We start from the raw sequence: 66,395 nt of genomic DNA on the forward strand, positions 1-66,395 counted from the left end.
ACAAAAGGGTGACAGCCCCTAAACATCTGCTTGCGGAAGAGAAGGACATCTGCCCATGTTTCACCAGCCATTCAGGGTTCGGGCCATGCGTTGAAAAGAGCGGTGGGCCAGGGGGAGCAATAGTTCAGAGGCAGCCAGTTGTTAGACCGCCTTTGTCTTAAGGAAGCCACCCATTACCGAAGCGCCATAACTCGCAGGGAGCCAGCTGTCAGAGCGGTGGCACAGGCCACTGGGGGGGGGGGGGGAGGAGGCAAAGGGAGAAGAAACTGTCTGTGGCCAGATTCCCTTTTAGACACCTGAGCCCAACTGGCTTGGTAATCCGAGAGTTTTCATCCTCTTTCCAGCCCTATGAAAGACCCCGGAGCCCTTCTTTGCTGTCCACCCTTGGATAGACAGCAGGGACATCTCAGGGTTCTGCTTCCCTGGCTTGCAACTCCTTGAGAGCTGGACTGACTTGCGCAGCCCTGCGCTGCGGCTTGGCTGGCTTGGCTGCTCTGATCCAGCGCTCTGCTTTGAAATCTACCCCCTCCTTTTTTTTTTTTTTTTTTTTAAAACCAGGTATGATGATGTCAAACGTGATGCTGATGCTACAGTTACAGACACAGCCCCCGCTGGCGCAGCCTCTCTGATTCTCTCTCCCTCTCCGCGTCCAGCGCTGGGCTTTTTCAGACAAGTGCATCTGCTAACCAGGTCACATTTCAGCCACGACCCACCCTCCGTCAGTCACTGGAGTCAGACAGCAGGAGGAGGGCTGAGGAGGACCGCAGCGCTTCGCCACTGGCGCGGTGGAGGGAAGGACATCAAATCCTGCTGAAGTCCAGACCCCCTCCAGGTCCAAGCCCAGACCACGATGCGCGCTCCAGGCTCCGGGCGGCTGGCTCTGCCGCTGCTGCTCCTCGCCGTGGTCGCCTTGGCTGAAGGCGACGCCAAGGGGCTCAAGGAGGGCGAGACCCCCGGCAATTTCATGGAGGACGAGCAATGGCTGTCGTCCATCTCGCAGTACAGCGGCAAGATTAAGCACTGGAACCGCTTCCGAGACGTGAGCGGCGGGGCGCGAAGGGCCGGGCCGGGCGCGGGTTGTGGGTGGGGAGGCCGGGAGCAGAGACCCCGCGCGCTGGGAGCCACCGCCGCGTGTCGGAGCCCGAGCCTCTCGGGCCTGCCAGGCTAACTACGCCAAGAGTAAACAACACCGAGAGTCCCAGCCCCGAGCCCCTCCGGTGTTCCGGTGGCCACCAGCTTTGGGACCTTCAGTCCCGCAGCCTCCCGGAGTGTCCTAGACGAGAACACGCTCTAGGGGCGCACCCTCGCGACGGGGTCTGCCCTGTGGCGTGGCGCGGAGCAGGGGTGCGGGATGTGGGGACCCGGGCCCTGGCTGCTGCTGGGCCCCGCCTGTCCCCCCACCCCCACCTCCTTGCCATCGGTTCCCGGGCTAGGCCCCTGCCGGGTGAATGCTGCAGACTGCACGCACTGCTCTTGGCAGAGGGAGCGGATCTGGGTGGGGCCGGCAGGAAAGGTAGCGGCCGCAAGGGTGTCCTCCGACCCCTCCTTGGGCTTCGGAAGAAGGGGACAGAAGGCTCAAGGACTGAGTGGTGGCCAGGGCTTTGAGTTTGGGGAAGGATTCCCCCAACCTCCTGAGAGATGGTGGAAGGCGTGTCCATAATGGGGCGCGCGGGGGGGTGCACAGTGAAAATGCCCCAGGCGCTCTCCTCTCTCTCAGGGTGGTCGCCATAGCCAGGCCAGGTAGGCAGGTTTTCCTGGACCAAGCTCGGCGGTGGAGAAAGGGGACCCCATCCTTGGTACGGTGGGCATGAGAAGCAGAAGCGAGAGCCCCCAGGAGCTGGTTTGGGGTCCCTGGCAGAAGCCCGCCGCAAGCCGACTTAACCTTGGGCAAAGCTTTGCGGGTGGGGGCGGGGAGGAGGCTGCGGACCGGCCGGCCTCGCAGCTCTGTTTACCCGCACCTGTAGATCAGGGAGGGAATAGGAGGCGCGTTCCCTCCCGCAGGGCAGCCACGGCCGCCTCGCAGATGGTGGCGTGGGCAGGGGTGAGGAAGGGAGGGCGTGGCTGCGCCCTGGGCACCTCAGAAAGCGATGGGGTGGGGGTGAGGCCCTGAGATGTAGAGCGCCCCTCGATCTGGCGCTAGCTGACGCCCTGACCTCGCTCGGAAAGCCTCCTCTACGTTGGGTTCTTATTCCTCATTCCCCAGACTCTCTTGATTTTGACCCACCTAGTATAAGCTACACCATGACTGTTCTTCATAAACTTCGAGCATCCACAAGTTTTTTTTTTTTTAGATGTTTTTCTATTCAACAGTTTCATTCTGTTTCAGAATAAAGAGAGAGCTTGTTTTAATATCGCAAGGTGCACAGCTGATAAGGCAGCTGCTGGTTGTTACCCAGAGAGAGGGAAGAGATACACAGTCAGTGACCCAGGGGGCTGGGGAAACGCGTGAACGCATACTGTTAAGAGCACGAAGAAATGGTATTTACTGTTTTTCCACCTAGAAACCGGCTGGGGGTATCTGCTTAGGTATCATTTTGTAAACATACATAAGGCACCCAGACACACCATGGGAAGAGGAAGAGGTTCGGATGTTTTTGCTTTCCAAGTCAACGAGACATAATTTCATTAGTAAGGGGAAGGAGCAACCCCAGGCATCCAGGCCCGGGACCACCTAGTGGGCCCTTGTTCTCCGTCTTTGCCCTACCAAAGGCCTTCCTCCAGCACCTGCAGGCCCAGCCCAGATTAGCGCAGTCTCCTGCCGCTGTCCGCAGTCCAGCAATGAGGGGGCAGCAGCAAGCTGATCCTCCGGAAGGAATCCATGTGTCACCGGTCCGGACCTCCCTCTGACTCCCTGACTGGCTGCTTGAGCTGCCTGGGACTAGTGAAGGTCAGAGGGGGAAAGTACCGCTTCATCAGAACAGTGAGGGTTTCAAAATCAAAGGTTCTTCTCCTCTTCATCCACCCAGGCTTCCAGCAGCCAGCACAGTGGGTGCCAATAAATGCTTGACTGGCTTGACCCCCGGCTTAGGGCTGCCCACCTGTCTCCCTGTATCCGTGCCACCACCATCCCCATCAGAAGAAAGGCACTGGCAGTGAAACCGCAGGACCAACGCCTGCAGGATTCACAGAGAACACAGTGGCAGAGATAGGAGGATTCATGCTTTGAAAACTCGGATTTTCTCTAAAGCCCAGTTTTAGGGGAGCCCTGGCTGCAGGAGGCTGGCAGAGAAATGTGACAGGGCAGGCAAGACAGGAGGGCTCGGCCTCAGGGAATCTGTTGGCAGCTTCTCCTCAGAGGCAGAAAGGAGGCTGCTAGCTCAGAGCCACCACCTTGCATAACTATAGCCATGCCACAGTGAGTGAGAACAGTGCCTCGTGGAGTTGTGTGGCACACAGACTGTGCCTAGGGACCCTGTCTGTGCTGCATATGCTTCCGGCCCCACCTAAGAGCCGGGGGGCGGGGCAGCCAGGCGGTGGTGGCACACGCTTTTAATCCCAGCACTTGGTAGGCAGAGGCAGGTGGATTTCTGAGTTCGAGGCCAGTCTGGTCTACAAAGTGATTTCCAGGACAGCCAGGGCTATACTGAGAGACCCTGTCTTGAAAAACCAAAAAAAAAAAAAAAAAAAAAAAAAAAAGAGCTGGGGGGCTTCCAGTCAGACGCTATAGCACAGATCTCTGTATCCATCCCTGTTGGGTCGGCTCTTCTGAAGAATACGAAAACATTAGCTCTTGAGAGAGAAAAAGGAACAATTTTTGAGGAGTCCCTAAGGGACTGCCAGGTTGAGTTTGACTCTGGCTCATAAGTGATCACAGATGGTGTAGGGCCACCTGTCTGGCTGGGTGAGAGAGGGACAAGCAAGAGGGTGAGCGGTGCTCAGGGAACAGGATCCAGGGCATCAGAGACATGGAGGAGGGGCTGTGTCATCGAACAGTGGACAGATGAACAGGGAAGATGCAGGAGTTGGGAGAGGCTTCATGGTGTTGCTGAGACTGGCTCGGTGGGTGAGAAGGGCCTTCCACTTGGCATTCTCTCTGTGAGCACCAGGATTATCAGAGGCAGGCTTTGCTAGCAGAGTAATCCTTCCCTCCAGTGGGCACCGGGATCTCACATCCTGGGCCTGTAGGTCTTTTCTAACGCCCGCCACTCTTCTCCCAGGGAGGGGCGGATTCACGATGGAGTAGTTAGGTTGTGGCCCAAGGCTGGCTCTCAAGTTCTCTGCCCCGGGCAGTCTTAGGCTTTTTTTATGAGCCCTGCTCTTCAGTGTTGTCATATCTGAATTCACTCCTGCAGAGCTGGGTCAAACTTGTGCATGAGTCTTGGAACGCAGCTTGTAGGGCCTCATGGTTATGGGCACTTGAGAAGGGAAAGCCATTACACCTCATCTCTAGGGTCGGCTCCAAAGAGCTTGGCTGGGAAGGACTGACTGTTCTCTCGCTCTTCTTGGCTCTTCTCTGCTTTGCACTCCACTTCCATTAAATTTTAATTATATTTGTGAGTGGTGAGCATAGTGTTTGGCACCCTGAGGCACGCTGCTAATTCATGTTGAACCGGTGATGGCAGTGAGCCTTCCCAGCATGCATTGCCTCCTGCGCCACTCCACAACCGGGGAGACAGTTGTCCCTTGATCGTCTATCCTTGTATGGTCAAAGACACAGGGACACCCAGAGGTTTGAGGGATCCACAGCTAGGAAGATTGGCAGGGCTGGGATGTCACTGTTGTTTTGTTCCTCTGAGACAAGCTCACGGACCTCAGGCGAGGGCTTACAAGCACGCATTACTGAGCCCGGTTTCTCCAGCACTGAGAATTGAACTCAGGCTTCAGTGCACACCAGGCAAGCATCCTACCCACTGAGCCCCAGAACTTGGATTTGGATCCAGGTCAATGTAATCCGGCTTTGTGTTCAGGATATCTGACAGTTCCTCATCTCTACTGAATCAGGGAGGAAGGGTCAACTGTAACGAACCAAGTGTCCCCTGGCTAGTGTCCTATCAGCTTCCAAGGCTGTCTCAGGAAGGGGCAGCATCTCCTTGGAGGGATGACAAAGACCCAGTGTCTTCAGCAGCCTGCCAGCAGCCTTGTCCTAGCCTAGTAATATCCAAAGAGGGACAGGGAGTGGAGAGTTCTAGGACAGCTTGACCTGGGCTCAGGTTCTTCCCACAGGATTTTAAGCAGGGCACATCAGCCCTTTGAGCCTGAGCTTCAGACTGTGAGACTGACATGAGTGTGCACTAAGGAAGTTTATCCCAGGAAGGAGGGCACCCCCGAAGGCCACCATCGACTTGATTAGTTCCCTCATCTGCTACCGATCTGGGTGTGTGTATCTCAGGCTTCATGGTGATCCTGGAAGCTGCAGGTCGGGGTTTCCATCTGCTGACCGTATGCAAGTCCCATGTCTTGGTGCCTGCCCATAGGCCAGTAACATGGAAAAGCAGCAAAAGGGTTCCCTCCTGCTCCCAACCTCTAAACCAGCACGTAGGGACAATCTGTGCATATGTTGAAAGGAGGTGTGGGTTTGTGAGAACCCCAAAGTGGGTCAGAAGGGATTCTATAATTTGGGTTGGGAGCAAGCCAGGTCCTTTACAGCCTCCTCCTCCACCCTGGTTTCTGACTTTTCTTCCATCAGAGGGTTGGCATCTCCAGAACAGGGCAGTATGGTGATGGATGTACATCCTGGGCTCAGCCGGATGTTCATCCTGGGAAGAGAGGGATGGAAGGGGCCCACTGATTGATGGGGATGCAGGATGCTTCTCTTGTCTCCCAGCCATTCTTAGAAGACAGCCAGCCCATGGCACCTCATGGCACCTCAGTCTTCATGGGGTCAGAGCTGTCTGAGGAACTGGAGAGGTTAGGCTTGCCTCAGGTCCCAGGGGCCCAGGCAAAGTGCTTTGACTCTCTTCCTATTGGGAAGGCGGAGCCTCCATCTTCTCACCGGCTCAAGGCACTGACTAATGACAGGAATCCCTGAACTCTGAGCATGCTGTGACCCCGGGAAAGGAGCATACCTCACCTCGCCCCCTTCCCCAGTGGGATGCAAAGTCTTTGGGTTCAAGCAAAGGTTTCCTTTTCCTCCTGAGGAAGGGTCTCTGACTGAGCAGTAGGTTTGTGGGGGGCACACTATCCCTCTCCATTATTTTTCTCTTTGTAGCCCTGGCTGTCCAGGAGCTCACTAGGTAGACCAGGCTAGCCTTGAACTCACAGCCTCTGCTTCCCGAGCACTAGCATTAAAGGTGCCTAGCCCCCCTCCCACTGTCTCTTCTTCTTTCTCTTTCTCTTTCTCTTTCTCTTTCTCTTTCTCTTTCTCTTTCTCTTTCTCTCTTTCTCTTCCTCTTCCTCTTTCCCTTTTCATTTCCTTTTTCCCTTTTCTTCCTTTCTCCTCCTTTCTTTCCTTTCTCCTCCTTTCTCCTTTCCTTTTCCTTTTTTCCTTTTCCCTTTTCCTTTTCCTTTTTTCCTTTTCCCCTTTCCCTTTTCTCCTTTCCCTTTCCCTTCTTTTGAGGCAGGGTTTTGCTACGAAGCACTAGGTTAGCCTCGAACTCACAGAGACCACCTGCCTCTGACTCCAAAGTGCTGGGCTTACTAGGCACCATGCGTGTGCCTGGGACTGGAGTTACAGCCAGCCATGAGCCCTCATGTAGGTGTGGGACATGGACCCTAGGTCCTCTGGGAGAGCAGCCAGTGCCCTCTCTCCTGACCCTTTTGCGTCTCTCTTATGTGGATTCTGACTTCATCATATGTGTCTGTCCTAATGACATCTAAACCCAGTCACTTCCTAAGGCTGCCACCACCTAATGCCACCTCACGGTGGGGTTTGGGGCTTCTGTATGTGAGTTTAGTGAGGGGTGGAACCCAGACATACAGCCTGTAATATAGTCTCTCCCCTTCTCTCCCAGGGCCCCTGTGAGTCTCATTAGGGCTGTGGATAGGGAAGACCTAGATACTGAGTTTAGTTACTTTGTTTTTTTGAATATCATATTGTTCAAGGTTGGATCCAAACTCTTCGAAGCTGACCTTGAACTGATCCTCCTAACCTAACCCCCTGAGTGATGGGATTGTTGTGAGTGCTCTTAGGATGCAGAGTTTGAATAGTGTTGTCCTCCAGGTTCTGGGGTGGGCTGGTCTCTGATAGTCCCCCCTTGAGTATCATCAGCATTCTGTTGCAGGGCCAGCCCCTTTCCTCACTGCTCCTTGGCTGCAGGCTCATTTGGCACTTGTGGGTGCTGCCTCCAGGGGCTCGGATCTCAAGGGCCCTTCTGCTGAAGCAGTTAATGTGTTTGTCACTTTTCTCCCGTGATCTGTGATCATCAGCCTCTCGGGGCAGGATCTGGAAACAGATCACCTCTTGTTGCCCCTGCCCCCAGGACTGTTTGGAGTGTTGTAGGTGCTCCACAGAAATGCTCACACAGTGGAAAGCGACAGTGGGGATGGGTCCCACCCCTTCCCACAATCCTCTAAGCCCCACTCCTACTTGCCAGATATGGCACCATGGGTTTGGGCCACAAAGATGAGGTGAGGAAAGGGCTCTGAACTGGGCTAATTATTCAGGAGTGTCTGTTCCTCTTTAAAAGTGTTGGGAACATAAGGAAAAGGGGTCCCAAGCCGCTTTTATCCTCCAGGCCCCTGGGCCTGTGTATCTACGCTTGGCTGAAGACAGCTGACCACCTCTCCTGCTGCCTGGCTCTAATGTACTTGTCTGGGACATGGTGGAGAGGCTGGAATTATTCATCCCACCCCCATTCCGTTCTCACTTCTTCATTTGAAAAATCCAAGAGAGCAGAACTGCAGGTCCTCACCAGTTCTTAGTCCCCATATCTTACCTATGAAGAAAGGGGTGGGGGTGGCCCAGATCCTGTGAGAATCACAGGAGGTCATGCTCTGGTCTGGTCCGGCCTTGGCAGGGCGTTGGCACGGGCATACCTGAGCCCAGGCCAGACTCCTGGCATGCAGGGAGCAATGAGAAGCACATTTTTACCCTTGGAGGAAATATTCCTGAGAGGGAAAAAGAGGTGGGAGGCAGCGCATCTCCTAGGTGCCTGTCTCCATCTGTTTGCCCAGGTCTTACACAGTGGACACAGCCCTGTGAGAGAGAAGCAGGTGTTTTGATGCCCTGCCCCACCAGCCCTCTCTTTTGCTGAGGCAGAGGCTGTACCAGGCAGCCTTACCTCTCCCCTCTAAAACCCTTTCTATGGCTGTGGTTGTTTCTTGGGGACGACAGGAGAAGGTACCCTATAACCCCATCCCACCCCTAATTTTGAGCCTTCCCCAGGGGTGAGGAACATTCCTGCACCCATTACGTGTGTTCTGGAATGAGGTGAAATGACTCTCAGATACCAGGCTTCTTGAAGCTTAGGTGAGGCCTGGCCCGCTTACATTTTTAAAGATTTTTTTTTTAAAGCTGGGCAGTGTTGGTGCATGCCATTAATTCCAGCACTCAAGAAGCATAGGAAGTGGGGCTAGAGAGATGGCTCAGCAGTTAAGAGCACTGACTGCTCTTCCAAAGGAATGAGTTCAATTCCCAGCAACCACATGGTGGCTCAAAACCATCTGTAATGAGATCTGATGCCTATCTTCTGGATGTCTGAAGACAGCTATGGTGTACTATATACATAAAATAAATAATTAATCCTTTAAAAAGAAAGAAAGAAAGAAAGAAAGAAAGAAAGAAAGGAAGGAAAGAAGAAGAGGAGGAGGAGGAAGAGGAGGAGGAGAAGAAGAGGAGGAGGAGGAGGAGGAGGAGGAGGAGGAGGAGGAGGAGGAGGAAAAAGCAGATCTCTGTGATTTCGAGGCCAGCTTGGTCGACAGAGGAAGTTCGAGGACAGCCAGGGCTACACAGAGAAAGCCAGTCTTGAAAAACCAAAACTTCAGTCTTGAAAAACCAAAACTTAAGAGATTCTTGATCTATTAAGAAAATGTGGGGGGGGGACAGAAAGTGGGGGGGAAATGCCCTAAGAAAATTACAGAGTCTCATGATGAACCCATGCGAATGAGCTGTGACAGTCAGTCTCCTAATGGAGAGACAGTGGGGAAGTCAGGATCTGTGACCACTGAAACCACCCTGTGCCCATGCTGTCAGCTGCCTGGGTTTTATGGTCCTTGTTAAGTCCCACCTTCCCAGTGTCCCTCCATCTTGGCTCTGAGCATTGCAGAGAGACCTGTCTTAACAAATAAGAAAGCAGGGTCTGTCCAGGGCAGGTGACTCTTGCCTGGCATCCAGTGGTAAGGCCAAGCAGGAACCCAGTACGCTGACTCCACACTGGGCATCGGGGTGAGAGGTCGCTTCCCTCTGCACACTGCTGCAGAGAGAGGGTGGGCCAGTGATTCTCCGCTGGGTTCCCTGTCCCCTCCTCCTCTGTCCCCAACCAGCGGAAACGATTGGGTTAACTCAAGCTGTGAAGTGAGCTGGCGATTTGGGTGCTAATTAAAACGACAGGAAGTAAACAGCCTCCAAAATACCCAGCATGCGCCCCCTAAACCCACTAGGCCTGCGCACTTCATCTTTTTCCCCCCCAGCTTGGCGCAGTGGGCCTGTCTCCATGGCAACTGAGCCGAGCTGCAGAGATCAAAGCAGGAGATGGGTTAGCTCCAAACCTGCAGAACCGGGGCGGGTGAGGGATTTCTGGAAAGAGCCTGGAGAAAGGAGCCCCCCAGAAATCTCCCCCTCCCTTCCGATACTAGTCCCCTTACCCCCCCCCCCCCTGAAGCATGTTGGCACGGCAGGAGAAACTACCATGGCCTGGGGGTTGGACTTCCTGGTTTCACTTGACCTAGGTCTTTATCAGTTAACATTTATGGTGTGCTAGTTTGGGAGCCACTGTTCTGCCATGCAGTTGCTGTGAGGTCCTCTATAAGTCACGTAACATCCCTGAGCTTCAGCTGAGAGACAGTTAATATAGCAACAGTTAAGTTTCTCTTAGGGCTTCTGTGAAGAGTAAGTAAACAAGGCAGGAGTAGAAAGAGCTTAGCGCTTAGCGCTTCCCCAGCGGTACTTGCTGTGAAGACGTAGCTGTTGTTACTAGCGTTATTACTGGGTGCTGGGCAGGGAAGTTGAACTTTATATGGTGTCTTAAGGAATTGGATGTGTAAATAAGGCAGAGGGAAGCATAAACCTTACATGGCTGGATGTCACCAGAGCAACACTAGACTCTCCAAGGTAGGCTAAGCAGGCGAGGGCGGGGTTGGAAAGGAGCTGGGTTGTGACAGACAACTGAGGTCTGGGGTCAGACGTGGACACATGTGCAGAGCGGAGAGGGCAGCTGTGCAAAGCCATGGCCTACTGAGAGACCCCTGGGTGGACAGTGGACGCAGTGGCCAGACATAGATGAAAAGATGAACCTTCTTCTGGAGGTGTTGGGGAACCAGGGAAGGGTTTCTAAATGTAACATTTATAGTGATCCCCACCTTTCCTATAAAAGCAATCAATAGGTGTTCATTGTAGAAAATTTTGAAGATGGGGGAAGGGAGGAAAAAAAGATGCTAAATGCTCTCTGCATCCCTGCCCTGCAGAGGAAACATCTTGTTAACGCTCTGATAGAAATAATTTCTCTCTTAGTCTGTCTGTCTGTCTGTCTGTGAGTTCAAGCTGCTCTGGTAGTAAATAGGACACATGTTTAAGAAGCCACTCATCACCTACCCTGGGGAGGGTGAATGCAAAGCCAAGACAGGGCTCTACAGGGGTTTCAGCTCAACTGTCTTGAGGTGGGGACTGGAGAGGGTGGTTGGGGAGGTAGGAAAGGAAGGAAGGTCATGGAGAGGGCAGTGTGGCATTCTAATGTATGTGAAGCTCCCTCAGAGGGAGGCATGATGGCTCCATTGCTCCTCTTTTGTCTCCATGGCTCTGGTAAAGAAATCAGACATATGTAGAACACCAGAAGATGCACAGGTGTGTGTGTGTGTGTGTGTGTGTGTGTGTGTGTGTGGCAGGGAACCATGGAGGTGAGCTCTAGCCTACTGGCCTCACTATAGCTGTCCAGAGCTTGACCGGAACCAACACATGTGAGCCCAGCGGTCCCTAATTGTACTTGGGCATTGGGAGACTTACACAGTTTCTCCCTCTTATGACCCTGGGCCTATGTGGCCCAGGGGAAGGATCCTAGCTGTTGTTGTATGAGAGGCCTTTGAAGGACAGTCTCCTGGCCTGCAGCCTTCCCCCACTGTGGCTCTCTTCACACCCAGGGAATGGCAGTGCCAGGCCTGGCTCTTATCTTCTGCCCAGTTGTTCTCTCTCCCTCCACCTCTAAAAATGAATTTTCTCACTTTTAATGGTGTTACTGCAAAGAACTTGGAGAGAATTTATTTCCTATTTATTCCTTTCAAGAGACAGGGTCTCCTGTGTTCCAGGGTGGCATTGAGCTCACTAGCTGGAGAGAACCTGGGACTTTGGCTCCTCCTGCTTCTACCTTTGGAATGCTGGGGTTATAAGAGAACTACCACACATAGTGTCTGTGTTCCTGGGGCTGGAATTTGGGGCTTCCTGCATGCAGGTGAGCACTCTACCTCCTGACCTCTAACCCCTGCCTGGGACAATGCATTCATGCATTCCAGAAGTTTTCCTCACTTGTCTGTTTTGTGAGCCTTCCCTGAACTAGCCAGGGAAGATGGGCGTGACCTTCTCTCAGTCTAGAACTCTGGGTACCCACTCATCTACCCTCTGCTTTGGCTCCTGCTCCAGAGAACGAGAGAAAGCACCCCCCCAGTCCCGTTAGGTGCAGATGAATCATAGCACAACTATAGGGCATCCTCTTTCCCGACAAGACCCAGGTACCCTTGTCTGATTATTTCTCACAGCTGCTAATAAGGCCACTTGGGTGCCATAAATAGACATACTGCAGGAAGGATGTATTTCCCAGTCAACCACAGTCCCCTTCATCAGCTTGAAGATGGTACTGGCTCCCGGCTGACCTCAGCATTTCCCCCTTTCTACCCCAAAATGACTGTTCCCATGATGCCTGAAAGATGGCCTGTCACCACTCCCTGTGACCCCTCTGGGGAGCCATTAGTCTCACATTCCCACGGGACTCTGCTTCCCAGCAATGACCCCTCTTTCCCCAGCTTCCAGAGGTACTTCACCTTTCATCTTTTGCCCCCGACCCCCCCCCCCCCCGTTTTCCTCACCCGAATCTGAGTCTCTTATTGATATAACAGCATCAGTGTGGAGCATGTTCCTTTGAGGGAAGCCAAGCGAGAGGTGACTGAGCTTCAGAGGCCAGGAATGTGCCTGAGGCCCTAACAAGGGGACTACTCTGGGACCCTGGGACGCTGGGTAGCTGCAGGGCCTCCTGTTCTCACCCTCTGACTGACTGCTTCCAGCCTCCCAGAGGGAGGGGCTGAGTTGCGAGGGATTATGAACCAGGCATCCCTCCAGACCCTCGCCAACAGTGCAGTGGGGTCACAGGGCTTAGCTGGATTCTCAAATGGTACTCCTCTTCAGAAAGATCTCCTCTGTCTCCTAAGGCAGCAGCACGAAGACACCCCCTCTGGGGTGTGTGTGGATGGATTCTTAAAAGCCCTCCCCACCATCACTTGAGTTCCTAATCAGACATTCTCGGCCTAAGCTTTAAGGAGCCACTTTGTACTGAGTTCCAAGGACTCTACAGTGGGTTGTGATTGAAGTCTGTGAGTGGACTCCAAAGCCCTCGGCAGGTGCTTCAGAGTGGCAGGGTCATAGAGAATTCTAGATCACCTCGGGTCCGGCCCACTCCACTGTTTTAGCAGGTGGCTGTAGAGGGCCCAGATCTTGATGGTCAAAGACGGCTGCTCCCCAAACACCAGACAATCACAAGATCCTCTCTGTCCTTGAAATGGGGTCAATACGGAGCCTTGAATTGGCTAGCCTCCTGCCTCAGTTCCTGACTGCTGGAATTGTAGGCGTGCAACCCCATGCTTTTACAACCGTACCACCCCCTCTTCCCGGGGGGGGGGGGATAGGAGCATCAGGAGACAGTCCCTGAAAAAGGCTGGTACCTACTTCTGCACCAGTCTGGTCATCTTAGCTGGCCTCAGCTATTTGGTCATTCTCAGCCTATTTCCCATCTTCAGGAAAGGAAGCTCTGGGAGGAGGAGCCCTGCACCGAGATGCTGTTGAAGAAGGGGCTAGGACTGAGCTGTCATCCTTTGCCTGCTCCCACAAAAGGCCACGTGGGGGTGGGGGTGGTGTGGGGAGTGGCACTCATCTTATGGCTTCCAGAGCAAGCCCTGAGCATTTGGGCCCTGTTGACCTTTCTCCTGCCTGATCCTGAGCCCAAGGCCTGGGAGACACTTGGCTCCTTGGGCATCCTGTGGTGTCCAGGGTGAGGAGAGCCAAGGGTTAGGGGGAAAGGCCAGATGGGAGAGACAGAGAGGCAGGCAGAGGCATGGGAAGAGCCATGCTGTCCGTCCGTCCATCCGTCTGTCCTTCCCTCCCTCCTTCCTTCCCTCCCTCCCTCCCAGGGAGCCTGTTCCTCTCTGGCCCCTCCCTCCTCTCCCACCCATCTCTGAATACCTTCCCTATCTATGGAAGAGGCAGGAAGGCTGCACGGAGCAAGTGTGAAACCTGGAGGCTGCTCACAGAAATGGGGTCTGCTGCTTCATTTCTGGATGCAAACCATCTGGCACTGGCGGATGGCCTTAGGTGGCCCCATGTGCATGTGCTCCACATCTGTATGCTTATGTGCATATCCATAGAATCGAGGAGGATGAATGTGCACACTTGGGTGCATGCACAACACACACACACATACACATTATGTGCTCTCATAGGGGTACATGTATACACCTAGGTAGGCATAAATGAATGGCCCAGTTTTACTTTGACCATTGCCTGCCTGGCTCTGCCCTTTAGCTTTCATACTCACTACCCTGTTACCTGTAAGTTTCCAGAAGTGGTTTCCAAAGCCCTCATGGGCATCTCTTCACTGCTTGCCCTTGTTGTCTAATAGCAGAGCCCCATGCCCTCTTCTCCTGGGCATAACAGCTAAATGCCAGGTCTATACCACCCCCACTCCTGCACCTCTCTGACTGGGATATGGCAAAGACTAGGATGGGTTTGGTTGCAGGTAGCCATATGTAGTCTCTCCTCAGTGTCCCGTGCAGAGAAAGCTGGTGGTTGGTTCTCGGGAATTGTTATCCTCCAGAGTCCAGAAGCTGCTCCTATCTGCCTGGCAAGGTTTCCTCCAGACACCCTGGAAGCTGCCTGATGGCCTTCAACAACCATCCCCACCTCAAAGGGCAGAGGGAGGAGGCAAAGAGCATTGGAGTGTCTGTGCAAGGGAGGAGGGGCTGTGGGAAGCTTTTCTTCTTCCGGTCAGGCTTGGGGTGCATGGGCCAAGCGATGAAACAGAGTGGGAAGGTCTCCGGGGGCCTCGGGTCCCAGAGATCCCGTGAGGTAGTGGGAAGAGAGGGCTGCCCAGGGCACTAGAGACCTGCTTCAGTGAAGGTGGGATCTGAGTCACATAATGGCACATCTCTGACTGTTTTGGTTTCTTCTGCCGGTGACAGGCTGGCTCATGTGACCTGGAAGGACCTTTCAGGTTCCCTGGACCATGATAATCAGGAAAGCCATCACCATAGTCACTACACCCTCCCCAGTGGGCACCACCATCTGAGCTCTGTCGGAAGGAAGGAACACTGAGTAGAAACCAGCTTCCCTACAACTCTTCCTCACACCTCCCTCACAGGGTGGGCAGGTGACGGCAGGGTGCTTGCCAAAGAAGAGGCTGCAGCAGGAGGAGAACTGGGTGCTGTTTCCCAGATACCTGGGCAGAGGCACAAGAAATAGCATTTCCAGGCAGTGCAGCTCCCTCAGACATCTGCCTTGGCAGTAGGGCCAGGGCTGGGCTGGGGTTTGTTGTCCTTTCAAAACCGTGGGACTCACCTTCCAGCCTCCAGAGTGCTGTTTTTGTGTGTGTGTGCAGAAGACACGGGATTACCAGCCTCCAATTGGTGTTGCTTGGGGGGGGGGGGGTGTCCTCTAGACTTATTACAATCAGAGTGGACCAGGGATGTCCCAGGCATATGGTCTGAGAGTGGGCCTCACAGCCAAGTCTGTCTTTCTTCTTCTCTCCTCTGCTTGTTTCCTGTGGATTCCATGGCGTTCTGTCTTCAGGAGGTAGAAGTGAGTACGACCCAGGCCTCTTCCCTGGCCAGCCACCAGTGTGGGGTGGGAAGTCCTGTGTGGGAGATACTGGAGAGGGTTCTAGGGTATCGAATGTGGGGAGGTTATGTAGGTGGGCTGCTGTAGTTGCCATGTGGAAACGGTGGTCCAGGCGTCTCCCATCCTTTCTCTTCAGTTGAGCCTGAGATGTAACTGGGGCCCTTCCTTCCTTTCTCCCATCCCTATGTCCGTTCCTAGGATGATTACATCAAGAGCTGGGAAGACAATCAGCAAGGAGATGAAGGTAGCTTGTCCCTCTGGGGTATGTGGGGGAGGAGACTGAGCCCCACGGGGACAGAAGAGCAATGACTCTGCTCTGGGGCTCTAAGAACAGCAGTCTGCAGTTGGGGTGGGGATCCTGGGCTCTCCTCCATGTTCAGTACCCTGACCTCGTGTCCCCACAGCTCTGGACACCACCAAGGACCCCTGCCAGAAGGTGAAGTGCAGTCGCCACAAGGTGTGTGTCGCTCAAGGCTACCAGCGCGCCATGTGCATCAGCCGCAAGAAGTTGGAGCACAGGTGAGTGACAGCCAGGAGCTCCAGAAGGGGCTGTCTTACTCAGAAGGTGGGGCTCCACAACCCTGTCCTTACATATTAGGCATCTACTGTTTCAAAGAACATCGCTCACAATTTAGTGGCTCAGAACAAGAACATCTGATCGCATTGTTTCTGAGCAGTGGTTCGCAACCTTCCTAACACTGTGACCCTTTAATACAGTTCCTTGTGCTGCCGTGACCCCCCAATCATAAAATTATTTTTCATTGCTACTTCATAACTGTGATTTTGCTAGTTATGAATCATAATGTAAATATCTGTGCTTCCTGATGGTCTTAGGTGACCTCTATGAAAGTCATTCGACCCAGAAGGGGTCGCGACCCACAAGTTGAGAACCACAGTTTTCAGAGTGTCAGGACACCCAGTGTTAGTTCTATTGGTTTGGTTGGGTGTGGCTTGGGGGTCTGTGGTAAGAGAGGATGATTCAGACAATTGCCTCTCGATGGTTGCCAGCAAGCAGGGGGCAACTTGGGCAAGAAGGCATGACCCCTGAGAGAAGATGGAAGAACCTGGAGGGAACTGATTCCCACCTTGAGAGGATTTTTTTTTGTGTGGGGGAGGGGGAATGTCTGAGGATAAAGGAGATGGTATTTGTGAAAGTGCAAACTTTAGGGTTCCATGGAAATGCAGGAAGCACTGGTGTTGGGGGTCTTTCCTTTCCCACTTGTCTTCTGGCTGTTGGTTGGAGGTGTGAGTTCCTAGTCATTGGAGAGAACCAGAGGGAGGTTTGGGTGTCCTTGGCTTTACCTCGTGGCAACTGGCTTTCTATAGATGAGTAGAAACTGGGATAAAGGAAGGGAGGGTGGGAGGGAGAGATGGAGGGAGGGAAAAAGAGAGACAGAGTCAGAGACAGAGACAGAAGCAGAAACAAATATAGAAGCAGAGACAGAGAGACCAAGACAGACTGAAACAGAGACAGAGATAGAAGCAGAGACAGAGACAGAAACAGAAACAGAGACAGCGCATGCCACATCTTACCAAACACACTCAGGACCTAGGGAGTTGCAGCTCCTCTCTGACCTGGGTGTCCTGTGTGTCTAAGACAAACAGGTTAGATCAGGTGATCTGAAGCCCCTGTTCTGACATGCAGGGATTTCATGAAATATTGAAGACTGTAGTTTCTAAGGCCTGTGGAAGAGGAGGAAGAGGAGGAGGAGGAAGAGGAGGAAGAGGCATTGAGGGGCATTTGGGGGTGTTATACCAACACTTCCATTTTGCAAATATTAATGAATACCTCTATTGAAAAACAACAGTGGGCTAAAGAGGTGGCTCAGCGGTTAAGAGCACTGACTGCTCTTCTGGAGGTCCTGAGTTCAAATCCCACCAACCACATGGTGGCTCACAACCATCTGTAATGAGATCTGATGCCCTCTTCTGGAGTGTCTGAAGACAGCTACAGTGTATTTACATATAATAAATAAATAAATAAATCTTTGGGCCAGAGAGAGCAGAGCCAGAGCAAGCGGGGCTGGAGTGAGAATAACTGAATGAGCCAGATGTGGCCCGTGACCTCTGCTTTGGTTGATCCCTCTTGCAATCAGACCTGGCTTTCTCCCTGGGAAAGGCCAAGTGAGGGTCCATGTTCAGCCCAGTTGGCCCATTTTTAGGAGCTGGGTTAAATGGAGGGAAGGGTGACTGGAGAGGACAGGAGTGAGGGTCTACTGTAGGCCACTGGACTGGACTCTCGTCAGGCAATGTCTTCAGGACATTCTGCTAGAAATCTCGTTTTTGCTCCCATCCCCATATCTCCCCCATCCATCTCCACAGGATCAAGCAGCCTTCTCTGAAACTCCACGGAGGCAAAGACTCTGTCTGCAAGCCCTGTCATATGGCCCAGCTCGCTTCAGTCTGTGGCTCCGACGGCCATACCTACAGCTCTGTGGTGAGGAGCCTTGGCCCCGTGTGGGGTGGAGGTGGGGTGTAACCCAATGCCACGGGGAACAAGGGGACCACTGGCTGGCCTCCCACCCCCAGGAGTCCTACAGTTGATACAGGACTCTCTCCGTGTGTTCAACACAGCCCTTCAGTCCTGGCCAGGGTGAGCTGACCTTAGGCAGGCAGAGGACAGGGAAGAGACATGAAGAGATGTTTGGGCGGGTAATGCGAGTGGAGAAGCCAGGGAAAGGCTTAGAGCCTTGGATGGAAGGAGGGGAGCTCATGTGGTCAGTTGCTAGGGAGGACTTCCACACTGAGGTCTTGTGGCTCACCAGCCAGCAGGGGGCGATGTGGGCAGGACACAGCCCCCATTGGAAGAGGTAGGGAAGAAGCCTTGGGAGGGAACAGACTTCTACCTTGTGGGATTTTGAGAGGAAGAATGGGATGACATCTGTGAAAGCATTTTGCAAAGTTAAGAGTTCTAGGGGAGCACAGGGGATGGCTAGTAATGTTTCTAGAAGTAAGACACTAAGGTGCTTAGCTAGGGTTGAGTTAGGAGACCCTGGGGGGTTATGTTTTTTGTTTTCTTCTTTTTATATTTTCCTATGATGGTGGTGTGTGTGTGTGTGTTCATGTTTGCATGAGTGTGTACATGTTTGCATGTGTGCACATGCATGTGTGTGTAAATGTTTGCATGTGTGAGTGAGTGCATACATGTTTGCATGCATGTGTGTGTGTGTGCATGTGTTGGGAAGAAGAGGGGGAGAAAAAAGTGGGGTGCAGATGATGAGGAGGGAGGAAAGCTGTGTCCCGCAGGAGAGGACAAGGCATCTCATGCGCAGGAAACTGCCAGGAAAGATCCAGAAGCTCAGGCTTCCACCTTAAGCTCAGGGCGGGCCCTGGCCAGGCCTGGCTGTGGGCGTGGCTGTGGGCCTCCGGTGGCCTTGACGCATAGTGGGTTGGCCTGACGTCATTTGTATTTTTTTTTTTTTTTTTTTTTTTTTTTGAGACAGGGTTTCTCTGTGTAGCCCTGGCTGTCCTGGAACTCACTTTGTAGACCAGGTTGGCCTCAAACTTAGAAATCTGCCTGCCTCTGCCTTCCAAGTGCTGGGATTAAAGGCGTGTGCCACCACTGCCCGGCCGTCATTTGTATTTTAATGTTAGTTTGGGCCTTAAAATTGGTTGTTCTAGAGAAGAGAGATTCTGTATATAGATGTCAGTTAAGTGATCTTATCTCTAATTAACTGTGATTGAAAAGGAAAGATGTTAATAGTCGATAGTTGGGCAGAAGAGACATAGGTAGAGGTGAGGTTTTGTGGGCTTAGGTCAGAGAGGTCCCCTAGGAGGAGAAGGAGAAAGAATCCGCCATGGGGTAGAAAAAGAATACTGTGCAGCAGAGGAGAGAGGAAGGAGTCATGGGTTAAAAGTCAGAGAGTGTGGCCCTAAGGGCTGCCCAATTGGAACATAGTAAATAATAACTCGGGGTGGTCGATAAGAAAGTAGATTCTAACAACATAGAGGGTAGGCAGCTGCCCAGGGCTTGCGCTGCTTAAGACTTATTATAAATTTAAACACCGTGAATGTGTGGTTTTTTTTTATCCGAGAACTCAATGATCAAGGCGGGTTAGACGTCCCGGGCTGGGGTTTTAATATTCACTATTACATTGATGTTCTCTAGCAAGCACAAAACCCCATGGCCCTTCCTTCCAGACGGATAGAAATTCTCAGGGCCCCTGGCTGCAGGACCCATAGTTGAGCCCCCACCCCCTAGCCTGAGCTCTCTCCCACAGTGTAAGCTGGAGCAGCAGGCATGCCTAAGCAGCAAGCAGCTGGCGGTGAGATGTGAGGGCCCCTGTCCCTGTCCCACAGAGCAGTCTACTGCATCTACCACCGACAGCAAGTCAGGTAAGAGAGTGTATGACCAAAGCTAGACGCAAAGGTGTTGGGCCCAGCCCGGAGGGGGGCGGGGGAATGTCCTTCCGGTCTGTAGGATACTATGCAGAGTGGGAAGCGACTGTTGGCTATAATAGGAACATGTGTAGTTTGGGGTCTTGGTAACAGAACAGGCAGCCCCTCCATAAAAAGACTGGCTGGACTCTGAGTGGGAGAGAGGGGAAGAGCAAGGGGCGGGGATAGGGGATGGGAGGAGAGGAAGCTCCTCCCACTGCCCAGCCTGCTGCTTCGCCCCGCCCAGCCTCAAACATCTGCTCTCTTCCGAATTGCAGAGACCTGCACAGGGCAGGACCTGGCTGACCTGGGGGATAGGCTCCGTGACTGGTTCCAGCTCCTTCGTGAGAACTCCAAGCAGAACGGCTCAGCCAGCAGTGCAGCTAGCCCCGCAGGTGGCATGGGGGACCGATACTCTGCCTGGGGTGGGGTGGGATGGGGAAGACAGGAAGGCGCCCAACAGAAGGTGTCAAGGGGCCAGCCCACTCTGTCCCCTCCTTCCTTGACCAATTCCATGCCTATGATGTGAACCCTCAAAGGGCTTCACCTTGAAGTAGAGTGATCGGTTGGCTCTAGTCATGATATGATGTGGGCGCCAGAGCTTAGTCCCTCCAGGAGGTAGCCAAGGAAACGAAGAAATACTGCTTTCTGGGCTGGAGGATATAGCCAGGGAGAGCACTGCCAAGCATACTTAGAGCCCCGGGTCTGATTCCCAGTACCCAAGAAACATCTTCAGAAAGGCTTGTAAAATAGGCTTCAAGTGGTTCAGGAACAGTTTAGTGGGGGAGGTGGGGGGGTGGGGGGGTGGGGGGGAGGGTAGAGGCAAAGGCCTTTGGCTTTAATTCCATACCCTGAAGTTAAGTTTTAGGCTAACCTGACTCTGAACAGAAGTCTTGGGCTGAGAAATACATAGAAAGATGGATGGGCAGACGGACAGACAGCAGAGCCTACCTGAATTCCGGTCTCCTCTCCAGGGTTGGACAAGAGCCTGGGGGCCAGTTGCAAGGACTCCATCGGTTGGATGTTCTCTAAACTGGACACTAGTGGAGACCTCTTCCTGGACCAGACAGAACTGGCTGCCATCAACCTGGACAAATACGAAGTCTGTATCCGCCCCTTCTTCAACTCCTGTGATACCTACAAAGATGGCCGCGTCTCTACTGCTGAGTGGTGCTTCTGTTTCTGGAGGGAGAGTGAGTACCCGCCTGGGGCTCCCTGGCACCCGCTTACTCCCTGCAGCACCCAGAGTTGGGGGGGGCATCCTCCACCCCGCCTCTCTCTGGGAGTCACAGTGCTTGTCTCTCGCTCACAGGCTTAGGCTCAGAGCCTCCCCAGCCCATCTCTTTGCTGTATCCATCTGGGCTTCTCTTACCCATTAGAACTCAGCCAGGGTAGCCATCATTTAGCTCTCTCCCTGGGCAGGCTCCCAGGTGGAGTGGATTTTGTGGGTCCCGAAGCTTGTGTGCTTTTGGATACCTTTAAATAAAAAAATTAAATAAAAAAACAATGTGGGGACTAGCAAGCTGCTTCCGTGGGTAAAGCATTTGCCCAGACAACCGAGTTTCAGCCCCCAAACTACATAAAAGTGGACAGAGGGAGCTCTCTCCACAAAGTCCTCTGACCCTCACATGTACAACACGCTATGCACATGCCTGACCTCACAAATACATAAACACACACACATGTACACAAGACATACATGATAAACACATATACATACAACTATGTAGGCCATGTTTTTTGGGGGGGCTTGGAGAATCTGAGACAGGGTGGTGCAGGGGAGGGCCTTGGAACTGAGGACACATTAGTTTTTCAATGGCTCTCCTTCTAATGGACACATCTTCTTCACCCCAAACAACTGAGTATGTAACTTATCATTAGCCCACACATGAAGACCTGTTTGTTTGTTTGTTTGTTTGTTTGTTTGTTTGTTTTGGAGTCAGGATTTCATACAGCCCAGGATGTCCTGGGATACTCACCATGTAGCTGAAACTAGGATTACAGGCATGCACCAATCACACCCAAATTAAAAAAAAAATTTATTTATTTTATGTATGTTAGTATACTTTCACTGTCTTCAAAAATACAAGAAGAGGGCATCGGATCCCATTACAGATGGTTGTGAGCCACCATGTGGTTGCTGGGAATTGAACTCAGGACCTCTGGGAAAATAATCAGTGCTCTTAACTGCTGAGCCATCTCACCAGCTCCCACCCCAGTTTTACTTTTATTGTGTCTTTTTCATCTTGTGGAGACAGGGTAGCATGTAGACCAAGGTGGCTTGGAACCCACACTGTATCCCAGGTTGGCCTTGGACATGTGGTCTTGTTTGTCCCCAAGTGTTGGGATTATAGGATGCACCACCATGCCTGCTGCTTGGCACCCGTTACCTGTGTGTGCTTAGATCCAGAGCTGGCTCTGTGCTTAGAAATCACCTCAGCCAAGGGGCAAATAATGGGGAGACTGGGGTCTCTAGGGAGCTGCCTGGCCAGCAGCTGGGGGAAGCCCAGGTCCTCTGCTGACCGTTGCCTGGTCAAAGTGACAAGGGTCTGCAGCCAAAGGCCAAGGCTTGGCTAGGACTCCATCCTGTGCTGATTAGGACTCCCAAATAAGTGACCACATCTTTGTGAGTTCACTTTCTGCGAGATAACGTTTCTAACTCAGAGGCTGCATGAGCGCAAAGTGAGGAAATCTGGACGCACAGCACTATGGGAGTCACGTCTCCCTCAGTGATGCTGCGGTCCAAGAGCCTTTCTGCCTTCAGTGTGCTGACCGGCCTAGCTGCTGCCTGGGCCGCCTCAGCATGTCCATTCCCCAGGCTGCTGATGTCCATCCCCACGTCCGCAAATGCAGAAGGTTTGAGCTGCCCTGTTTTACTATCAGGCAGACCTCTGTTTTGGAAGGCCATGGCTTCCCCAAGGTCCCAGACAGTAGAGACGAACCACCAGTTACGTTCAGACCCAGGGGTTAAATCTAACATCTTCTAGTCTGTTCTACGGTTTCTCAGCCTGTGGTGTCTGCCTGTCCCTACTGCCTCTTTTGAATTTTTGTTGTTTTTGTGTGGGTTTGTTTGTTTGTTTTGGTTTTTGAGACAAGGACTCACTCTCTGACTGTGGATTTCCTGGAACAACAAATTCCTCCTCCTCTTCCTCTTCCTCCTCCTTCCTCTTCTTCCTCTTCTTCTTTTTTGTTTTTTTGAGACAGGGTTTCTCTGAATAGCCCTGGCTGTCCTGGAACACACTCTGTAGACCAGGCTGGCCTCGAACTCAGAAATCCTCCTGCCTCTGCCTCCTAAGTGCTGGGATTAAAGGCATGTGCCACCACTGCCCAGCTTCCTGTAACTTTCTGCAGAGACCAGGCTAGCCTTAAACTCACAGCTATCCACCTGTCTCTGCCTCCAGAATGCAGTGGTTAAAGGTAGTCACCACCATGCCCAGCTTTCTTTTGAACTTTTTAGCTCATCCTATGAGAGCCAACATGCCCAGAGAACTCTGGGGTTCTTGGGATCCTCAGCTTGTTTGAAGTGGTGATAGCCTCCCTTAACTGGATGCTGGGTGTCTCCATCCATCAGAGTCTTACATTGGTTTGAAGATCTTAGTAGGATTGGTGCATACTGCTGTCACTTCCCTGGTGTGGTCTGATGTGAGAGACCAGGTGTTTTATTTTGCAGAGCCCCCACAAAAGGTTCTAAGTTTGGGGGGCTCTGTGTGCTTTCGGCACCATAGGCTAACCCTAAGGCTGCTTCTCTCTACAGAGCCACCCTGCCTGGCAGAGCTGGAGCGCACACAGATCCAGGAGGCAGCCAAGAAGAAGCCAGGTAAGGAGGGGTGCAGAGGAGGGGCCCAGGGATGCTGCCCTATGCTTCCTTGAGGCCCAGAGGTTTCTACTACCTTGCTTTATGGAACACGATGAACCTAGAAGAGGCCCCTGGCCTAGGATGGCGCAGGAAACCACCTTTCTTGCTTTCATTGGCTTGATAGGCAAGAGTCTCCTCAGGTGCCCCTCAGGGAGTATGCTTAAACACTTTGGGTCATCCAGACCAGGGCTGGAGAGTCCTCTTCTTAAATTCACTGCAACAGATGTGTGTCTAAGGCTGGAATGGGACCCCCCTCCATGGGAGATGCTCATTCACAGTCTAAATGAGCACCCTGAAGAGATGAGAGACCCAGCCCAGCCTAGGTCAGAACTGACAGGCAAGGCAGACAAGGTTCATGGCTGTGTAAAGCCTTTGGACAGCCTAGCCATGGGAACACTCAGCGTGCAGAGTCGGGAAGAGAATTCCCACCTCAGACTGCTTGCTGTGTAGGGGCTCAGGGAGAATGCAGATGGGTATAAGCCTCCTGAGAGGCCAGTGGAGATCTTTCTGGGGCATTAGCCTTAGAAAGGGGAGGGGGTCTTGAGGAAGAATAAGTCAGGCACATACCTGATGATATCATGAAAAACCTTGAAGTCTCAAACAAAACAAAACAAATACCAATAGGAAAAGGCCCAGGCAGCTGGAGGGTGACATTGAGGGTATAGCAAGAGAGGTGGGCCTTGTGGCTCCTTGAGAGTCATATGCCTGGGCTCACAAGACTAGCACACTGAATGAGCACCAGCCCTCAAGCCCCCCACAGGGCTGTGCTAACTAGGCCTGCTGGTTTCCAGCCTCGGTGAGGAAGCTATTCTGTCATCCAGTCCCCCAAGCAGGCCCCTGGGCCTTAGGCTCCCCACTCTAGTGTGCCTACTGCCACCCTGGCTGTGGACCTAATGCCACCTCTGTGGCTCTTACTCCTCCCCCTGGACTACAACATCTCAGAAGATGCCTTGTGGACAGTCTGGGGACCTGAGAGAAATGAGTGAGCTCCGAGGAAGGAAGAGAAACTCCACATTCCTAGCTGGAGACAAAACCAAGAGTAGGATGGAGCTTTCTAACATGTGTGGCCAGACTGTCCTACAAAATGAAGGCCATGACACCAGCACTTGATAGCATCCTTGAAGAAGCCTGAGCATGTGACACGGAGACATTGGGGAAGGGAGCTTTGTGCTTCCAGTCAGTAGCCCTGAGTGTCTGGTTTCTTTGGGGAGGGGGGGGGGTGTCAATACCAGGCTGGCCAGGTTCTCAGGCCATCTAGGCCCCTGCTCGCACACGACTCCAGAGCCCACACTCCGGGCTCTTCGCCCTAACCCTCAGGTGTCTTCATCCCGAGCTGTGATGAAGATGGCTACTACCGGAAGATGCAGTGTGACCAGAGCAGAGGCGACTGCTGGTGCGTGGACCAGCTGGGCCTGGAGCTGACCGGCACACGCATGCATGGGACCCCTGACTGTGGTAAGGAACATGCGGCTAGTTCTCAGGGTGGTGTACGTGGGACAAGACTCCAGGCTCAGAGAGTAGACACAGTGTGTGGGTTCCTTACTGGCCTTTCGTGTGCTTTCCCAACAGATGACATCGTGGGTTTCTCCGGGGACTTTGGAAGCGGCGTTGGCTGGGAGGATGAGGAAGAGAAAGAGACAGAAGAGCCAGGGGAGGAGGCCGAGGAGGAGGAGGGTGAGGCCGGTGAGGCAGATGATGGAGGCTATATCTGGTAGATGGCCCTCGATGGCCTCGGCAGGCCAGGGTGCCGATGGCCAGAAAGACAGGCCAGAAGAGACCTGGACAACAGCAGGCAACTTAGCAAATGGATCCGGAAGTCAGTGCGGAGGACCCTGGCTCCAGTGGGGGAGGACTGGGGAGTGTGGCTTGTGTGTATGTATGATGTAAGATATGTGTGTGTGTGTGTGTGTGTGTGTGTGAGAGAGAGAGAGAGAGAGAGAGATGTGAGTGTGTGACGTGAGATGTGTGTATGTGTGTGTGTGAGATGTGTGTGTGTGATGTGAGTCACCTAAAGGTCCCTGTGTTATTGATTTTCAAATGCACACTTTCACACACAAGGACACACTAACAGACCAAAATCAATAAGATGAGATGTCCCTGATCCTGTCCCTCAGCCCAACACCTGGAATTCCTGCCCTGCCCAGTCAGCCCTACTCCTTCCTGCTTTTCTTCCTTTCTCTTCTGAGGCCAGGGAGAGGGAGGGAGGGCAGGCAGCTGAAAGCTGAGCATCCTCCCCAAAGCGGGCTGATTTGATATGAAAGCCCCACCACGGTCTTGTGGTGATGAGGCAGGACCTGTCCACACAGCAAGGCTTACCATCCGTCTCCTGACATCGAAGAGCTAGTCGCAGGTGTGTCTAACCGTGGCCCTCGGGCTGCATGTGGTTAAGCATAGCTGTGTGTGTGGCCCAACTTACTTAAAACACAGGGGGTTTTGTTGCTGTTTGTTTTTTGTTAGTTTGCTTGTTGATAATTGGATTGAAGAGTTAATCCTCTGTTACAATGTCAAAAGAATGGACATCCCTGATAGATTATCTCTCAACCTAGTCCCGAGTAACCAGAGATAGCTCAGCAGAAGAGGCAGAAATCATGAGATGGAGGACGATGGGTCCCTTGATTCCAGGCCTCAGATTAACCCAGTCAGCACCTGTGGCCTCATGGGGCTCTGGGCTGCTTTCTTGGCGAATGGGGACTGTCATCATATAGCTGAGATTTGGTGCAGCCTGCTATGAGGGCTTGCAGCTGCACCCTCTCTTCCCTGGCAAGGGTCCCCCTTGTCCCAAGGAGCAGAGGACCAGAAAGCAGCCCTGACCCTCTAGGAAAAGGACCCCTCTTGCCCAGATCAATAGAAGGGCGTGTCCCCGAGACCCTTGTGAGGAAGTACAGGGAGCTGTGATTTCCTGTGCCCAGAGATGGTCCTGGAGGAGAGGCCCCAAAGCCTTAGTCCTCTCATCTATGACTTTCCTCTGTCTCAAGGGTCCCCAAGATGGCCCTAGAAGAACCATGCCCCAGACTCTATTTAAAGCCCTATAGCATATATGAATAGAGCATAGTGTATCTGTCAGAGGAGACCACACTGAGCAGCTAGGCCCTGAGGCCATGCCTCAGCACGCCCTCAGACCTCCAGGCCTGATGGAAGGGGCTTTTACCCAGGTGCCCTATAGGGTTTTGTGTGTCTATTGCTCCCCACTTCCCCCTCTCAAGGAAATTTCCTTGATATATTTGATGAAGAATTCCTTACCTGGGCCTCTGATACCCTTTGGTACATGTATGCATTGTGCGCGCGTGTGTGTGTGTGTGTGTGTGTGTGTGTGTGTGTGTGTGTGAGAGAGAGAGAGAGAGAGAGAGAGAGAGAGAATACCCGAGGGCCACCCTGATGCCCAGGAAGCGTGAGGGCAGCCCCCTATGTGGTGGAAGAGGCTAGGCAGCTAGCTACTGGGGACCTTGTGCTGAGGCTTCCAGGACAAAGCCCCAGTCTGGCTCTCCCCCAGCCTCTCAGGGGCACTGGCTGGTCACATCCACTGAGTATTGATCGGTTGGACTTTAGGAAAGAGCCTCCTCCTTCTCATTCCTTTCTGCCACCCTGGAATGGCCACCTTCCTCGTCATCTCGGGGGGGGGGGGGGGATACGGAAATGTCACCAAGCTCCATAAAGTGCTTCTCATTCCACAACACAGTTCTGACTCTCCGGGTGACTGTCACCTGCTCCCATCCTCTTCTTCCTCCCTCCCTTCCTCAGGCCTCTGCAACCATCCTCTGGTCCCTGGCTCAGTCACATCAGCCCTCTGCATTCTAGAAGCAGCCATCCCGCCCCCCCTCCCACTCCTCCCCTTCCTCCTCCCTCCAGCTGGAGTTACTTGAAACTTCCTGCTCTCGCTAGGATGGAGTCTGATTCTTCCTCTGCCCTAGCTGGATTTCCAGAACATCCCCGGGTAGCTGTGAAGGATTTTAGGCTCTCTGGGGTGGGGAGGGGGTGGTGTAGAGGAAGATGCATCCCCTTCATTCACCCGGCCCCGCCCCGCTTGGGAGCTGTGCTCTGTGTGTCCCTGGATCTTCTGGTTTTGTATCTGATGTAGTAAACATGTTTTAGGAAGAAAGCAGAAGGCGTGGAACTGTGGCAGGCCCCAAGGGTCCAGAAGTTTGTCCCTCTCTAAAACGCTCCCCCCCCATACTGCTTTTCACCCCACTGAGACCGAATCCCACAAGGTAGGCAAGAACACTGTTCCTGGTGGGGCTGAAGGTTCCCAAGTAGCTTCTGGTTAAGCAAGCTTCCTGTTTCCTCAGGAGCGAGGTCACACAGGTCAGATTCTTGTCAGTCCTGCGGGCCTCATCCTTGAATAAGCCCAGTTCCTCCATCCATGTTCCTGCCTGCTCCCGTCCCCTTGTTGCGGGCAGGAGAGGTAGGGCTGTGTTGGAAAGAGTTCAACCAAATTACAGCAGCACCACATCTTGCCGAGCCCTGGAGCTGCCCTGCTAAGAGCCTCCTTAGCCCTGGGTGCTGGGAAGGATGGTGTACGTTGGGGAAGTTTGAGGTTGGAGAGAGTAAATGTGCCTTGAGCGACCACTCAGAGGTCCCGGGAGGAACGGGGGCGGGGCTTAGCCTGGGAGCTCTGGCAGGAGGCAAAGTTGGTGAGAGTCCTGGGACATCTTACCCCCAGTGTTCCACAGGAGTCATGACCACGTGTGATGGATAGGCACAGGTCTGTCCTTACTCCAGCCCCGTTCCTTGGTTTTAGTTGGTACCCATTTGGCTTTTATCTGCTTTCAGCTTCACCACTAAGTGCGTAGGTGGGGTCTTTTGATATCGGCTCCCCAAAGCCTAAGCCCACAGCCCTTGGAGAGAACCAGGGGCCCCGTCTTTGACACCTGGGCCATCACGAGCCCTCCCGCCTGCAGTTGTCCCAGGGAAGGACCTGGGGGTGCAAAAGGAGATTCAAGACATCCGTATCAAGTCAGGCAGAGCTACCCGCTTCTCAGCCCGTGTCCCACTTAAAACCGTCCGATGTGTAATCACTGAGCTTAGAGTTAAACATTGTGGTCAAGTGCTTGGGTTCCGTCTGTAGATTTAAGTGCTGACGTTGTATCTCTCAGTAATTTTAGATGTCTTTTAAAAAACTGAACAAGTGTTAGACCCGTGTGTGCGTTGGTGGGCACTCAAGCATCCCGTGGGTGACCCCATTCTTTCCCCCTTCCTCTGCGCCACGCCCCCTCCTGCCCCGCCCCGCCCATCCCCACCTGCCTCCACCCGGGGCCCCTCACCTTGCTGTGGTCTTTATCTGCCTATTACTCAGCCTAAGGAAACAAGTTCACTCTACACACGCATAAAGGAAAGCAAATGTTATTTTTAAGAAAATGGAAAATAAAAACTTTATAAACACCACCTGCTGAGAAACCTTTGCTTATTCTGCCTTAGTGTTGTCTAAAGAGTAGATCTTGGCAGATGAGACCCTGTGGTCCAGACTAGCTCAGTTAGCTCTGTGCTCTTACCATTGCAAGAGAGACCTTGGAGAAGGCCAGCCTGATTCATCCACAGAGGACCAGGCACAGTGTGAAACGCTTAGCATTATTGCAAAGATGCCTCCCGTCTAAATTAGCCTCTCTGTCAGTAAGCACACCCCTGCGTCTCAGCTACAAAGCAGAGATAAAGCCAGATTGCGTGTTAACACATCATAGACTCTTCCCTGTGGTTTTTCCTTTAATTAAAAAACATCACTTTTTTTTTTTCCCTGTGAGTGTGTGTGCGTGCATGAGCTGTGTGTAGGTCGGAGGACAACTTGAGGGAACTGGGCCTGTCCTCCCAGCAAGTGTGGGTCCTGAGGATAATTCTGGTTGTCCGGGTTTGGTGATAGGAGCTTTTTTTCTACCTACTGAGCCATGCGTGTGTCTTTTAAAACCACTTCATGGCGGGCAGTGGTGGCGCACGCCTTTAATCCCAGAACTTGGGAGGCAGAGGCAGGTGGATCTCTGAGTTCGAGGCCAGCCTGGTCTACAGAGTGAGTTCCAGGACAGCCAGGGCTACACAGAGAAACCCTGTTTCGAAAAAAAATCAAACAAAAAACAAAAAACAAATAAAATCACTTCATACGATGCTGGGAAATGGCTCACTGAGTAAAGTCACATGACTTGATTTGGTTCCTGAGACCTGTATGGTAGAAGGAGACACTTGACTCTAGCAAGTTGTCCTCTGACCTACACATACCCACACACCCACAGCCACACCCACACTACACCCTCACCCCATATACACAACCCAAATAAAAATATAAAATAATAAAATGACTTCGTAGGTACATGATATCGCCCATTACGGTCTCTCCTGGTGGATTTTTTGGACACTGGTTCTACTCTGTTGATATAAATAGGGGTGTGATGGGTTTGGGCCTCATCTTGGGTTATTTCTCTAGCTCAAAGTTCCAGAAATGGAATGGTCATGTGACAGGTGGTGGCTTTGTTTTCTTTCCCTTCCTTCCTTCCTTCCTTCCTTCCTTCCTTCCTTCCTTCCTTCCTTCCTTCCTTCCTTCCTTCCTTCCTTCCTTCCTGTATGAAAATTCACTCTATCTGCATGTACACCTGCAGGCCAGGAGAGGGCATCAGATCTCATTACAGATGGTTGTGAACCATTACACATGGTATGTGGTTGCTGGGATTTGAACTCAAGACCTCTGGAAGAGCAGTCAGTGCTCTTAACCACTGAGCCATCTCTCCAGCCCCTCCTCATTTTCTTAATGCAGGCTGGCCTGGAACTCTGTAGACCAAACTGGCCTTGAACTCATGGCAAACCTCCTGCCTCAGCCCATGAGTGCTGAGGGTGCAGGCACCACCGATACACTCAGCTTGCTTTCTAAGCCACGGAATATGGAAGTTGTCACGTCGTAGCCTTTCCGATGTTTCCAAACACCACCCCAACCTAGTTCTAGAACTTTCCTCATAGGTGTAAGCTGGGGGTGGAACCCAGGATGTTGTGTGAGCTAAGCACACAGGACCAGTGAACTTAAGCCACACAGTAATTCCAACACAGCAAACAGCTTTTTCTGGAAGACTGATGCCCTGTCAGCAGCACGTACTGTGTGAGGCCCCTCCGTGCTGGCCTGCATACAAATACTGATTTCCTAGGCCTTGTACAGTTGGCAAAAGAGCCACGCATTAGTTTTATTTCTTACTGGATCTGGAGACTGTTACACTGTGACTCTTCGGCTCACAGACCTCACTGATCCCTGTAGTTTCAATAAGAGACCCCCCAAGGGCCCCATGTTAGTCCCCACCTGAGAGCCCTGAGGGGGTAGCAGGGCCTTTAGGAGATAGAGCCCAGTGGGTAGCAGGGAATTCTGGGATGTTGACCTTTTCCTCTTTCTCTTTGCTTTTTGGCCAAGCGAACAGCTTGCTCCACTTCGGGCTCCTCCTGTAATGGTGATTTTTCTCATTGTTTGCACAACACACCCGATAAAAGCAACACAGGAAAGAAGGGCTGATTTTGGCTCAGAGTTTGAGGATACAGTCTGTCATAGTGGGAAAGGCATGCATCAGGGACGTGAGGCACATGCTAAACCTGTCTGGAAACCACAGATTAACCCGGAGGCACATCTCCTAGGCAATCCCAAATCCAGTCAAAGTGACAGAGAGGTCAACCTCCACACCCCAACCACAGCCCCAAGACATGAGGCCTAGTGACCTTGGACCAAAACCTCTGGAGTCACTTCAGAAGACCCTTCTTCCATTTAAGCTTCTTTGGTGGACTAGCGTCCTGGCTCCCTGACAGTCCCCTATCTAAACACATCTTCCTTTTAACCAGCTTTTTGTCATGAGAGTGGGGTCTGGAGGCCAGAACCTGCCTGGGAACGTCACCTCTAGCTGGAAGACCATCTATGACCACAGGTAAGTGACTGTGGAGAAAAGTAGACTGTGGGTCAGGGCTTGAGTCTATCACCAGCCCCAGCTCGAAGCTGGTTTGTTGAAGTCTTTGGATCAGCTCCAAGGAGGCTGCACAGTTGATGATGGCCAGTCCACCCGAGGGAGCCCTTCTCGGGAGCATCCCCAACTTTCAAGGCAAGTTTGGCTCTTCCACTTCATGGACCAGCATTTATTCTGAAATCATTCACCCACTGTTGACATAGCCCAGCAGTCTGGATGCCCATGGTCGCTTGGGCTAGTAGCAAACAGAATGTTGCTGGGGACAGACGCAGGCCAACTGGCAGCACAGGCTGAAGCCTTCCAGATTTATGGGGTACCCACTGCTCCTGACTTCCCTGGACATGTCCCCGTTTTCAGCCAGTCTCTTACCCCTCCTTTGCCTAGCATCTTGCTTCTCTGGTATTTAGACTTCTGGGGACTGGACAGAATATATTAATGACTTCACTCAAGTTCTGGGGGATGGTAGCTGGGGCCCAGGAGCTGCTGAGAACAAACCTAAGAGAAAAAACCAAATGTGCACAGACACAGCTCCATACAGGTTGCGCCCCTGCCACCCATCTGCCCCGCACTGTGACCATCACACACGTCTCAGGATGCTCGAGAAGGAGGGTGCTCAACTGAAACCAAACAAAGCCCCTACCATACACATAGATATTTACCTGGCATTTGATATCAGTGAAATTATCAGAATCCATTCATGGGTCACAGTGGGATATGTGAGAACATACATACACTGTGCAGTGGGCAAATTGGGGCACCGCCACGTCTGTCTGTCTCCACAAACATTCATTATTTCTTTGTTTTAGCAACATTCAAGGTCCCCCCACCTCCCAGAAGGGCTTCAGGGGGCAAGAGTTAGTGCAAGAAAAGCACTGAGTTGGACGGCTGGGAAGTAAGTAATTGATTAGAGAGGTTGTTCACGCCATTGGCAGATAAGAGTAACAGTAAGGCAGAGGCTGGGAGGAGAACCCGGGCCCTAGAACCAGAAACTGACAACAAGGCAGGCTCTCTGCAGAGAGGAAATCAGGACCCACACAGCAGATATGGGCTCTTCCGTGAGGATGGGGGAGCAAGGCCACAGCCAGGCTCTCTGAGCCCCAGGAAGGAGACAGGGAAGCAGGCAGGGAGCAGAATGTGTGGCCACCAACACAGCCTCTGTGGTAAAGTCCCTTCCCTGGGTGAGAGATCCCAGCCCAGGGAGTTTGCTAGCTAAGGCCTCGCAAACAACACAGCAGTAAAGTACCTGTCAGTGTCTGTGAGAGGCGGGTGCTGCAGACATTGTGACCTGGCAGGACTCCAATGTCACATCCCTACACACTGTGCTTGTGGTTTCAAAATACACAACTCCTTGACAATCATGGTTTCTCCACCCAATACAAAACTCTAGTAATCCCATTACCCGTCCTCGCCCCATGCCCCTCCCACACACTTCTCTTTCAACTACAACTTGTGCCCACTCTGTGAGATAGCTTCTATAATAGTATAGTATGAGACTATACTATTATATTGTAGACAGCAGCTGTCTGTCTGCAAGCTGACCTGTTTCACTTAATATAGTGGCCTCCGGTTTCATTCATATTGCCACCAAAGACAGCATTTCATCCTTTTTATGGCTGTATAGTATTTCATGTATATGAGTATCTCATTTAAAAAGCACATTGATGTCTTTATTTTGTGTGTGTGTGTGTGTGTGTGTGTGTGTGTGTGTGTGTGTGTATACATGCCATAGCACGCGTGTGAAAACCAGAAAAATGTCTAGCAGGAATCCACTCTCTCCTTCCGTTCTGTGTGTCCTGGTGTTTGAGCTCAGCTCCTGGGGCTTGACTGCAAGCGCCTTTACCAATGAGTCATCTTGCCAGGCCCCGAGGTACTGCATTTTAAGTCTGGCTATGGGCTCCTAGGTTGGTTCCATAGTCACTGTTGTGAATAGTGCTTCAGTGAGAGGGAACGGGCAGTTGTCTGTTTAGCATGCCAACTTCCTTCCCTTCCCCTGGGTATATAACCAGCGCTGAGCTTGCTGTGTCGTGTAGTTTTATTCCTAGGTTTTTAATAACACTCATGCTGTCCTCCAGGATAACTGAACTAATATGAGCAGCCGCCAGCTACAGGAAAAGCTTCCCCTTTCTTCAAGTCGTCACCAGTTTCTGTTCTTTGTTTGTTTGTTTTGGAGTGTGTGTGTGTGCTGTAGCTCAGGCTAGCTCACTAACTATATAGCAGGGGCTGTCCTTAAACTCCAGATCATACCTCTGCCTCCCATGTGCTGGAATCTCAGGTGTGCGTGTGTTACCATGACTGGCGTGTTTTTGTCTTCTTGATCATAATCATCCTGACTGGGATGAGGTGACACAGGGATCGTTTGTGGCTTTGATCTGCCCTTCCCCAGTGATTTAGTGGAATTAAATGCTTTTTCAAAATAGTGTCAACTATTCATTTGTTATCTTGCTATATGGATTATACACACATACGGAGATCAGAGGACACTTCTGGATCAGATAGTTCTCTCTTCCACTCTGACTCTGGGGATCGAACTCAGACAGTCAGGAGTAAGCGGCAATCGCTCTTACCTGCTGAGCCATCTTGCTGGCCCTCGTTGACTCTTTGTCTCCTGAGAAATGTCTTTAGAGATGAGAACCTTGGTGTAAAATCAGAACTGCTTTTCTGCTGTTGAGCTGGTGGAGTCCCATACACGTTCTGGAGGTCAATCCCTCGTCCCACAGGGCAGCGGCGGCGGTGGTTTTTCTAAGCCTGCCCGCATTGCTCCAATTTTGTCTGTGTGCTGTGGAAACCAGCAAAGCTTTTATTCCAAGCATAACAGATAAGGGAAAGGAAGGGGCTCCATCTGGGCTGAGCATGCAAGAACACTTCTTGCACAGTGTGAGCAGCCCCTGGATTTGATCTCCATCCCAGAGGGGGAAACCATCATATAGTTGTTTCTATATCAGCACCCTGCGTCGTCTTCCCACACTGCACAGTCCTCCCTGATGGTCCTTTACAGGGACTCTGGCCACTCTTCCCAACCACTTGTATATAATTCCGCTGGAAGTGCGTGTGGCTTGGCCAGAGGTGGTGGGTATGAGGGAGGGGGTAGAGTATATTGATGGGGAAGAACTGGGGGGGGGGCTTCATCTACAAAGTCATGGGGGAGTTGTAACCTATGCTGGGGACACACCTTCCTGAAGAGCTGCTTTAAGGTCACCCAGGCTCCTGCCAGTATCCATTCATTCATTGCTCTGTAAGTAAACCTAGTGAAGTCATAAGGCCCCCAGGGTGAATTCTGATGAAATTGTACCTTAGTTTGACATCGGGACCTTGAGGAGAGAGAATAACGATCACCCACTGTGGTGGTGGTGAAGAAAATGGTCCCCGTAGGCTCATAGGGAAGTGACACAATAGGAGGTGTGGCTTTGTTGGAGGAAGTGTGTCACTAGGGGGCGGCCTTGGAGGTCTTAGATACTCAAGCCAGGCTCAATGTGCCATTCTCTTCCTGTAGCCTGCCAATCCAGTTGTAGAACTCCCAGTTCCTTCTCCAGCATCATGTCTGCCTGCACACCACCATGCTTCCCTCCACGACAATAATGGACTAAATCTCTGAGCTGTGAGCCAGCCCCAATGAAATGTTTTCCTTTATAAGAGTTGTCGTGGTCACGGTGCCTCTTCACAGGGATAGAAACACTAAGACACCTCTGTAGGAGGGTTCTTAGCAGTGTAGGGTTTCACACTATAGTGGTGGCTAGCCTCGAGGGTCCAAGCTGCCTTCAAACTTGTGACAATCCTTCTGCCTCCACCACTCAAGTGCTAGGATTACGGATGTGTGCCACGCCCAAATACAGATGTAGTATTTGCTCATGGAGGTGGGTGCTCTCCTAGAGTTTGCAGACTTGTGGCAAAGAAGTGAAAAGGACTGGGTAATAGTGGGGGAGGGGGCTGGGCCTGTGCACCTGTGTGTGTGTGTGTGTGTGTGTGTGTAGGGGGGAACAGACCTGTGCACCTGTGTGTGTGGGAGCAGGGCTGGACCCGTGCACCTGTGTGTGTGTGTGGGGGGGGACAGACCTGTGCACCTGTGTGTGTGTATGGGGCTGGTCCTATGCATCTGTGGGGGGTGGGGCTGGACCTGTACACCTGTGTGTGTGTGGGAGGGGGGGGGGGCTGGACCTGTGCATCTGTGTGTGTGTAGGGGCAGAGCTGGACCTGTGCACCTGTGTGTGTGTGGGGAGGGGCTGGACCTCTGCACCTGTGTGTGTGTGTATGTGTGTGTGTGTGTGTGTGTGTGTGTGTGTGTGTGTGTGTGTAGGGAGGAACAGACCTGTGCACCTGTGTGTGTGTGTGTGTGTGGGTGCTGGACCCGTGCACCTGAGTGGTGCACATCTGGGTGGACAGGCTGCATCTTTGAAGATCTGTGTCAATGACTGCATCGAGGAAGTTGAGGCCAGTCTGCCCTTTGTTATGGATCGTGGATCTAGTTTACATGTGAATATGGGTGCCCACATACCACTGTGTGTGTGTGTGTGTGTGTGTGTGTGTGTGTAGATGGAGTCAGTTTGGTTTTCTTCTTCTTGAGGCAGGGCCTCTCTTGCTTCTGCTACCATGCTGTGCACTGCAACTAGCTGGCACGTGCTTGTCCCAATGAATTTCCTACGTGCCTCACCTCTCACATTAGGTGTGCAGGGATTACAGATGTGCATAAAAAAAACCCCACCTATGTATCAGAAAATGGCCTAGTCGGCCATCATTGGAAAGAGAGGCCCATTGGTCTTGCAAACTTTATATGCCTCAGTACAGGGGAACACCAGGGCCAAGAAGTGGGAGTGGGTGGGTAGGGGAGTGGGTGGGGTATGGGGGACTTTTGGGATAGCATTGGAAATGTAAATGAAGAAAATACCTAATAAATTTTTAAAAAAGAATGTTAATAATAAAATACATATTTTTTTCATAAAAAAAAATCCCACCTAACTTTATGTGCATTGGTGTTCTGCCTCCATTATGTCTGTGTGAGGGTGTCAGATCTCCTGGAACTAGAGTTATGGACAGTTGTAAACTCCCGTGTGGGTGCTGGGAACTGAACCTGGATACTTTGGAAGAGCAGTCAGTGCTCTTAACAGCTGAGCCGTCTTCTCCAGCTGCTGAACCTGGCTTTTTATTGTGACTATTGGGGTCCAAACTTAAGTGTTCAGGCTCACAGGGAAAGCCCCTTTACCCACAGAGTCATCTCCCTGGCCCATAGCCACTCGTTTTGTGTAAATTGGCCTGGGAACTTGAGCCTTGGCAGATGTCTGGCATCTTGAGTTTCAGACACATTCCCTTGATTCCCTTGATTTGTGTGGCCCGCTGCTTCCCAGTTACTTAGCAAGCAATACGGCCTATGGTGAACATCTGCTTTCCTACAGAGAGTCTGGAGTTTTAGGACGTGCCAGGCAGGAGGTGCCTGCTTGACCTGCCCCAGGACACATTGTGGGTCCCGGGTCTGAGCTTCCCAGAAGAAAGGGCTTCACTCCTATCCTCGAGCTCTTTGTGGGCGGGATTAAGTGACCCCTGTGACCCACTGGGTGGTGGAATCTCGAAGTTTGCACCTGTTCTCTTTGCCTGGCACCTGGCTTTTCTCTCCATCCCTTTCCATAGTAAACCTTAGTTGTGGATACAGATGTATGGGATTTCAAAGAGTCTCCTTGGTTGAAAACAAGACCTGGGACTCCTGACCTAAGTAAGAGCTCTCTATTTATCCTATGCTATGGGATAGCCCTGCGATCCAAAGGATCAGATCTAGGAACCTAAGACCTAGGGATGGAAGCTGTGCGATCAGTGCTCCAGAGACAGTAGTCCATGCCAATCTGGGCCAAACTCTTTTGAGACAGCATCTCACAAGTAGCCCAGGATGTTCCCAAAGCCAACATCCCCCTGCCTCCGTCTCCTGCCACATGGGAGTTGGCTTGTCTCTCTGTTCCCTTCCACATGTGGCCCTTACTTTCTCTGGCCCCAGCAGGTGTGAGTGGGGTGAGGGTGGGTTTATGGTTGCAGACTGGCTGTGCACTTTCCCTCTCTGCTCAAGAAGTTAGAGTACAAAGATTGGCAAAAGAAAATACATTTATTTAGTTTACCCTCCTCCTCCTCCTCTCCTGTAGGTATGTGATAATTTTATAGAAAAGATGGCACAGAGCCAGGAAAGTTAATTGTGAGACAAGCTGTTGGAGTGTGTGAACTCTTCCTGGGGGTCAGCTCCTCCTCCAGTTAGTGCCAGGGCTTCACACACCAGGTTCCAAATGGATATTTTCATTCTTCAGGGCCCACGGTTTCAGTGTTGTTGTACCAGAAGGGAGAGTAATGAAAAGGAAGCCATGACCGGTCCTCGGTGTGGTTGAGGAGGTTTCTGTTGAGGATATGAGGGAGCACACAGGCAGAGGTCTCTGAGAGGGTCCAGAGCAAAGAGAAAGTATCAGATTGAACATGGCCAGCAGAATAGACCAGGCCAGCGGGATGGGGATGAGAATGGGAAAAGCAAGACAGGGAGAGAAGAGAGAGAGCCCAGAGGAATGGGGGCCAGCAGGTCAAAGAGAAGTCAAGAAAGCACATGGCTGAAATGGCTGCATTATTTAGGAATCAGAAGTTGTGGGGAAGGAAGTAAAGTTCAGGGGCTGGAGAGGTTTAGGGTAGGGCTGTGTGTCTGTCTGTATCTGTGGGTGTGTATCTGTGTGATGTTGTGTGTCTGTGTGTGTGTCTCTGTGTGTGCCTCAGTCTATGTCTGTCTGTGTGTCTGTGTGTATTGTGTGTCTGTATATATTTATGTGTATGTGTCTCTGTGTATGTTTATGAGTGTCTTTATCTGTGGGTGTATATCTGTGTGGTTTGTGTGTCTATGTTGTGTGTGTGTGCTTCAGTCTATGTCTGTCTATCTGTGTGTATTGTGTATCTGTGTATGTTTATGTGTGTGTGTCTGTGTGTGTGTTTATGTGTGTCTGTATCTGTGGGTGAGTATCTGTGTGGTGTTGTGTGTGTGCCTCAGTCTATGTCTGACTGTCTGTCTGTCTGTGTGTATTGTGTGTCTGCGTATGCTTGTGTGTGTGTGTGTGTGAGAGAGAGAGAGAGAGAGAGAGAGAGAGAGAGAGAGAAGTGCTGAGAGGAGCCTGGACTCTGAGCAGGTACTTGTGATGCTGAGAGAGCCCAAGGAGGCCAGTGTCCACTTTGATATGTTAATAGGTGCCTCAGCCATTTGTCCCTGGTTTCTTTGGTCCTTGACAGGAGAACATGGGATCCCTCTTGAGAATACCTCCTCTTGTGCCAGGGCATTAGTTCAGAATTGTGGAGATTCACCTGATCGTCCACATGGCTGTTCCCGAAGGCCTCTGGTCCTGCTTCTGTTGCCTGCTGGGTGAAATGCTGTGGTTGGCATGTCTAGATCACAGGCCCACCTGTGCAGCCTAGCCATAGGTCTGTGACCTCAGGAAAACGCAGAGATCCCTTCCGGAAAGATGCAGAATGGAGAACCCTCAGTACCAGAGGAGAGGAGAGTAGCTTAGTTTGGAGAACGCCCCTGAGATGGGGCAATGCTATACTTAGTGTGGCTGAAGCTCAGAAACTTTAAAGATTGGAACCTTCATACCTTTTATTTTCCATTAATTTATTTGTTTATTTACTTTATTGTTGGACAGTGGGTGTGGGGGAATAAAGGAAGTGGGAGAAAACCTGTGTCCCACCAGTGGTCCCGGGTGGGTGTCTGACTGTGGGAAGCCATGGAACCCAGCCCATCGGGGGGTGGACAAGGGGTAGTCTGAGGTCTCTGGGCCTCACAGAGGCCAGAGAGAACAGGTTCGGGCATGTCAGATGTCTCTGGACACTGTGGAAGAGCTGAGAACAAAGTGGGGGCCCTGGGGGTGGCTTGCTCACCCCCAGGGCCGAAGGAAGAAGTGGGCAGGGAGAGAGGGGGCACTGGGTGGTTTCCACATGGGCAAGAGTCCTTGGTCTGGTCCATGCCTGGAGCACAGGAAGGCCTTCTGGTGGGAGGTTAGACGAGGCTCTTTAGGGGAAAGCCTATCCCATCGTTCAAGCATGGCAGGCCTTGAAGAACAGAGACAGTCTATGATTTTAGAGCTTTATTGTAGAAAGGCCTAGAGAAAGAGAGAAGGTAAAAGAGAGAGGTCAGTCATGGCCACATAGAGAGAAGTGGGGAAGAGAGGGGAAGGAAGGAGAGCTAGAGATGAGAGGAAAAAAGGTGAGAGTTTAAGAGAGTGAGGAGAGGCCAAGCAGCTCCTTTTATAGTGGGCTGGGCTACCTTGCTGTTGCCAGGTAACTGTGGGGGAGGAACATACCTGGCTATAGTCAGGTAACTGTGGGGGTGGAGTCTAGCCAGAATGCCAGGAGCTTGGGACATTGTCTGCATGACTGATAGTCACAGAATTATGGAGTTGGGGGCTCTGTGGTGTCAGGCACCTGTCTCTGGGAACGTGGCTCACTGTTCTGTCCCTTATAGAGTTTTCTACTGGGTCTCCGGAGCAAGCCTCATTCAACCAAAACAGGCTGCCTTTCTCGGCCCCACACTTTATATCTCGATTGCAGCCCCCCTTCCTCCTCTTCTCCCATATCCTCTTTCCCACCCACCTTTCATCTCCTTTCTCTTCAGAGAACAGGAGGCCCCGTTGGGTACCAACCCGCCTTGGCACATTAAGTCTCATTAGGACTAAGTGCATCCTCTCCCACTGAGGCCAGACCAGGCAGCTCAGCTAGGACCCTTCACATCTTAAAGCTGACCCTCGATCCCACCCAGCCACATGCCTCTGTTTCAGGCTTGTGTCTCAATGCCTAGTTACATAGAAACAGAAAGGTCCATGGCCCACACCTTCCTTTCCACTTCAGTTTCCCATGCTCTGTCCTAAGGACCACGCCAAGGGCCCACCTGTTTCTATTTCTCGCCACTCCAGCCGTTAAGGTCCAGGTCAGGTGCTGCCTCCTCTATGAGTCTCACTCCTAGAGCCCTACCCAGCAGAGATGGCAGGAGCTAACCCTGGTGGAATCCTCAGTTGTCTCAGGAGACAGAACTCTCCAGCAATGAGACTGTCATACAGATGAGAGGCAGTGAGCATTCCAGCCCCGAGGCTTCACATCAGTGGCCCATTTGTTGTAGGAAGGATGGGACCTCCTGGGATTATATTCTAGATTCTAAGGTTGTGGCAACAAATGGCCACCAGCTGGGTAGAGTCGCAGAAATGAGATATGCTGGGTTCTGGAGAACAGATGTCTGAGATGAAGGTTCAGGCTACTTTGGGAAGCTCCGAGGTGGTCCAGCCGGTGCCTTTCTCCTGGCATCTGCTGCTGGTAAGTGTCCTTGGTTTGAAAATGAACCCAAATCCAGATGCTATTGCTGATGCCAAGAAGTGCTTGCTGACAGGAGCCTGGTATGGCTGTCCCCTGAGAGGCTCTGCCAGAGCCTGACCAATACAGATGCAGATGCTCGAAGCCAAACATTAGACTGAGCACAGGGACCCCAATGGAGGAGTTAGAGGAAGGACTGAAGGAGCTGAAGGGGTTTGCAATCTCATAGGAAGAACAACAATATCAACCAGCCAGACCCCCCCCCCCCAATCCTCCAGGGACTATCAACCAAAGAGTACACATGGGGGAATCCATGGCTCCAGTTGCATATTAGCAGAGGATGGCCTTATCTGGCATCAATGGGAGGGGATCCCCTTGGTCCTGGGAAGGCTTCATGACCCAGCATAGGGTAATGCTAGGGTGCTGATGTGGGAGGGGAGTGGGTAGGTGGGTGAGCACCCTCATAGAAGCAGGGGAGATGGGGGAGGTAGGGGGGTTAACTGGGAAGGGGGATAACATTTGAAATGTAAATAAATTAACCAATGAAAAAAAACAGAGTGGAAAAAAAGAAAAAGAACTCCTTCCAGCCCTTTTCTGTTTCCATACAGTCTTCTCTGCATGTCTCTATGTCCTGCTTCTAAGAGAGCACCAGGTTGTGGAGTCAAGCCCACCCAGGATCCAGGGTGACTTTTTGGGATTCTAAAACAATCAATCACATCTGGGAAGACCTGAGGATTTATAGAAAGATGCTGTGCAGGGTCATATGTGGAGTAAATTGAGCAGAAATACAAGAGGCTACAGAGGGGTCCAGAGGTAACTAGAGAGTGAGACCTGGGCTCTGGCCTAAGTATTTCTGCCAAACGCCACCAGAGGGCGCCCAAACATTGTGCTAAACAAGGCTCTGGCCACCAGGGAGAGCCGTCACCTAGGACTGAAAGCTAACAAGGTTTTTCAGGTTCAAAGCAGGAGGTTAGAATGGGGTAGGCAGGAAGGAGACTAAAAGCAAAGCTGTTTCCACCCTCCCTCCCGTCCTCTCTTCCTTCCTTCTTCCTTTGAAAAAAAATGTTTTGAGACAAGGTCCCATGTAGTCCAAGCTGGCTTTGAACTCATGTAGCAGAGACTAATCTTGAATTTCTAAACTTCCTCAGGCTGAGGCAGGAGGATCATAAGTTTGAGGCTAGCCTGGGCTACGTAAGAAGGTCTCTTCTGAAATAAATAAATATTGGGAATATACTATGAAGAATTGTATTTATTTTTGCAACAGGCGGAAACCACTACAGAAATCCACAACCAATCAAAATGCAGACCTGTGGAGCACACTCCACACTAGTGAATACATCTACAAAATACACCTAAGGCTCAGGGAGCACTACAGAAGAGGGAACAGAAAGGCTGTAAGAGCCAGAGCATCAGGGAGTTTGCTGTGAGGTTGTGTCGCCTAGTAACGTCAGAAGCTACATCCATAAAGTCTAACCAGTATGACCACCCAAACATAAGCTGCAGAAGGACAAATCTGCTGGACCTGCCAAACAGGATGGGGGAGAATCCGGGAACCCTGAATCCTCTAAGCAACCGAGGCTCGCTGGGGGCTGGAGAAGTTGGTCTTCCTCAGGGAAGAGCACACCGGTTGGTTGTCCAGTGCCAAATGGGCAGCCCTGAAAGCACACATATATGTTGCATTATACAGACGTAACAGGTTGTATTTAGGGATGTATATGTCTGTACATATATGCTTGTGATAACAATTAGGAAAGAAAAGGCTGTGAATTTGAAGGTGAGGGGTCTATGGGAGGACTTGAGGGAGGAAAGGGATGGGAGAAATGTAATTAAATTATAATCTCAAAAATTTTAAGGACTGGAGAGGTGGCTCAATGGTTAAGAGCACTGACTGTTCTTCCAGAGGTCCTGAGTTCAATTCCCAGCAACCACTTGGTGGCTCACAATCATCTGTAAGGAGATCTAGTGCCCTCGTCTGGTGTGTCTGAAGATAGCTATTGTGTACTCACATATATAAAAATAAATAAATCTTTAAAAATTCTCTTTAAAAATTGCATTTAAAACCAAGACTAGGGTCTAAGGATAATTCAGTTGATGGAGTTAACACCTAAGGGCAAGAAGCCCTGTATACATCCCCAGCTTACGTAAAGCCTGGTGTACCTGAGAGCCTGTAATCTCAGCACTCAGGAGGCAGGCACAGGAGTCAGGAGTTCAAGGCCATCCTCAGCTATGTCATGAATTGAAACAAAAATTTTTTTTAAAAAATTGGTATATAAGTAAAACTCTATAGTGTGTTGAAATAATGGCCCAAGCCTGTGGTTGTAGCTTTGTGGCTGAAAGTGTGTGTGTGTGTGTGTGTGTGTGTGTGTGTGTGTGTGTGTGTATGTGTGTGTGTATGTGTGACATGGGAAAACCCTGGGTTCAATCCCAGCACCAAACAAAAACAAAACCCAGTATTTAATAATAATAACCCAGCCTTGCTGTCAGACAAAGATGGTCACTGCCAAACATTTCTTATTCAACATTTAGTGGCCCTGAACCGTCATAGTACTTGCAGGTTTAACAGAGGTCCACAGTGCCTGAGTTTCGTGTAGATAAAAGTCTAAGAGTGCAGGGCATGGTGGCGCACGCCTTTAATCCCAGCACTTGGGAGGCAGAGGCAGGCGGATTTCTGAGTTCCAGGCCAGCCTGGTCTACAAAGTGAGTTCCAGGACAGCCAGGACTACACAGAGAAACCCTGTCTCGAAAAACCAAAAAAAAAAAAAAAAAAAAAAAAAGTCTAAGAGTGACACTAGCAAAGGTCACAGTTCAAATGCCACAAGGCACTCACTGGCTTTAGCACATCCTCATCTGCTTTCTGTATTGGTGAGGGCTCAGTTAGAAGATCAGTCGCCCACTGATAGTTGGTCTTATCTACCAGTCTCCACACCTTATCTAGCCTATCCCTGACAGAAGGCTTAAGGCTGTCCCCGGTCCTGTCTCAGGTGCATCTTGCTCTTAAATCTGGGAAGAAACAGAAGCTACACAGGATTTCTAGTTGACTCCAACTAGAAACGCAGCCCCATACTTTCTGCAGAATGCAGTGCTGTTAGGAGCCATGGGGGCACATGCCAAGAGGTACTGTCCGATTGGGGCAAGCAAAGTATATGTACATATGTGCAATAATGAAAGGGGGAATTCTTTCTCTCTTTCTCCTTCTCCTTCTCCTTCTCCTTCTCCTTCTCCTTCTCCTTCTCCTTCTCCTTCTCCTTCTCCTTCTCCTTCTCCTTCTCCTTCTCCTTCTCCTTCTCCTTCTCCTTCTCCTTCTTCTTCTTCTTCTTCTTCTTTTTGGTTTTTTGAGACAGGGCTTCTTTGTGTAGCTCTGGCTGTCCTGGAACTCACTCTGTAGACCAGGCTGGCCTCGAACTCAGAAATCTGCCTGCTTCTACCTCCCAAGTGCTGGGATTAAAGGCGTACGCCACCACTACCTGGCTAGCATTATTCTTGATAGTGGCCTGGGTATGGCATTGGACAGGATCCCAGTGTTTGCCCGACTGATCAAAGCCTTTGGGAGCCGAGGCTGGCCACATTTCTGGGCAGATGGTCCTCATGGTGTCTTTGACACTGGCTGCAGGTCTGAGGTGCAGTGATTAATGTCATGAACAGAGGAGACACAGGGGCTGTGTGTTCTCTTCTGGAGTGGGGCTGAGGAGGGTGGGGGCAGTGTGGCCTATGACTCAGGTGGCTCTGGGGTCCTGTTTACCTCCTGGAACATCAGGAGGCTGGAAACATCTGGCTTCCAGGACCAGAGCTTTGGCCAGCTGATCTTTGGGCCCACAAAGCAAGCCCTTCAGTCACAGGAAGAGGCCCTGAACCTCCCTGTGCTTGTGGGCAAAGGCTACAGACTGCCATGCGGCGGACGGGGCCCAACCCAAACAGCCACTGGAGAAAGGGACCTTTATGGTCAGTGGAAGACAGCTGCTGGGCTGGCAGGGGGTGCCAGCTCTGTGTGGCTGGGGAAGGGGCTGGCAGGTGCTGTCTGCACACTGGCTGCTGTGGACCTATGGGTTCTTGGGGCACTGAGTGCTGAGCTGGGGAGGGGCAGAGCTTATCCTCTGCCCACGTTTCTTCCTCTCCAGTTCCTTCTTTCCCTTCTTCTCTGACTCTCATCCTGTCCTTTGCTTCTTTGTGCCATTTTTCTTTTAAGAGGCTTCCCCAAAATCTTTACAAATTTCAGCCATCCTGCGAGCAACACGCGCTGGTTCAATGGCGCCATGGAGAAAAGGCAGAGGGCATCTTCGCACCCCTACCCCCACCCCGTCTCTGTCACTTCCCTTCATTCCTCATTCCCTCATGAACAGGCCTCAGTAGAGTTTCTCAATGGGGGAATGTTTGGAACTGCGTTTAAAAATGGTTATTGTTGTTGTTTTGAGACAGAGTCTCTTGTAGCCCAGGCTGGCCTTTTGAGCTCATTGCGTAGCTGAGGCTGGCCATGAGTTCCTAGCCCTCTTCCCTTTATCCCCAGGGCTGGGATGACAGGCCTGTGCCACCATTCAGGCGTGTTGGCCTTTCTTTAGCTATCCTCATGGCTGGAGAGAGAAGGTGGCGTGGATGCAGAAGAGTCCTATCATTACACAGGGCAGGGACACTAACTCTGCAGTGTAGGGGACAGTCATCATCAGCTGCCTGCCCGAGGATCCTGGTGCCCCAGTCTTGCTGCATGCCTCATAAACTGAGCAGTATGACCCCACCCTTCAAATACAGACCTTGCTCCTACCTGTTCCCTTTGGCACACTTTCTGGCCGTGACCAGAGCCTGGTGGGGAAGCGGGTTTGGGGAGAAGGTGCTCCTTATGGGAAGGTCAGGGAAACCTTCTGAAGAAGCTGACTTTGATCTGAGAGGCTTGGGCAGGGAGGGATCCAAGTGGCGGCATCACAGACATCTCTAGCCCTCTCTAAGACAGATACCTGTGGCAGGTGTCCCTCCTCCCACACCCTGCCCACCTCCGTCAATCATTCCCTTTTATAGGAAAGTGTGGGAAGCTGGGCTTGCCCAACCTTCCTACCCTATAACTTTCCTGTCTGCCATGGAACTTACTTGAAACTTTCCCAGGAATGATCTTGCTCAGGAGAGGTAGACATGTCTCAGTCTTTCCCTGACATAGAACACAAGCCCACCCACTGTCCCTACCCTTTGTGGCCTGGGCCACAGACATGCAGGTGCCAAAGCCCAGACTTCAAGGTTCTGTCCTAGTCCTACCATGATATACCTTGGGATTGGTCCATCTGTCAAGCCTGGCTCTGTCACATAGGTGCCATTGAAGGTCTGTCCCTGTCACATCACCTTCTCTGCTCTGTGCTAGCTGAGGGAAGGAGAAGAAACACACATAGATGCTCAGAGTCTGGGCCGGGCTGAGGCTGGGGTGCCATCCTCAGTAGGTGATATCCTACGCACTTCTCAGAACCTTTTTGATTTTTTTCCCAGACTAATATGCAGCTTCTAGTTGAAGGGACCTTAGAGCTAGCACCCTGGGTGGCAAAGAGTGTGGATTGTACCATGCTGTGAGAAGGGACAGGACTGGACAGAGTTCGTGTTCTGACATGTGGCGTATCACAGATGCCTTTGGGATGTAGGCTGCTCATTTGGGATCCTGCTTTGGATGCTTCATGATAGAGGGTGAAGCCAAGCCTTCCAGGCTCATCTCTGATCTCCATCAGCTACGAAGATGACTGCAGGCATTTCCACAGACCATTGATTTCCTTGCCTGCCAGATGGAGATAAAGCCATCTTTCACTGGGCTGCTATGAAGTTCAGTCTTGAGAACATTTCTGGTTAGGGGTGGGACCCCAGCCTCATCCCTGCCCAGATGCTAAGTATCTGAACCTGAGGCAGGAAGGGAGGTCAGGGGGTAATATGACAGGGACAGACCTTCAAAGACGGGACCGAGACATGCTTGAAGGATAGATCAACCTCAACGCTGTTTCTTCTGCATCTGTCACTATGAACGCCCACACCTGGCTACACTGGCTGCTTCTTATCTATGAGAGAGATGTGAAGCAGGGGTGTGTGTGTGTCTGTCTGTCTGTCCATTTTACCAATGAAGACGGCAGACGAACCCAGTGCCAGCCTTGCCCTTTTGCTGGCCACTCTTCAGGTATGAGGGAGGGGACTCCAGAGACCAGAAGGTGGGCCAGGGTCACCTGCAAGCCATGCAGACTCTCATTCTGAGCACTTGGTCAGGTCATAGGAGGACAAGGCTCAAGGAGACAAAAACAAGCCTGTCCATTTCCTGCAGGGAACACCAGTGTGAACTCCTTTTACTCCATAAATAAATCTCCTATTTAAATAAGCACAAACCAGCATGACATCTTTTTCCTTTCCTTCCGAAGAAGAAAAGGTCATTTATCTAACTCCAAAAGCTGAGCGCTCATTCCCTGCTCCCTGGCGACATTTCGCAAGGCAACCCTGGAGGAATTTTCATTCTCAGGTGTAGGTGTGCTGAGGGCAGGCTCCAGCACACAATGAGGCAAGAGTAGCCTCTCTTCTCCTAACAGACCCCAGTGGGCACACACCTGGCTCCCCTCTGCAGCAATACCTGAGGTGGTTTTTTTGATTGTGGCCTACGGTAGTGGCCCACTGCAGAGGCAGGGGTGCGTTGAATCTGCTTTGTTCTGCGTGACCCGTGGGAGGTGACTCCATATAATTTCTGAGCTCCTCACTTTCCCAGTCCAGTGTGTGTCTGAGTGTGTGTGTGTGTGTGTGTGTGTGTGTGTGTCTGAGTGTGTGTGTGTGAAAGCACGTACATGCATGTTTGGGTCTGTGCTCATAGGTGTTGTGTATCCAGGCATGCCTCCACATGTGTGTCCATACATGTGGAAGCCAGAGGACAACCCTAAGTGTTACTCAGGAGCTATGACCTTTTTATTTTTTGAGACAAGGTCTCTCATAGGCCTGAAGCTTGCTAAGTAGTCTAGGCTGGCTGACCCACAAAGCCCCAGCATTGGCCTGTGGCCACCTCGACAGCATTAGGATTAGAAGCGTGCACCATCATACCTGGCTTTCAAAACCATTTTTAGATGTCTTTATCTTATGTGTGAGTGTTTAGCACATGCATGTATGTACACCACATCTATGCTTGCTGCCCAAGGAGGTTAGAAGAAGGTAGTCATTGAATCCCTTGGAACTGGAGTGACAGATGCGTGGGAGTCACACGTGGATGCTGGGGATGGAACCTAGGTCCTTTGCAAGTGGAACACGACCTCTGAACCCTACTCTTCAGCCCCCGTGCCCAGTCTGACCCAGGAGAGTCTTCCAAGGATGGGCAGTTCTGTTGGCTTAAAATAGTGTCCAGAACTGCCTTCCAGGAGACCTGTATAGCACATGGTCTGGGAACACGGAGGACCACGTCCAGGAAAGAGTGCAGACTCCCTGCCCACTGGCTTTGTACAACAGTGAAGACAGTATCTCTTTCTAGAATCCCAATGGGCAGGTTTGCTAGAACCCTCCAGAAGACTGGGAGCTACTTGAGCACTGACCCTGGGCTTGAACATGAACTGTCCACCCCTAGTCTGTCTGTGATACAGGGGGATGCAGGGGCCAAGGGGAACTTGAACTCAGGCCTGCTCTCCTCTAGTACCAAAGTCCTTAGTCACTGTCCCAGGAGTTCTATATCCAGACAGTAGCCAGGAAACTACATCAGGAAAATGTCCCAGCTTGCAAGAAAGGTCAAACCTTAAAGCTCGATGTGTGTTTCTTCTTCTTCTCTTTTATTTGAGACAAAGCTGATGTAGCCCAGGCTAGCTCATTATGTGGTGCTGGATTATAAGCATGAGCCACCACACCTGTTTTATTCAGTGCTGGGTATTGAACCCCAGGCCTTATGTGTGTTAGACAACTCTATCAACCCAGCTACATCCCCACCCTACGCTTTGATTTTGGATTTTTTTTTTTTTCTGGCTGGCCTGGAACTCACTGTGTAGACTAGGCTGTCCTTGATCTCACAGAGATCTCCTACCTCTGCCTTCCAAGTGCTGGGTTAGAGGTGCGCTCCACTACACTTGGTTTTAGGGGGGCTGGATACTGGGCTTTTAATTTTATTTTTATGTCTATAAGTGTTTTTTCCTGCATGTATGTCTGTGAACTTTACATATGCCCAAGGAAACCAAAAGAGGGAATCATGTCCCTTGGGATAGAAGTTACAGACAATTATGAGCTGTCATATGGGTGCTGGGAATTGAACCGCAGTCCTCAGAAATGACAGCCAGTGCTCTTAAACACTGAGCCATCACACCAGCCCCTTTTGGGGGCTTTTAAGGACCAGGTCTCATATAGCCCAGGACTGGAACTTGCATTGTAACCGAAGCTGGAGCCCCTGCTCATCCTGCTCTCTCTTTCCAAATTCTGGAATTGCAGGCCTTGCCCAGCTAACCTCCCGTGGTTCTCATTGCTCAGCTCCAGGGTTAGAATGCTTACCTTGTGTCAGTGGTGAAAAGCCACGTTTCCTGTCTGGGTTCTGTGAGGAATTAATAAACAGTGGCTGTAATCTGTTTACTTTGGTTTATTCTCTGTGGCTGGGAAGTTGGTCACTTGAAAGTCACTCAGAAGTGCCACCCTGGTGGCAGCATTACAGCTTGGCCTTGGCTCTGGGATCAGAGTGGGGCATGCTTTCTAGGCCAAGGCCAGGGCTTCAGAGGACTCAGTGAAAGTCTTCAATGACCAGCTTTGGAAGTCCCTTCTCCTCAAAGGCTGTAATATAATAGTCTGTGTATCTTTTCAGACCATTCTCTCTATATAAAGATGTGTAGAGAATGCACTTTAAAAAAAGATTTATTATATATAAGTACAGTGCAGCTGCCCTCAGACACACCAGAAGAAGGCATCAGATCTCATTACAGATGGTTGTGAGCCACCATGTGGGTGCTAGGATTTGAATTCAGGACCTTCAGAAGAGCAGTCAGCACTCCTACCCCCTGAGCCATCTCTCCAGCCTGCATGGTTTGTTTTTAAGTAAGGAATTTAAACACATGCATTGTTTTGCAATGTTGGTTTATCATTTATAAAATATAATGAATACTGTTTAATTTTAGCATATTTACCTCTTTTTTAAAAATTATTTATTTTATGTATGTGTTCTCAGACACACCAGAAGAAGGCACCAGATAGTTGTGAGCCACCATGTGTTTACTGGGAGTTGAACTCAGGACCTCTAGAAGAGCAGTCAGTGCTCCTAACCACTGAGCCATCTCTCCAGTCCAGCGTGCTTACCTTTAAAGAGCTAATGTGGTTACGGTTCATAGTCATGTTCATGGTATGACTCAATGTCAGCCTCTCACAATTTTATTATATTCTTTGGTCCCTGGTAATGACATACCTACATACGTACAGGTATAACGCATATAATCCTACCTAAAGAATATTATTTTGGGGAGGCTGGGATGTAGCTAAAGTGACAGAGTGCTTGCTTGGCATAGAAGAAGTCCTAGGTATGTTCCCTGGCACTACATACATTGGATATGGAGGTATGTGCCTGAAATTCTATCACTCAGGAGGTGGAAGCAGGAACGATGAGAAGTTCAAAGTCATATTTGGCTACACAGTGAACTAAAGGCTGGCCTGGGCTGTATGAGACCTCGTATCAAAAAAAGTAGAGACAAAACCAAAAAATAAATGGTATACACTCAGGTCCATCTGCCGCCACACAACGCAAAGCAAAGAGGAAGGAGGAAGACATCCAGACCGACCTACAGCCATGCCAGTGGCTAGAGCAGGGAATGATGCCCAAAGACCTGCTGCTGCCATACCCCAGGGATGGAGACGCCTGCTTGCAGCAGATGGGAGAGAAAGAGAAGGGGAACAGTTTGAGCAGTATTGCAAAGAGAGATGGAACTGGGGACTTGAATAGCTGGATGTGAGTAGCCAGCCTTTCCACCTGAGGCAATGGTGAAGACCCAACCCGCGCTGCTGCTAATGGCCATGTCTGGATCCATGGCTATGCAGTGGCAGGGGTTGGTGTCAACGTCTGTAGCTCACATTACCACCAAAGAACATAGGGATGTCCCTGGTCTGGACAGCAGGCTGGGATCACAAAGATGTCCTAAGATGTGCAGAACTGGCCCCACCTCTCACTGGACAGTAGCATTTGGGAGAGCAGCTCCATGCCTCACGTGGGTAGCAAAGCAAAGCTGGCCCTGGTGGCAGGAAAGCTGGTGGACAGCCCCGAGGGCATGAGCACTGGAGCTGGCCCTACTCCTCTTCTACAGTAAGGTGACATAGGCTATGAGGTGATACCCATCCCCTCCTTGCCACCTCGGACAGCCAGGAGAGCCGGCCCCGAGGTAATGAGACTGGGAGTCCCTTCCTGGCTGTAGCACTCAGGAGAGTTGGCTTCACCTCACCTGGGCAACACAGTGGAGTTGGCCCTGATGGCCATGGCACAGTGGAGCTAGCTTTGGAGGTGTGGGTCCAGGCTAGCCAGTCCCGAGGGCATGAGAGCTGTCCTTCCCTTCTGCCAGTGGTGCCATGGAGTGGGCTAGCTCAAGCAGTGCTGGAGAGCTTGCCCTGGTGGTATGGATAAGGGAGAGCCACCAAGGCGCAGCTCCAGGGCTTTGGGTTGGTCCATCCCCAAATCTTCATCATTTGTGAGATGTTGGAGCATGTGAAAGGGCTGGTCCTGCTGAGCCAAAGCCACAGGATCTCCATCCACGACACAGGGCAACAAGAGGATAACAGGGAGGAGACCCAGTGAGGATCCAATAGTGATGATGTCATGGAAGCCAGAGACCTCGAACCAGACCAGTGACTCATTGCAATGAACATTTGCAAGAGAAGATGTGGGGACAGAGGGATACACTGTGACGCACTATAGTCTCCATGACACAAGGACAGATACAAGAGGACAGAGAGATGAGTGGGGCAAGGTGCATGGTGTGAAATTCACAAAGATTCAATACAGAGTTGGGAAAAAAAAGATTAAAAAAAACCCACCCCTCCTTTCAAGAATATAAATTTCCCCTGGTAACAAATGAGTATCAAGAATCCAGATTAACTGCCTTTCCATGTAATTCATCATATCTTTCTCTCTTTCTTTTTTCATTCTTTTTTTTCTAAAATCATTTATTTATGTATTTCATGCATACAAGTGTTCTCTCTGCATAGATGCATACCAGAAGAGGGCATAAGGTCCCATTATGGATTGTTGTGAATGGTATCTTTCTTCGGAAAGATCTCACTTGTTGCTCAGGCTATTCCATAACTCCTGGGCTAAATGACCTTCCTCCTTTAACTTACTCAGTGTGTGGGATTCTGGAAGAATGCCACTGTCTTAGTTAAAGTTTTACTGCTGCGAACAGACACCATGACCAAGGCAACTCTTATAAGGACAACATGTAATTGGGGCTGGCTTACAGGTTCAGAGGTTCAGTCCATTATCATCAAGGTGGGAACATGGCAGCATCCAGGCAAGCATGGTGCAGGAGGAGCTGAGAGTTCTACCTCTTCACCTGAAGGCTGCTAGCAGAATACTCGCTTCCAGGCAGCTAGGATGAGGGTCTTAAAGCCCACGCCCACAGTGACACACCTACTCCAACAGGACCATAGCTTCTAATAGTGCCACTCTCTGGGCCTATCATAGACAAACCATCACAGCTGCTAAGCCTGACTCATACTATTTTACTCTAAAAAATTATCTTTTGGATCTGGAGAGATGGTTACGCAGTTAAGAGCACATACTATTCTTACAGAGGACTCAAGTTCAATTCCCAACACCCACACCTGGAAGCTCACAACTGCCCACAACTCCAGCTCCAGTCGACTTGATACCCTCTCATCTCCCCCATACCAGACCGCGCAAATAAGTAATAATTACAATCAGAACAGAAAAGTATCTTTTTCAGATTTTATTTATTTTTTGTGTCTGAGTAGGCACGTGCCTGCATGAGTTTGTGTATATCACATGGCTGCAAGAGTTCACTGTTGCAGAAGACCTTGGATCTCACAGACCTGGAGCTACAGGTAGCTGGGAGCCCCTATTCAGATCACAGGAACTGAACCTAGACCCTCTGCAAGAGTAGTACGTGCTCTTAAACTCGGAGTCCTTCTCTCCAGCCCCTTATATTTTATTTCATATTATGTGTGGATGAGGGCATGTGTTGGTGGTGTAGTACGTGCTCTTAAACTCGGAGTCCTTCTCTCCAGCCCCTTATATTTTATTTCATATTATGTGTGGATGAGGACATGTGTTGGTGTGAGTCCGTTCATGTAAGTGTAGTACCAGCTGTTAGCATCATCTAACACCCGTAGAGAGGCCAGAGACATCCAATCTCCCCATTGCTGTTTGTTTGTTTGTTTTATTTTGGACAGGGTATTATTACAGGACTCTGGCTGTCCTGAAACTTGCTATGTAGATCAGGTTGGCATTGAATTCACAGAGATCCACCTTCTTCTGCCTCCTGAATGCTGAGATTATGGTGCACACTACCATGCCTGGACTCTTTTTGCTGGGTATGTTGGTCACTTCCTATTTTTGTTTAGGTTTTTAAATTTTTATTCTATTTTTTTGTGTGCTGGGAGTCACACCCAAGGCTCTCATGTTCCATCCAGGCACTCTACCATTGAGCTACACTCTGGACTAATTCCATCTCCCTTCAGTACGAAAATACACATGGGAAGGTGGTACATGAGGGGTGAGAGAGATGTCTGCAGGGCCTAAGTAAAACTGCTCCATTTGCAGACATCAGAATAGAGACTGGGAGGGCTGTGGCCCCTGGAGCTGCGTTAGGCACCCCAGCTCCCTGCTCTAAGAATATATATATACACATATATATATACACATATATATATATATATGTACATATATATGCATGTATATATCTGTACAATGTATATAATGCATATATATTTGTAAAGTATCTATGCATATATATACTCATTCATTATGTCAGTTCTGTTTCTCTGGAGAATGCTGACTAACAGCATGTCTGTGGGGGATTTGCTTTGACTGTGTTAACTGACGCAGAAAGTCACAGCCCAAAGGTGGATGACATAATCACCCAGATTTGAGTCCTATATGGGTAGAGAAGGTGAGCTGAGCAGAAGGCACACACACATTTATTCTCTCTCTGCTCTGGAAAGTGGTAGGAATAGAGGCTTCAAGTTCCCGTCTTACCTTCTTCACAATGATCGGCTGTAGCCTGGAATTGTAAGCCAGACACACCCTTTCTTCTCTAAGCTGCTATTCATCAGGTTTTTTTTTTTTTTTTTTTTTTTAATAGTAACAGAAAGGGAAATTCGGCTGTAACCTCAACTGTGAGTCACAGGTGCTCTCTCCCATAAATTGCTTTGTGAGTATTTCATCACAGCAACAGAAAAAGAAATGTAAGAAGGTTACAGAGACCTCCACAAGAACTACCACCTGGGCCCCAGAGGATTTAGGTGACATCAAGGGCCATTGGGCCTCAAGATTCTAAGAAACCTTTTCCAGGAGTTCTGCTTTGGCCCCATGAAGAGTTCAAGTGGACTCGGATGCTGTGAGGTCTTCCAGTCTCCCTCCTCCCCGATCAGTGTGGAATTCTCTAGAACCCTTGCCCCAGGGGATGTGGGGCAATGGGCTATGTACAGACAGGCTGGTCTCTAGTTGAGCTGAGATCTGAACCCTGGTGAGTCCCATGGTGGTAATTCCCACCTACATGAGACAGAAGGCTGTCCCTTATGTCTCCTGGACCCCTGGCTCCTGTCGAAGTTACAGCCCACAAAACCCCCACAAGAGAAGCATGTGGCTAGCAGTCACATAGACAATGTTCCAAGCTTCTGGCCTTCAGGCTAGATTCCTCCCCACAGTTACCTAGCAACAGCAAGATAACAAACCCACTATAAGAGGGGCTGCTTGGCCCCTCCTCACTCTCTCTTTTCTCTCCTCATCCTCTTTCCCCCTTACTCTCTAACCTCTTACTCTCTCTAACCTCTTACCCTATTCTTCCCCCCCCTCTCTCTTTCCCCCTTCCCTCCTCTTGGCCATAACTGGTCTCTCTCTCTTTTACCTTTTCTCTTTCCCCCTGCCTTTCTACAATAAAGCTCTAAAACCATAGACTGTCTTTGTTCATCAAGGCCCACTGTGCTTGGATGATGGGATAGACTTTCTTCTAATGAGCCACTCCTAATCTGTCAGAAGGCCTTCCTGTGCTCTAGCCACTGTCTGGACTAAGGACTCGCCTGCGTGGGAACCTCTCTCCCTCTGCCCTCTTCTTGTATCTCTGGGACCGAGAGCCCCTGGTATCGGGGGCTGCCCCCCACCATGTGGGGACAGTGGCTTCACACAGCCAGGTGCCCACCCGGGGCGAAGTGGAAAGCGTGCGGCAATCCTCTTGTACCCGCCTGCCCAAAGCTCAAGAACTCTTGCTGGGTGTGGGCTCGCTCCCCCCCCTCGCCCCCCACACCCCTCAGCCCCACAAGGGGATGCTGCTATTGAAAAAGTGAAACATAAAAAACAAAAAATTCTAGGCCTTTAGGCCCAGGCTTGAATGTGACCTTTGTGACTCAATGCTCCAAGGTATGCTAATCATAAAACAGATAGCGACATTCCTCCACCCACCTGCTTCCTGGGTTCAGGGAGTGTTTGTTCAAAGAAAGTCACCCTGACCCACCCTGTTCGTTGCTGGAACCCATGTGCTATTGTTAGAGGCTCATAGAAAACTGTCTTGACTTTCTATTTCCTCATGACTCTTAACTGGTATTTTTGGTATTTTCCAACAATGCCCTCCCCACCCCCTTGAGTTGCGGTTTCTTCCTTTAAATACCCCCTTACCCAGCTACTCGGCGCACCACAGTCCTCTACCCCTGCATGGTGTATGACTGTGGGCCCCAGAGTGCTCTTGGAATAAAAAGTCCTCTTGCGGTTTACATCAAGGCCATTTCTTGTGAGTGATTTGGGGTGCCGCCTTTCCTGAGTCAGAACATGGGGGAGTCCTCACATTGTGGGTCTTTCATTATCTGTCACATATTTTGGTAGTTCAGGCATTGTGGACCACGCAGGTCAGCTTTGCCAATGGGCAGTGCCCAAGGGAAAGACCAGCCATATTCATGCAGGTCTGTCCCTTCTTCTGTCAGGCCAGTTGACTGTAATAACAGCACACATTCCTTAGAGTCCCTGCCAGCTTTATGTGAATCTACTGAGGATGTTCATGGAAGGCAGAGCTGATATTCAAGATGATAACAAGATGGTATAATGGGGTAAAGATTTGAGTGTTGTTAGAATCAGGCACATCTGTGGACAGCTAGAAGTATCTTTATAGCCAGCTCTGGGACCCAGCAATGAGACACCTCATCTCTAGCTCCTGCGTCTGCGCAATGGCCTTGTTGCACATCTCTCTATGCATGCACTTCTCTGTGTCTCTCTCTCTCTGTCTCTGTCTCTCTCTCTGTCTCTGTCTCTCTCTCATTCTCCCTCTCTCTCCTTTCTATCTACCCTCTCCAAGAGGCTGCCTGTGCCCCTCTCCAAATAAACCTCCCATGTGAGACCTGTTGCATTTTGTGATTTATCTGAGACTGCACCACTTATTTCTAACAAGTGTGACATCAGACACAACAGAACTAATTTAACTAATCATTACCTAACCATCAAGAGGCCAGTGCCAGACTCTACTCCATATCTCCTGTTCTACCAATAGCCACATAGGGGAAGGTGTCACATCATACAGACAGGAAACAGCTTCAGAAAGTTCAGGGGCTTGATCTGGGTCCTATGGTTATAAATGACACCCCATGGGATTCAAACCTCCTACCTGGCTCTGGTCTTCTGCTACCAAATGATTCTGAACATCTTAAGAAATGTGGACCCCCTTTGAGGTGCCAGCAAAAAGCTGGTGTCCCCTAACCAGAAAAGCATATGTAGTATAAACTCCCACCACACATTTGTACTGGTTTCCTGCACATGTGGCTTGTGTAGTTGCACAGTGTAGCAAGCCAGCCCGCAGCTTACAAGGACCGGGTACACCTGGGAGGCAGGCTGGGGCTGAAAGAGAGAAACTAGGTGGTGGAGAGAAATAATGGAGCCAAGACGATTCCCTGTTCAAGGCTCAATGTTTATTAGCAGTCTGCACTTATAAAGGGGGGGGGGGGGGAAGCCAGGCTTCTTGATGTTTTGTTGCCAAGTTGTTAGCACTCAGTCCGCCAGAGCCCAGTAAGTCGCCAATTTCACAGGTAGTCAGCTATCTCAGAAACATCTCAGGAAGACAGGTTCAGCCTCTCGGCAGGTAGTAGAATCTCAGGGCAGTTGTCACTTCAAAAGAAGCCAGCCAAGTCAGAAAGCTGCACCTCAGGTGGCCCCACCTCAGTGTCTACAAGGTCTGTACCAGCCTGATTCAGGCTGGGGGAGGCTACAGCTCAGGGCGTTGTGATGGTTACTCTTCAATACCAACTGCATGCAGTGTGACCAGCTGCCTCAAGTACTTCTGCTGCTATGTCTTCTCCTCCTTGACTTCCATACCTTGATAGATAGTACCTTCAAACCAAACCTAACCAGTCCTTCTTTAAATTACTTTTGTTAGATATTTTATCACAGTGATAAGGAAAACAGGTAACACAGAAAATCAGTACCAGGGGTGGGTAGAGTTGTTGCTGTGCTAAAACTGGCCATGTGATTCTCAGGCCTCTGGAATTGATTTGCAGGTAGAATATGGAAGGGTTTAGAGCTCTGGGCTAGAGAAACCCTAGTGTACTGTGAGCAGAGTGTAAACGGCCATTCTGGTGGTGAATGTCAAAAGAAATGCAGACGGTAACAGCTTAACTTGTGAGGTTTGAGAGGTAATCAAGGACTCTTTGAGAATGGAGCTAGAGGTCACTGATATTGTATTCTGATGGAGAATATGTTTGCCGTTCTGCTCATGATCTGAGAAACTGGGTGGGACTGAATTAAAAAAAAACAAAAACAAAAAACAAAAAACAAAAAACAAAAAAACCCTTCTAACAGGCTTCTTTGCATGGCTGAGGACATTCGAAGACAGAGTTTGCATTCAGACTGAGGAGCCGTTCCCAGAAGGCATCCATAATAAAACAGTACAGGTGATGAAATCAGATGTGTCCTGGGGGTGGGTAACTATCACATGTTCCAGACCAAGCAGGACACACCCTTCCCACAAAGGATTGTGCTAGGGCTGGACATATAGCTGAGTGGCAGAGTGCTTGTCTAATATGTCCAAGGTTCTGGGCTCAATTCCTAGCACCATAAATAAGTAAGTCTCTTTTAAAAGGGAGAGCATGCTAGGGACAGAGACAGTGTGCCCAACTAGGGCTTCCCCCAGCATGCAGATGTGGTGGGTGGAGACGCAATAGCTGTGGCTACAGCCACCACTGTGAATTAAATGAGTATTGTGTACTATATATGTTAATTAATTCTGGAAATTAATACAGCATCAATTATTCTTTAACCAGCCTGTTCCCCAATTACCACAAAGTGAGCTCTTAATATTTCAAAGCCTTAGGCCTTAGCTGGGCAGACTCTCAACTAGCTCATTTAAGTTCACCCAACCACCTAGCCCCATCCAGCCACGAGGCTAGTTTTATACCTTCCAGGCCTGTGATCATGTCTGTCTCCTCCCAGGTCTCTTGGCAGAAACCTCTCCTCCTTTTTCTTCCCAGGGTTCCTTTCTCCCTCCCAGAAAGTCCTACCTTCCACTTCCTGCCCAGCTAATTGGCCATAAGATTTTTTTTTTAAATTAAAGCAAATCAAAGAATGCCTTAGGTAGGTGACAGACACAATTTCATACAGTGGCCACTCCGGGGCCAAACCAGGGCCTCTTGATTCCAGGGAACCATCATGGGCAGCAGGGGAGAGTGCAGCCAAGATTCTTGTTGGCCCTAGGTAGGGCTGATCCAGTTAAGCCAGCTCTGTAGAGTTCATTGGGAATGGAGAAAACTCCAGGTTATGGAAGCAGAGTGGGTCAGGGTGAATGACTAAGGAGTGTGGAGAGCCAAGTTACTGCCTCCAATCAGTGCTACTGGCCCCAACATTGATCCCTCTAAGGACAGCTTGACACTAGTGCGTGGCATCTCTCCATGATGTCTTAGGGAGACCTGGCTTATGTTTGACTTCAGCAGTCACCAGATACTTGCTCAGAACAGATGATGTGGGCTTTCAGAATGCTTCAACACGATCAGTTTTGCAACCTCACAATCTGATTTGAAACAGTGCTTCAGGGCATTGTGTTGTCCTCCTGATCCTCTGCAAGAAGGTTTCAGGTTTCATTACATCGATGATGACGTGATACTAAACCCCCTGAGTGTTTTGAAGCCTCTTGAGAGGCTTGAGAGTGTGCCTGAGGGAGCGGGGAATTAGTTTACAAGGGATGCAAAGGCCAGGAGTAGCTGCAGCATCCATGGGAGCTTTACGAGCTTTACGGTTGGGTAAAGTATAGGCACCACCCACCAGGATGATTGGAGGAAGTCTGCAAGACCTGTACCTATAACAAAAGGCAAAAGCAGGTGTTCCCAGAAGGGGGTTATTGGGGAATCTCCAATGCTGGGGGTAGTCACCGCCCAGTTGGGTTGGTGGTTGGCTACAGAAGCCCTGGAGGCTCCTAAGACAATCAAAGGCTATTGTTATCGCTGTTGCCTGAATTTCCTAACTGAATGCTAAGCCCCCTTTGCTGAAGACAGCACATACTTCAGTTGCAGGCTTGGAGAACTAAGGCTAGGGCCATGCTGAAAGGTCCCTTTGTAGCCTAGCTCCCACACTGCTGGAAGGAGCTACTAAGCCTGTTGAGGAGAAATATGGCTGGAAGTGCATCCTCTGTGTGTCAAGACAGAAGTGCCAGGCAAGATGAATCACCTTGTCCTGTACTGCGGCACTAGTGATTATAGATAGACTAAAATTCTAATTGGATTTAGTCCCACCACCGAGGGGAGATTCACATCTAGTGCTAGGAACTGAGGTCAAGGAAGTCATAGGCTCCAGGGGAGAAGCAGCGACTACTGTTTTGTTAACTGATGTCCTGGCTACCGCACATTTGCGTTTTGATCATAAGCTATTATTGCAGCCTGCATCCGATTATGTATTTTTTCCATTCCTTCTATTTGTGTCTTAGTAGGAGGGATACCACTGAGACTTGCCAACAACCACATTCTGGATATAGAGGGATAATGAGAGGGCACCAGGGCCTAGTAGCTCACTAATGTTGGAGGAGAATATTTAGACATCTCTGTCATTCCTTCCAAGGCTCAGGGACCCTTTTGGAAGGGGTGGGGGATGGGAAGAATGGAAGAACTGGAGGAAGGGGTTGACTATCATGTGGGATTATCCCTAGTCAAGCTGCCTCCATCTTCATCAGTTCAGCCATGCCTACTTACACACCATCAGCCCAGCTGCACTTGTGGAATGCCAACTGGTGGGTGGGTCTTTGGACCTTCACCTTGACTATCCACAGCTCCCAACCAACTGTGTGCACATCTGTCCAATTGCAGTTGGCCTCGAGGTGGGAGGGGGGAAACGGACTAGGGTACATAGCTTGGAGAAGACTAGAGAAGGGGGCAGCTCTGTCCACACAGTCATGGTGACTCATCATCTGGGTTGGGTGCAGACCATCCAGTGTGGTTGTGTGAAGGTCCCCCATGCTTGTGTGTGGAACACCTTACAAGTTGCTCTACATATAAGTGTTTAATTGGATTTAGTCCCACCAGTTAAAAATCCCATCAGTTTCCCCAGAGTGAACTTTGGTGGAATGACAACAAATGATAACAGAACCTTGCTTTTCTCAAGGAAACCTAGGACAACTCAGGTGCCTATTAACATATCAAAGTAAATGCTGGCCACCAGGTCCTCAGCAACCACCTGTTACTGTAAGACCCCCAACTCAATGTGTTTCTTAGACCCCGAGAAATGAAGCCCAGCATGGAGTTCTTTGTTCTTTCACCTTCAGCCTGAGAGAACGATGACCACTTGGTGACCCACCCAGGCACCTGACCCATAGTGTAAGGGACCAAGAATTTTTGCCAAAGATAGCCTGTAACCTTTCCATGAGAGATGAGCTGTAATTCACCATCCCCATTCTTACAATGTTTACCCAGCTTCCCCATTCTTTGTGGTCTTATTCTCCCCTCACTTTGCAGTTTATTATTTAAAAACCCTCTACTGCAACTGCTGGGAGTCGATCTCCTCTGCCCCTGTGCGGGTTATGAGCTCGGCCTCAACATGCTGATTCCTGAATAAACCTCATGCAATATTACATCAAGAACGGTTTCTCTCGAGTTATGGGGCATAGGCTCATCCCGGGACTTGAGGGAGGGTCTCCCCGAAATGGGGGTCTTTCATTGCAAGGGCATTCTGGCTGGCATACCCCTACCCTACTCAAAACTCTGCAGCCCAGACACTAGGCTGGGCCCCTGGCTTAGCTTGGGTTTTATTGCTGTGAAGAGACACCATAATCAAGGCAAGTTTTATAAGGACAACATTTAATTGGGGCTGGCTGACAGATTCAGAGGTTCAGTCCATTATCATTATCACAGCTGGAGCATGGTACAGGAGGAGAGCTGAGAGTTCTACATCTCATTCCGAAGGCAAACAGGAGAAGTCTGGCTCCCACATAGCTAGGAGGAGGGTCTCAAGGCCCACCCCCCACAGTGACACACTTCCTCCAACAAGGCCACACCTCCTAATAGTGCCAAGCATATTCAAACCACCTCCCCGGGCCAAGCACATTTCAACCACCACAGCCCCTTACCGCAGCTTTTCTTTTCTGTGTAACCCAGCCACTCTGGCTATGCTGGTCTCTTAGGCTCTGGGTTTCTAGGTATTCTTTGTGCTCCCTCTCCCTTTTCCTTTTCTCTTCCCCACGCCTCTTCTCACAGCCACGTCAGTCCAGATTCTTCCAGATGCCTCTGCCTGAGCTTGCCCTAATATCTACCATAAACCTTCCCCTCAATCATACCTCAGGAGCATCATGGCTTCATTTTCATTTTTAGAAAAGATTTATTGATTTTTATTTTATGTGCATTTGTGTTCTACCTGCTTGTATGTGTGGGTGTGGGTGTGGGTGTCAGATCTCCTGGAACTGGAGTTGCAGACAGTTGTGAGCTGCCCTGTGGGTACTGGCAATTAAACCCAGGTCCTTTGGAAGAGCAGCCAGTGCTCTTACCGCTGAGCCAACTCTCCAGCCCCCATTTTCATTTTTTTTTCCTGTTCAGGTTTGTCCCCGACCTTAGGAGGAGATGGTAGATGGTCCTCTCCCCGGGGGAAAGGATGTTGGGAATACACATTTTTCTTTGATCTGGACTGGTGGTTTTTAGGCCAGGTGTGAGTGGAGGTTGGTTTGTGTTTTGCTTTTCTCTTCCTCTTTCTTATTATAGCATCTTTGGGGGTTTTCTTTCTCCAGAGAAACTTCCTGTTTAGGCTTTCTGCAGGGGTCTGGTTTGGGGTCCAAGGGACCAGGAAGCCTGATTGAGGTCACATGAGGCACCTGACTGCAAGTTTCCACAGTGAACTTGTACCTGTGTCCCACTCCCTGCCTTTCCCTGCTCATCTCCTGAGCACTGCTGATAAGGATTCGGGATCCCTGAATTCACATGTTGAAATGTCATCCACCCGGAACACAACATTGTGAAGAGACTTTGAGGGGGTAGATGGATGCTGTCCTCTCCATTGGGATTTATGCCAAAGAGTCCCCCAAATCCTTGTCTGTCCCCTCCCTCCTTGGACCTCTAACCTCCAAAGCTGCAGGGAATGAACACCTCTCCTTCCTTAACTGCTTTGTTACAGCGGTGGAATAGGCTCTGCTGACTTCACCCCCACCAGGCTTCTGCCCCTCCAAACCCCAGCTTTCCTACTGGCCACAGAGATGGTCCCCATCTCTTTTTTTGCATAGTGCTACAGTTTCTGCAACAATGGTGTTCTCAAAGCAAGAATGCAAGACTAATGTGACCAGAGCTCCACCCCTTTCCACTGTGAAACCTAGAGGTGTCCTCGGGAGGTGTCCTCAGAAAGACACGCAGGGCTCCAGCCTTCCTGCTTGCTGTCCTCTCTTCTCTGCTCCCTGGGGGTTAAGGGGACCCTGTTGCAAGCCAACATTTCTTCTGCAAGTATTCCCTGAGGAGAAGATGTAGATAAAGATGTTTAAGGAAATGAGTCAGTGGGGTCTGGGAGCAGGGAGCAGCAGGGAGCAGGGAGCAGTAAACACAGCAACACACAACTGGTTCTGTTTGGGCTTGCTGTCTAGCAGGTACAGGAGGGAGATGATGCTAGCTGCTAGATGATGCTAGATCTAGACCTAGATCTGGCATGGTGCCTGTTCCCCGTGTCTTCCCAGCTAGTAATGCTGGAAGATGGAGACCAGGCCTGTGTCAGGACCACAAACAGAGTACATTGTCTACTCTCCTCCAGCAATGTGTGCTGTTTGGGAAGAGGAAGTGGATGGAGAGAAGAACCTTAACTTCTCAAAGGTTTCAACATGTGCTCTGAAGACTTGAAATGGATACTGGGTTTTTTGAGTATTAGGAATGGCTGTCTGGAATCTGGTTTCTGCTTGTGAGGAGCTGACAAGAATTCTCAGGGTCTTCTCCTCATATGGCTCTAGATAACCCCAGACCAGTGGTTCTCAATCTGTAGGTCATGACCCCTCTGGGGGTCCACATGGCCCTTTCACAGGGGTTGCCTAAGACCATCAGAAAACCCAGATATTTATATTACAACCTATAACAGTAGTAAAATTACAGTTATGGAATAGTCACAAAAATTTTTTATGGTTGGGGAAGTCACTACAACATGAGGAACCGTATTTAAGGGATACTGTTGTAGACCTTTCATCTCAGTGAGGTCATATCACCTTGGGCAGACAGTCACATTTGTCAGATGACTGGAGTTCACATTTTTTTTTTCTGAGTATTGGCTATATAGGAGCTTAAGTGAGTATTATGGATTGAATTGTGTTGCCCAAAAATTCATATTGAAATTCTGAGTCCTAGGAGCTGAGGATGTAGCTCATGAGATAGAGGGTCGTCTAGGAAGCATGAAGCTCTGGCTCATTCAGGTTCAATCCCTGGTACTGCATGAAGCAGGTATGGTATAAACCAACACTGGAGAGGTAGAGGCAGGAGGATAGAAAGTCAAGGCTAAGGCCAGCACAGACTACAAAGGGCTAAATGAGACCCTGTGTAGCACACACACACACACCTGTGTGTCTGTCCTACTGTCCTCCCACACTGATGCATGGTCATGGTACATCTATTGTGCTTGTCTTTCTGGGAAGATCCCCTGGGAAGGATGTGGCCAGCATGCCCTTCCCCCATGGGACTGGAGTCTCTGCCCCCATGGTGATTTTATTATGCTCAGTATCTGCTCTTTGTTTTCGCTTTCTTCCCATGGTGGCCTTCATCTCCCTGTGGCCAGGCCCCAGATGGAACAGAGCCACACTCTCCTGGAGCATCAGGGAGATTTATGTTTATGTAGGGCTAGGGGCCGGTTCCGCCCAGAGCTGGCCTGCTGGGCAGAGGACTCTCAGGTCCTGAGCTTCTCTATGGGTCAATGAGAGCAGCTTGTTTTGTGCTCAGTCCTGAGGAAAGCAAGACTTAAGTGTTATCTGCCAGGGAGGGGGCCTTTTCACTCAGAAGCCTGGAGTAGACACAGGGATGGCAGAACGGTGCAGAGCTGATGATGGGCAATCAGAAAGACATCTCTTGACAAAGGAAGGGGGCTGAGTTCAGGCCGAGGTTGAGCATAATTGGTTTTAGTGAGCACTTGCCTAAGAACAGGAAGTGTGAGTTCAGTGCTGGGGCAACCAGCAGGCTGGCCTGGTTCTTCCCAGGCCTTGGTAGTTGGGCTGGGTAGTTTTCCGACACACGGTAAAGTCGTCAGAGAGGAGGGAATATCAATTCAGAAAATGCCTCCGTAAGATTACGCTGTAGGCGAGCCTGTAAGGCGGTGGTTCTCAGCCTTCTCAATGCCATGACCCTTTTATACAGTTCCTCATGCCGTGGTGACCCCCAACCACAAAATTATTTTTGATGCTACTTCATAACTGTAATTTTGCTACTGTTATGAACCATAATATAGATAGCTGTGTTTTCCAATGGTTTTAGGCAATTCCTGTGAAAGGATCTCTACCCACAAGTTGAGACACACAGCTATAGGGCATTTTCTTAATTAGTGACTGATGAGGGAGGGCCCAGGCCATTGTGGTCTATAAGGGAGAAGGCTGAGCAAGTCTTGTGAGCAAGCCAGGAAGCAGCATCCTCCGTGGCCTCTGCATCAGCTCCTGCCTCCAGGATCCTGCCCTGTTTGAGTTCCTGTCCTCACTGTTTTTGATGATGAACTGTGAGTGAAGTAAACCCTTTCCTGCTAAGCTGCTGTTGGTTGCGGTGTTCATCACAGCTATAGTGACCGTAACTGAAACAGTCGTGGTATCTGTGGACCTCTCGGTACCCTTCTTATTTGTTTCCTTTGGCTTTTTGAGTCAGCTCTCCCTATGTAGGCTCGGCTGGCCTGGACTTCGTGAATCTCCTGCCTTTGCTTTCTATGTTCTGGGGTTACAGGCATGTTCCCATTACGTCTTCCTCTCTGGACACTTTTAAGCAGCTCAAACCATGAACTCTACTTCAGACTCACAGGATACCTCTCCAAGCACATGGCTAAGCAATGGGCCCCAAATCTGGCCTAGAATCAGCTGCATTAGCCCTCACAGTGCTAATATGAACCTGGGTGGGTCCAGCAGTCTGGGGTTTGACAAGCCTCTGGGGACAAGATAGCATGAGAGTCAGAGGGGAATTTAAAGTGTATCCAGGGAGATTGGAAAGATGGTTCAATGGCTAAGAGCATTGGATGCTCTTCCAAAGGACCCAGTACCCATATGGCCCCTTACGACTGTCTGTAACTCCAGTCTTAGGGAATCTGATGCTCTCTTCTGACCTCCAAGGGCACCAAGCACACACGTGGTGCACATCCATACATAAGGGCAAAACACCCATATATATCAAAATACAGTGAATCTAAAAACTTTAAAAAATGAAAAAAAACAAATGTATCCAGGGTTAGCAAGCTGGCTCAGTAGGGAAGGGCACTCACTGACAGGTTCCACAAACTGTGTTTGATCTCTGGGTCTGTCTTAGTTAGGGTTTACTGCTGTGACCAAGGCAACTCTTATAAGGACATCATTAATGAGGGCTGGCTTATAGTTTCAGAGCTTCAGTCCATTATCATCAAGGCAGGAACATGGCAGCATCCAGGCAGGCGTGGTGCAGGAGGAGCTGAGAGTTCTACCTCATTATCTGAAGGCTGCTAGCAGAATGCTGGCTTCCAGGCAGCTAGGATGAGGGTCTTAAAGCCACGCCCATAGTAACACACCTACTCCAACAGGGCCACTCCCTAGGTCGAGCATAAACAAACCACCACCAAGTCCCTCCCACATAATGGAAGGAAAAACCTGATCCCTATAAGCTATTCTCTGCCCTCCATATGCATGCAACAGTGCACACACTACACACATACACGTGCACACGTGCACACGTGCACACACATAGATAATGAATAAACAAATACTGGGGTGGTTCAGAGAAGTTTTTGGTTTAACTGGTTTTTTTGTTTGTTTGTTTGTTTGGTTGGTTTTGTTTTTTATTTTTTGACATGGTCTCTCTGTGCATAGGCTAGCTTGGTTTGCCTAGACCTTACAATGGTTCTCTTGCCTCTGCCTCCCCAGCATTAGAATTGCAGATGAAGCTACCTTGGTCATGTTAGGTCTTGTTTGTAATGAAAAGATAAGCATTGTGTTTGGCATCTTCTCCAGCAGGTCCCCAGATCATCTCTTCCTGAACGGGGCCCAGAGTTGGGGTGAGATGGAGCAGCCCTGAACCCTAGAGGGAACAGTGTGACCTTTGAGCAGCTCTTCAT

At 50.5% G+C, this 66,395-nt stretch overlaps 1 protein-coding gene across 1 annotated transcript; it reads left to right on the top strand.

Moving 5' to 3' along the window:
- The first annotated feature begins 566 nt into the window (after positions 1-566).
- On the top strand, positions 567-28,736 carry Spock2 (SPARC (osteonectin), cwcv and kazal like domains proteoglycan 2). Its single transcript, XM_021174768.3, has 11 exons — positions 567-1,039; positions 15,077-15,085; positions 15,323-15,368; positions 15,529-15,643; positions 17,447-17,561; positions 19,345-19,459; positions 19,780-19,896; positions 20,476-20,694; positions 23,256-23,318; positions 24,675-24,812; positions 24,927-28,736. Exons 1-11 carry the CDS (start codon positions 851-853, stop codon positions 25,070-25,072), a joined length of 1,272 nt encoding a protein of 423 aa, XP_021030427.1. The 5' UTR covers positions 567-850; the 3' UTR covers positions 25,073-28,736.
- Positions 28,737-66,395: the final 37,659 nt, after the last annotated feature.

The sequence above is a fragment of the Mus caroli genome, unplaced genomic scaffold (genome assembly GCF_978045245.1).
Source record: "Mus caroli unplaced genomic scaffold, Mus_caroli_1 scaffold_9, whole genome shotgun sequence".
In the NCBI taxonomy this organism is placed as follows: domain Eukaryota; kingdom Metazoa; phylum Chordata; class Mammalia; order Rodentia; family Muridae; genus Mus; species Mus caroli.

Bases quoted from the DNA above. Each gene is read 5' to 3' on its own strand.
- Spock2 (XM_021174768.3), top strand. From the start codon at position 851: ATGCGCGCTCCAGGCTCCGGGCGGCTGGCTCTGCCGCTGCTGCTCCTC. The intron at 15,644-17,446 runs GTGAGTGACAGC...CCATCTCCACAG, and splicing joins CGCAAGAAGTTGGAGCACAG to GATCAAGCAGCCTTCTCTGA. The intron at 23,319-24,674 runs GTAAGGAGGGGT...CCTAACCCTCAG, and splicing joins GGCAGCCAAGAAGAAGCCAG to GTGTCTTCATCCCGAGCTGT.